At 35.7% G+C, this 72089-nt stretch overlaps 2 protein-coding genes, 1 non-coding gene and 2 pseudogenes across 3 annotated transcripts; 2 read left to right on the top strand and 3 right to left on the bottom strand.

Moving 5' to 3' along the window:
• Window positions 1-20635: 20635 nt before the first annotated feature.
• LOC143579395 (putative phytol kinase 3, chloroplastic) lies at window positions 20636-24592 on the top strand. The gene is made up of 6 exons (XM_077062717.1): window positions 20636-20818; window positions 21027-21094; window positions 21175-21306; window positions 22877-22992; window positions 23095-23209; window positions 24372-24592. The coding sequence occupies exons 1-6, from the start codon at window positions 20699-20701 to the stop codon at window positions 24547-24549; spliced, it is 729 nt and encodes a 242-aa protein (XP_076918832.1). The 5' UTR covers window positions 20636-20698; the 3' UTR covers window positions 24550-24592.
• A 10872-nt stretch (window positions 24593-35464) lies between these two features.
• On the bottom strand, window positions 35465-35917 carry LOC143579386 (uncharacterized protein At5g39865 pseudogene; annotated as a pseudogene).
• A 6675-nt stretch (window positions 35918-42592) lies between these two features.
• On the bottom strand, window positions 42593-50799 carry LOC143579394 (ubiquitin-activating enzyme E1 1-like; annotated as a pseudogene).
• An 8439-nt stretch (window positions 50800-59238) lies between these two features.
• On the bottom strand, window positions 59239-60641 carry LOC143579385 (protein FLC EXPRESSOR-like). The gene is made up of 2 exons (XM_077062712.1): window positions 60169-60641; window positions 59239-59434 (listed from the first exon to the last, which is right to left on the bottom strand). Exons 1-2 carry the CDS (start codon window positions 60639-60641, stop codon window positions 59254-59256), a joined length of 654 nt encoding a protein of 217 aa, XP_076918827.1. The 3' UTR covers window positions 59239-59253.
• A 2357-nt stretch (window positions 60642-62998) lies between these two features.
• TRNAI-AAU (transfer RNA isoleucine (anticodon AAU)) lies at window positions 62999-63074 on the top strand. Its single transcript has one exon. It is a non-coding gene; the product is annotated as a tRNA-Ile (tRNA).
• Window positions 63075-72089: the final 9015 nt, after the last annotated feature.

Raw genomic sequence — 72089 nt, 5'->3', positions numbered from 1 at the left:
TGAAGTCAGATAAGAATTTGAAAAAAAAAAAATGAACATGATAGGGGAGAAAATAATGGAAGCGAGAATTAGTTTTCATTTTTTAGGGTTTAAAGTGAATACGGTGTTTACACGCGTCTAAGCTTACACGCAAAACCCTTCAAAATTACGTCGTTTTGATATAAACCCTAAAAAATGAAAACTAATTCTCATGATATGCTTCCATTATTTCCTCCCCTATCATGTTCTTCATTTATTTTATTTTTTTCAAATTCTTTTCCGACTTCAGCTAAAACTATTTTTTAAATTCGTTTATTCCAATTTCTTTCGGACAAATACTTTTCATTTATTAAGGATCCACATAATCAATGTCACCTTTTACTTTTTGCTTGTTTTATTTTTGAATTCATATCAACAGTCAGATTGTGATATTACCGAGAGCATGAATCTGGGCGTTTTTAAAACTCTAGAAGGACATCTGGAATTGAGTATATAAAGCACTTTAAAAGGTCATGCTTATCAAACACAAAAGAACAGATGTTAAAGAAAAACCATAAAACTAGTTTTTGGAAAAGAACGTAACATGGGAAGGAAATAGTGGAAGCAAATCATGAGATTTAGTTTTTCTTTTTTAGATTTTTTTAATCAAAACGACGTAGTTTGAAAGGTTTTGCGTGTAAGCTTAGGCGCGTGACAGCACCGTATTCACTTTCCCCAAATGCATATATACTTTCTTTCCAAGTTACCCTTTTTCTTGTGAGGATAACATGATACATAATGCACAACCAAAAAGATAAAGTTAATGAGCATGCTATCACCGGGAATGGCTCAATGTGATTTGCTACACACTATTTATAAGTACGGTACAATAAGAACAAAATTTTAAGTTCAAATTAAGGTGAGTGCAACTTATCGAAAGATAAAATGATATTTTGCACATGTACATTTTTTAATGACGGATTTCTTTTAATCCTTGCGGTTTGTGAGACTTGAACTCAAGGCCTCCTCCTCTTAAACTCATGTGTTTAAAGGTTTTGTGTTTACTAATAGACCATCACCCATTGGTGTTTTGCAATAGTGACCGAAATATGAAGTTGAGAATAAATCCGTGTTATAAAAGCATTTATTATGTAAAATATCAAAATATAAAGCCTTTCTTTTAATAGTTGATTAAATATTAAATTTAAACTCTATAAAGAAAAAACCTATTTTCGGGTTGGACATGGCCCATGGGTTGGTCAATCGAGCACAATCCAAATCTTGTTTTTGTTTGTTTCCCATTTCTCCCTGAAACATGCATGAAAGTTGGGGGAAGGTTGAACAGCTCCTACTTTTATTAAATTGAGTCATGGACTCATGCTGACCCTCCTATTATAATTTTATGACTTTAGGATATGGTGGTTGTAGGGTCAATTTTTGTCATTTGCTAATTGCTAAATTCACATTTTTTTTATTTAAAATAATTGTTTTACTTAATATATTTGGGATGAGATACGCTACATATGAAATTAACATTGTAAACGTATAAATAGCCAGAGCAATTATTGTTACTATAAAGTTTTAAACAACGGTAATTATGTGTACATTTTCACGTTAAGATTCATTTGTATTTTATCCAAACACATATATTTGAGGGTGCTTTGTTTAGTTTTCGTTTTCTTAAATAACAGACGAAATTTTATTTCACAAACGTAAGAATATTTGCCCCTAGCACATGATTCTAGAAACCCAAAAATACAACCCCAAATAAAACAATTTTAAGGAACACAAGTAAAGTTCAATTACACAAACTTGCCAGTCTAGGCAAACATAAGATTGGATCTACTTTTAACCTGCAGAATCCCAAGCGATTTGATTTTTCAAATAAATAAAGTGAAAACATGCATGTTTTTTTGTTGGAGAGAACTTTGTTGTTACAAGCTTGCCATTAGCACCAACATACTGCAAATAAAACAAGTTTTCTTTTTTGTTTCGTTCCTAGACAAGCTGGTAGAGAGGTAGTTGATGAGATCATTTATTGAGAAAGCATATATTGAGGGACTTTATTTAGTTTTTGTATTCCTTAAACTATGTTAGTTAAATAAACTTGAGTTGTATATATGCTTTGCAATTTTTCTATACCTTTTTATTGTTCCATTTCTATGTTCTTTTGCAAACATTGTTGTATTTAATTATTTATTTCAAACATTTAAACCTTTTATGTTTTGAAATCTTGAAATTTTGTAACATGCAAACATATGACCATTCCAAGAAACTCTCTAAAGTTGTATGAGTAATAAAGATTAAAATATGATATGTAAGGTATACATCCCATCAATAATTTTGTGCAAATTTTGGTTAAAAAGAAGAAAGAAACTGAATCGTAAACCGATAAACTGTACATTTAATAATCGGTTTGTTTTTCTAAAACATATACATATATATTTATTATAACAACCTTTCTTAAACTTAAAAGGGTGCATTGGGATCTTCTTCAACCACTAAAATAACGAATGTTGCATGCCGTCGACTTCACGGGAATTTCTGGTCTTTCTGTGCACCTCTTTATTTACTAATTACTATTCTCCAATAACTTTATGCCACCTCACTCAAAATGCTTCATAACCATAGACACATAAAGTCACCCGTAACTAATAATCATTAAAAATATAAAAGGAAAATCTTATAGAATAGTAACTAACTTTCAAAAGTGTTCCAATTAGGTCACTGATGCATATTTTTCTCAAATCGGGTCACTAAATCTTCAAATCAAGTCTCACCGATTTTTGTGTACGTCAAGAAAGAAATGGATGATAAGATATGGGTGTCGGAATTTGTAATATATGTAGTTAAATTTAAAAATTAAAAAAAAAACGTTAATTATATTAAAATTTAAAAATAAAAAATAAAATTCACGTCGCCACTCAATGTCAACTTCAAAAAAAAGATAAAAAGATTTTCTATGTGAAACAGAAAAGAAATTGGCTAAAAAATATGTTAAAACTTTTAATTTAATCAAACACGAAAGTTGAGTGACCTAATTGAAACACTTTTTAAAGTTAAGTGACCTAATTGGAACACTTTTGAAAGTTGGTTACTATTCTATGAAGTTGCCCCAAATCTATACTACTTAATAAACAAAGGTCTTCCTTTGCCACGTGTCTTCTTCATACCCCATTCTAATTCTCAAAATCCCGCCTCCCTTCTGAATCCTTATATCACTCACAAATTGGATTCCTGTTCCACCCTATTTTGAAATTATAACCCCAACAACCATCTCATCATCCTTGAGGTTAAAAAACGCTAAATCATTCTTGCCCCTTTCCTAGATAGCCCGATCCTTAATCAGATCCCTCAAACTAGAACAACCATGTCATAATCCTTGCTTAAACCCGAACAAGCAGATTCTTATCACCGCATGTCATCATCATCCACATCTCCTCGATCCGCCAGCGACTTAGGTATAGCGTTTTTTCTAATTGTTTGTTTTTCTATGTTTTACAAATTTTGTATATGTTTGTTGTTCTGTTAGGGTTCCGATTTTAATTTTGCTTTTATGTTTATTTTTCGTTAATTATTATCGTTGAAGGAGATGTATTGTTGTTGAATTTGTTGTCTCCATGTTTAATTTCATTTAAACCTTAATTTTACTTTTATGTTCAGCTTGTAAAAATTTTTTCATGTAATTTTGTTTTCATTAGTTCAAACACTTGGCGTGCATATACACATTATAATGAATATTGTGTAAAAATATTATTCATTGGTGGAAACCTTTCTATTTAAATAGGTTATAAAGTGGGGTTTGGTGTACAACTTCTAAATGAGTAAAATTTTCATAGGTTGCCATGTTAAATTGTCGTTTTTATTCAAAGAACACGAATTATTCCAATGAAACTGAAGCAAACAATCGTCCAATGCAAGTAAATCCGAGGATGATGTTGAATGGATGAATCAGATTGCAGAATGTCCTGTTTATCATTCTTCAGTTGAGTCCGTTTTGAATTAAATCAGATTGCACTAGAAGCAAACAATCATCCAATGCAAGTAAATCAGATTGCACTAGAAGCATCAAAATATGGTGAGTTTTGATTATTTTTTTACTTTACTAAATTAATGATTGATTTATGTAGTTTTGAATTAAGTTAATAATTTGCAGGTATATGCAAGATTGTTCCTCCTTTAATCTCTCAATCGGTTTCCACAATCCACATATCTTAATAATTGAGCAGTCTCAAGATTTAAGGTATCAATCATCGTAATCGACCATCGTCTTCAAGATTAAAAGTATAAAACTAGCTTGCTTTACATCACCATTTATACTCAATTATCAACATCGTTTGTCATCGATTCATAACTAAAATCATTTTGAAATCATCGTCTTAATCAGCTCATTATATACCATCTTCAATATAAGATTTGTATCTACATCTCTTTATTATTGGGTGCTCGAATTAATATGGTTACTTATTTCTATTTCCAAATCCTCGATTTCGATTTAAGGTTAATATATGGTTTAAACATGTATTTGTTGTTTTTATGACTTTTATCATCCAATTTTTTTTAGCCTATTACTCAATATCCTTTAGAATAGGTTGCAGTTAAGAGGATAGATTGAAGATCATGTGTAATAGATGGTAGGAAATCTGTCGGTCAAAATTAATAAATGGGCCATTTTGTGAATACCAGAACTTGAAGCATAACTGTATATTAGAAAGGTTAAAGTAATTTGAAATTTATGCATGGCTACATTCAGTATGTTTTTAAAAAAACTATACTTTCTAACAAAAAGATATAGTAAACATAATTCTTTGTTGCATTTCAAAACAATAACACCTAACTCGATTAGGGATTATATGGTTGTTAATACGTTGTTGACAAATATCAAAATTCCAATTCTTAATGGTTTGGAAAAAGGTAAAAGTCTAATATAGTGTCAAATTTGAATGAATTTTATGGCACTTACTACATTAGATTAAGTTTGTGCAGAGTCCTGTGATACATTCTTTTTTTTTCTACCTAAATTATTATGAATTATTGTTGACTGCGTAGTGACCTGTTATATTCACTATTAATTAGATTAGTTTTTGATTGTGCAGGGGTCCTTGATCTTTGCGTCGATTTGTGCCTTTTTGTGTTTCTTTGCATCTGCTCCTCATATCCCATTTCCAGGTAAGTTGCTTTGCTTATGAATCCTTTAAATTAGGGTGTGTGTGGTGTGGTTCGGTGCGTTTTTAAGATAAAACCAAATAAAAACCAAAACTTATGTTTTTTGAATTTTAAGACCGTTTGGTTTCGGTTTTCTCGGTTTCAGTTTTTCGGTTTTCGTTTTGGTTTCTGTTTGGTTTAAGTGTTTTCGGTTTTGGTTTTTGTTTCGGTACCCTTTCGGTTTTTTTCATTTGACCTTAGAAAATTTAGGCCGAAAAAAAAGTTGTGGAAAAATAATGAATATAAGTATCAATAATTTTGTTAATTGTTAACTAATTGATAATTATGCATTTTGGTTAAAAAATATTTGAGTTAGATACTTATTAAATTCTTATAAATTATTTAAAATAAAAAATAAATAAATAACAATTTAGAAATTCACTTCGGTTCTGTCCTTTCGGTTTTTATTTCATGAAAAAACCAAAACCGAAACATAACTTCAGTTTTTCGGTTTTTACTGTTTGGATTTTTCGGTTTCGGATAGGTTTTTTTGTTTTTTTGCACACCCCTACTTTAAATCTATTTATCTCCACTAATTGCTATGATTGCTTTTCTTTAAGTAAAGATATCTACATGTTCTTGACGTGACGATGGTTAAATATGGTTGTTAGGAATGGGTTTTTTTTTTGGCTCTTCAACTTTCATTCTTCATGTAAGTCCACAGATTTTTTTTGTGTCCATTTTTTTCATTTGGGTCTGAAATCTTTAAAATTTAATGGTCATCACATGCATTTAGAGAACTTACAAGCTATTATTTTTGTAGTTAACATTTGTAAAAACCTTATCTTTTTAACAATTTGCAGGGTTTGATTAGCCATTTTGCTGCAATATTTCTTCAAATATGTGATAATTTGTTTGGTTTAATCTTGTCCTTATTTAATGTAATTCACCATTTTGTTTATTCTTTTCTCTCATGACATGAATAATTGTATCATTTATATTGTGTTCGATCATTTATTGTATAGCAAGCACATTAATTATTCTTTTTCTTATAGTATGGTCATTTATGTTGAGATTTCGTTCTCTGGTAAACGGGCAAGTATTTATAAGGTATTTTTTTCGTGAAATATAATGCTATATGGAAGAAAATGCTATATTTACATATTTATGTTTGTTTAAGCACACTTATCTTCTAAAATGTAGAAAATTTTAAACCTTACTATTAAACAAACATGTGATATCTATCATAAATATTTTGTCAAGTTATAATTAATGCATTAGTAAAAACAGTATATAATTTAACTATAACATATGTTTGTACCTTTTATACTTAATAGCCAAATTTATTTATCATGACTTATTATTATTGATACTTTAAATGTTTTGAACTTATAAAATTAAATTTGTTAAACCCGTGTTATACACGGGTATTTAGCCTAGTATAAATATAACACGGGTATTTAGCCTAGTATAAAAATAAATAAAACATAAGTATCGGATGAGACAACTAGTTTTTAATTTTAAGAGTATATAAAAATATGTTCATTTTCTTGATAACTTATATGTGTGAAATAATAATTGAAAAGTACCGTTTATGCCCTTGGATCACGTTTTATTTGATTTGAGGTAGTCGGGTAAACGGGGGATCTCTCCTTTGACTTCTTATCAATACATGTGAATGGGAGAGAGACTGAGTAACGGAGGGGCATTGGCCAACAATTATACACAATCTTAGCATTAAAATCATAGCTTCATAATAAACAAATTTAATGTATGTTCTTCTATCATATGTAAATGTTAGCTGTTAAACAAACAAACTAAAAATACAAATGCTTAACTAAGGCAATGGGATATGCACTAACGCCCAATATAAATTAAAAAGACATAGCATTCTAAATATGAATTAAACCACTTCTCATAATGTTAAGTTTGTTAAAAAGGCTAATGGATTATGCTTTTCATGGGTTAAAAGGAATAATATGCATTAATTTTGGGTGAGATGGAGTGAAAGAGAGAAAAATAAGTAATGTAATGCCTAAATAAAGTTAAGAGTGATTAAATTATATCCTATTGTCTAACATACTGACAGATATACCAAAAAGAATATCCTAATAAATGTAAGAAGTCATCGTTATAAAATATCCGCCTATATGTTACTTTAGACATTTCTATTTAAACTACACTTTCTAGCATTTATATATATATATATATATATATATATATATATATATATATATATATATATATATATAAAAACGAAAACCTTAAAATCCTATGTGTCGCGATATGGTCGCTCCCCCCTTTTATGGAAGCCACCAGATTTCTTGATTTTTAAATGGAGGCATCTAATTGATTTAACCCAAATTCATGGGTATGGGTCTTACCAAAACCAGATAGCTCTTAAACGGGTTATAACATCTCATTATATTAAAAAATAATCTCATCAAATATTTGATATGAAAATCCTATAAAATAGGAATATACTAAAAATTAATATCCTATTTATAATTAGAAAACAATTTTATAATAAAGAAAATAAATGGGTAATGGGTATCACCAAACCAGATAGCTTTTTAAACCGGATTATAACATATCATTTATTTGTGAAACCATTTCATCATCAAACCTCAAGCATATTAATTATTAACTTCTTTGCAATAAATAAAATTAAAATCCAAATATACATATATAAATACTAAAAACGAATAATGTAAAACAAGCACCGTAATACGGGGGATAAAATCTAGTATATATATATATATGATAAAAGAACATTTATTAAATTTCTTAATGGAGTTATAGATTTAATGCTAAGATTGCGCATTAGAATTTTAATGTACGGTTTCCTTAAATTTAAAACTTACTTTTTAAATATATTCATTCATTAAAAAATTGCTTATTATGTAGTTACGAAAATAATTATAGAAAGGTGATAATAATTTGAGCTATAAAAATGTTTTTTAATACACGTAGTATTAGAAATATAATTAAAAACTAATAAGAATTTGATTCGATAGTTAATAAACTCACGTGACGTGTGAGTTTTGAAATGCATCGTATTGTAATGCTTTTCTCTTACGAAATTGTCGTAGTCATAACCATTAATTTCTTTTGGACTAATAACGGAACTATGGATCATGTGAAAACACCGTCTTTATGTAAAAACTAATAAACTGTTTAACCAAATCATAAAATACCATCTATTTATTCGTTATCTTTTAAAAACGAGTTGTACATATGATATGAGCGAGTGAACTGCGTAGCTTCTGTAGTCCGGAACGTTGAGGACTTGATTGACCGATCTAGAAATCAGGCAGCAAATAAAATTTGATCGTATTTAATCAAAACTATGTTATTCAGATAGATTTTGCGTTTTAGATTAGACGCCAGATAACACCATATAAACTTCTCCTTATAAATTAATACTATTATTATACTATATATACAGAGAGGCATGGTATAAATAAAGGTGTGTGTATATTACGCAACACTACTTTAGTTGATTCTCTAATACCCAAACTAGTTAGCCCCCACCACCCAAACACAACGTTGAGGTCTTGATCGGAGACACCTTACCGCCTTACCATGTCTCTCTCTCCGCCACTACAACCACCACCGCCGCCACCAGAATCCTCGAGCTCACTCGCTCGCCTCATCCGTACAACTCTCTCCTACGACACGAACGTGATGCTTGCAGCAATCATCTCCCTCCTCCTCCACCTCTACACCCGCTGGTTCCTCCTCCAAGCTCGCCGCCGAAGCCGCACCACCGTCACCGTCCCACACGTATTAGGATCCAGACTCCACCAACGCTTCACAATAATCGACACAAGCAATTCAGATAATCATTCTAACAAACTTGTGGCCATGCATTCCACGTTGAATGCATTGACATGTGGCTGCAGTCTCATTCAACCTGCCCAGTTTGTAGAGCAACAATTCAGTATAATCAAATTTGTAAAATTGATAATAATAATAATAATAATAATAATAATAATAATAATTTAGATACTGATTTAAACATATTATCAGTCCGTAATGGCGATGATTTGCGATTGGAGATTGTAACAACGAGTAGTGATCATAATCAGATCCTAGAGTCTCGTGAATTGGATATCGCGACGGTGAACGAATCTGTAACATTCGGTTCGTCTTCGTCTTCGTCATCTTCAACAGCAGAATCGGAATTACCTAAGAATTTGATGACTATTAGTGGCAGATCTGGAAGTAAAATTTATCTGTCATCAATCGCTAACCGTGTGAACCCTGCTTGCGGTGCGCGCATATAATGTATATATGTGTGAACCCTCGGGTGGGCAAAAGTAAAATTGCACTAATTTTGACGTTATTTTACTAATCTCGTGAAAATAACGTTAAAAGTGGCGGAAGGTTAATCAGGCATCATGTGGTGGCGTTGATAGCCGAAAGACAAGGGCACATGCACCGATCAGCCGGTGTCCCGATGATTGAGTGCTATGTGCCTTATGTCCAAGGCTTGATGCAAAACTACTATCGAGCCGGGGGTCTCACCGGAAGCAGCCTCTCTATCCCTATGGGATAGAGGTAAGGCTGTCTACATCTTACCCTCCTCAGACCCTACCATAGCATTGCTATTGGTGGGATATACCGAGTACGATGATGATCGATCGCTAACCGTGATGAATCAGAAGCTTGATTTGCAAATATGCAAAATTGTATGTTTGGTTTAGTAGAATTAATTACATGGAAAATTGTACAAAAAAATATGTAGTGAAAAATGAACATGGGTTTTCTGGGAGTGAACAAAGGGTTGAATTTTGGGTCATGAAATCAAGACAATTCGATTAATTCTTGAGATCAGAAGCGTTGAATTTATGACCGCCGTCCGGCGTACGGTACAAAAGTTTTGAGAGTTATTGTGTGCTATTTGGGCTTTCCGGCATTATTAAAGATTAAATGATGTTAAATTTTATAATAATATATGTTTGTGTGAATAAGGTCAATGACAGTTGTGTTCCTAATTAAATAGTCAAAGGTCTTTTTTTTAGTTTATTTTTGAAAAATATACAACGCAAATCAATATCAATAAAAAGCGAAATGTCTAGCAAACAAAAAACATCAATCACCCAAATCACCTGAGCCTAAACCCCACTCACAACCTTAATATTTTCTGTCTATAGAAATGAAGCACTTTGTTGTGTTTCAAATAGCATGGGTGTTTTAGTTTGTAAATTATATTTGAACTCCCCGATACATTTGTAAAATTCACAATGGTAATAACACAATAAAAAACATTTCGTATAACACAATGGAAAAAAAACACTATAATAAAACATAATTTAGTAAAACACAATGAAGAAAAAACATATTGCCTATAACCTATAACACAATGCTTTATAAAACCCTGATATTTTTTTATAGCAATATGCTACTCATTAAATATTAAAAAACACTTATTATTATAGTGATTTTTTTTTAAAAAATTGTCGTATAAAAATTTATGAACGTTTTAAAATGATTGAGAAATTGACATTGACTTGCATGTGGATAGAAAAAATCAATAACTATATGTTATTTCTTTTATACCCTTTATCTAGTTTTATATTTAATTTTTCCCCTAACTAATCTCAACCATGCAAATTCAAAATTAACGGTCTAAATTACATATTATCTTTCCTAAAAAAATCGTACTTCTTATTTTAACTTGACTCGTGAAATATAATCGCTATCTTTTGTATTGTTAAATTTAAAAAGTCAGTCATAACCGATTCTCCGATTAGGGTCACATAGTTCGGAGAATACTGTTTCCAAACAGGGGCTATATAAGTCGGAGAACTCTTGCATTGTGTGTGTAAGGTAGTGGTATAAATCCCGGGAATGACCAGCATTCCTGCTGAGTTTGTGAAATAGAAAACTATATTTGTATTTAGCAACCGTTATAAATTCTTTTAAGAGTCAGTCAACGTTTTACCAGCTCATCGCTGCCGTATTTTTCCCAACCATTGCAGGTAATTAACCGCGAGTAGCTATAGTAAAGGATTAGAGTCATGGAGATAGATGATCGGGATACAAAATGACTCAATTTTGAATATAATCCTTGTAATAATATAAAAACAATATTTTGTAACCAATACTCAGGTACTTAATTCTCGAGTAAGTTTTCAATGTAAATTAATATTTTATAAAGTCTTTCGCTTAAAAAAATAAACCCGCAACTCTGATATATTTATAAAATATGTACCAACTAGGTGTCACTCTTAGGCCCCAAGTCGGGGTGTGATCGCGCCTGATTGGTCCAAGTATTATATATATTTTTTTGTTTTCTTTTGTTTTAAGTTTGATGATTAAATAGTTATTCGTGTCAACTCAACACCACAAAGCTCGAAATCAATAACGCGCGAGATTTACAGATGACCAGATGTTACCGACATTTTTGTTTAAGTTCAGATGTCATTAAGAACGTAACCAAAACGACCAAATTCATGTCTACTCACCTATGTAACACCTGGGATCGACAATGGTCGAATTTTCCAACTTCTGGGTTTTACCGATCGAATAAACGTCATTTTAAATATTTTATTTTTTTTATATGTTAATTTGGCAGATTTAGTTTTTGGGTTTTAACGCTTAGGTTTTACCAACATTATTGATATTGTACCATAATGATGTAACCAAAACTGTAATTCGTGTCAACTCATCGCCATAATCTTGGTACCGACAATGCTAAGGTTTACCAATGTTCATCGGCTAAATAAATGTCGTTTTAAATATTTTATTTGTATTAACGCTTAGGTTTTAGGGTTCAGGATAACGTGACGAGTAATCTGTCACACCCCAACCTAATGCAAAAATGCCGGGGCGTGATCCGATTACTCACAACTCGAAGATACTATCATTGACTATAAGTGACAATATCTAATTAATTATTTCATTCAAATATACATACATTACTCAAATACAATAAACAATTTAAAATACACGAATATAAGTTCAAATAAAGTTTAACTTGATAATATCCTAAAGTCTTGTCTACATGTCCAACTTCAATCTTCAATACTAACAACCTGCATATGCGTAGAAAATGGAGTTTGTCAACAACACATGTTGAGTGAGATGATCACCAATTTTGACACAACAAATAATATGTATGATATATGATAGATAATTGATAAATAATAAGTGATAAATGCGCAAACCAACCATGTGATGGTAATCAATCAAATCATAACAAAACATGTATATAACCAAATCACAACCAAAGACTTGATAGTGTGCCAATGAATCGTTGCTAAGCGAATCGGGCATTGATTACAATGACTGAGATTGTCGGTTTACCTTCGCCAAGCAAATCGGGCTCAGGTTACTAAGACGGTCGTATGATCATACTAATGAGAATCCAAGACTTGATAGAATACAAACACACTTAAACAAATAGCAATTAGCAAATAGCATTTAATTAATACAACACACAATGATCATGTTTGCGAATTTGTGTATATATATGATAGAAAATATGAATAAGTACGCATATGTCCCCAAAACGTTTGAAAACAGTACAGTAGAAACTCTATAAAATAATACACTTGAAACCACCAAAATTTATTAATTAAAAGAGTTATTAATTAATTGATAAATTAATAATTATTAATTTATATATTAATTAATATTTTATTAATTTATAGTAGAATGTTCTGACTCACCCAGAAGAAAATGTAGTTGCATAGTTGTTGACTGATGAAGAAATTATTGAAAGCGTTATTGGAATTAATAAAGATGATATCGATGAAGAAGATGATGAAAGTTCTACAATGGAGCCCCCTTCGTGAAACGAAGCTATTAAAGCGGCAATCACATTGAACAATTCTTGTTGAGCTATGAGAAAACAACACCAGAAGTTCTTACCATGCTAAAGAAAATTAGAGACGAGATTCAAGTGGAAATTGATTTCAACAAAAAACAAAAGACAATTGAGTCATTTTTCAAGAAACCTTCATAAATCATTCATGTAATATGTTATATATAAGGAATTATTAATTTATATTTTATATGGGGTCTAAAGAAATTATCAAAAATGTATTATCTTATAATTTTAGCGAATTATTAATTAGCACCCTATCCCCGAGTCGAGACCGGCAAAAAATATTATATTAGAGAGTTTATTAAATAATCGAGTATTAATTTATCGAGTTTTTACTGTATATAAAAAGGGGAATGATCAAACTCACCTTAGATTAAAGGCAAGTGAATATAATTACGAATAAACGAGTAAGGTTTAAGCGAGCCATCCACTAACGCGTCAAATGAGATAAATAATCAGAACCCGAAACTTTGTGATATGAAACTATAAATAAAAACGAACTTAATGCAGCTAGAATCAATCCAAACGGATGAGTAGAACTCTAGTTATGTTGAATTAAACGTTTAAGCGAGCTGGTACTGACCAGAATTCGAACAGCGAGTCGGAAGTCTTTTTTGTTCAGTAGCCTTAAAATTTTGTTACAAGAATAAAATTCTTCTGGACCAAATGTTGAATCCGATCAGAAGTATGCGAAAACGTAAAGTCAAACTTGTTGACTGTTTTGCCCTTTAACGGGTTTTAAGCGACTTGACCGGTCAACACCCTTCAACCACCGAAATTGATTGAAGGTTATTGACTAGGGAATATGTATGAACGCTTCCTATGTTTACAACTTACCCGGAAAGTGAAAGAATCAAGAGAAACGATGAGTCAAAGGTCGGTGCATAAGCACAGTCAACCGAATAAGCGTGTATCTTCAACAATAATGCAAAAACCGAAGGATTTAGGGATGAACAGCAGGTAGGATGGCTGGTATTGGTGATTTAGGGTTTAGGGATGATTTGTGGCAGAGAAATAATTATATGTTTATATATGATTCACTAAATCGAACTAAATATGGTAACTTACTTGTTTTAAGAACCGAATGGGCCTTTAATGATTAACTCAATATTATAACCAGTAAATTTCGTTCTTGATCAAGGGTTAAGGAGTATGAACATGTATCTAAGCTATAATCTTTTGCTTGGGTCTTAAAACACTTGATATGGTTCAAAAATAAACGATTTCGTATCAAAAACGAATTAGGAAACAAAATAATCAATAAATGACAAAAATCAGGTAAAATAACATAGAGATTTTGACTTAGACAACAAGAAAACGTCTTGAGATCTGTAATATCATTTCTTGGAGTTTAAGTTTCATTAATTTAATTGAAAATAGGAAAGAATTGGCAAAACTAGTCTCCCTTTAGTTCCTGAAAATGCGATTTTTAGCCGTTTTCCAGCGATTTTAAAGGTTTTTAAGGGCTATTTGGCACAATTTAAAGTTATGAAATTATAAAATAAGTTAAATACCAATAAATACAAGTTTTAAGTAGTTCGAAAGATCTGATTACGATCCCGAATCGGTTTAAACAAATACGAAAAATCTGAGATGTTACAACGAGGAAGTAATTAAGCATATAATCCGACCAGTCCAGTCCAGTCCAGTCCAGCCCAGCCGGGTAATTTACTAGTTTATAATATAATATAGTATAATAAAAGAGAGATTAGATTAGTTGTAAACAATTAAACAAAGTACAGCTTTCTTTCAAAATGGCCTCTTTCTTGTCTTTCCGCCGGTTACCAAGATGTTTGATCCGTCGAGGTGTCCACCGACACCTGTTTCGGAGTTTGACCCGTTTCTTTTCTTCATCCTTCTTGTAGCGATGATCATCGCTGTGTTTAAGTTTGACTTTCCACGTAGTAGTATTCCCCGTCGGCACACCGCCGAAATTACTAATCCCGTTGCCGTCGTCCGGCTACCAGAATTTGTATGCCAAGAAACCATTGAATGCTTTGGATTATATAAATCCGAACGAAACTACAACCGATTTAACTTGCAAACACCGTTATCACTCCGTGTGCATTCAGCGATGATTGAATATTCACGATACCTGCCTGAGACAATCCAGGAGATTCCTCCTGGATTGTTGGTTAATCTCAATTAAGAATCATCGTAATTTATTGACGAATCGTAAACCCCTAATTTATTGACGATACCTGCCTGAGAAAATCCATGAGATTCCTCCTGGATTGTTGGTTTAATCTCATCCTGAGTGTCCTCATCCTCCACCTCTTTTCATACCTCAACTCTCGTCGCCGTAACGACACAGCCATCAACGTCACCGTTGGACTGCCAAAATCCGTAATTTCCTCGTTACGGGTTTTTATTCCGGCCAAGAAAGAGTTGGAACTGGAATGTAGTATATGCCTAATCATCACTTTCATGAAAATTGTATTGGTATTTGGTTTAAGGCTGTCCCAATTGTAGAGCAGAGGTCGTTGTTATAGGTGGTGGTGACATACAGGTTAAATGTTACTGGAGTTTGTGTGTGACGAAACCTTTGAATGCCATATTAGGTGAATAGGTACACTAAATCTGAGATCAAACATACTGTAATTATGAGTTTCTTATAACTGAAAGCAAAATCTAGAAAAAATTCCAGTCACAAAGCAGCGAAAAAATGGATACATGAAAATAACTTACTTTAGCAATTACAAGGTCTTCAGATGTGATTTTTTGATCATTTTGATTTTGTGTAGCTAAAAGTAAATATTTTAGTTAAAACTCTCTGCACTGTTGTAGGTAAGGATTTGCACTTTTTTGTTCCAAATTATACAGTGATATGGGTGAAAATTCTGCAATATATGGGTTCAGATTAGGCTAAGGGGGTGTGGGGGGCTCTAATGGGGGCTCCAGTGGGGGCTCCAGCCAATAATATTATGACGTGTGGCAGAGAGAGAAACTGGATAAGGGGTGTGTTGGAGCCCCCGTTGGAGCCCCTGGCCCTGGTGTGGAGGGGCTCCAGCAGGGGCTCCAGCGAATTTTTTTATTTTTTTTTATAAATATATTCAAACAACGTATTATTAAAAAAACCTATAAATTATTAAAAAAAACACACATTTTTTTTAAAATTCAAATTACAAAAAAAACATACTAAAAATTAAACAAACAATAATACTTAATAATAACACTAATCTAATACAAGATCATCGAGTACGACGACATTTTTTTTAAAAAAAAATTTGGGAAGATGGGTTGATTTTGGGTTTTATTTTGAAGTTGTGGTGATTGATATGGGTGAAATGAGGTATTTTATAGATGAAATGGGGTTTATTTAGGGAAAAAATATTTTTTTTTTTTAATTTAATCCCTTCCCAACGGCTCTTTTTACCTTCCCAACGTCCATTTTCTCTCTCTTCTCCCGCGACCAGCCTCACGCCTGCCTGGATTTCTGCGCTCGCGCCCCTGCTAGCGCCCCGGTGGTGTGGGGTTAGCGCCCCGGGGCACGAGCGGAGGGGCTCTAGCGCCCCGGTTAGCGGCCCACACCCCTCAGCCTTATATGGGTTAAAATTCTGCACTGAATTGGATACCTCCCAAAAAGCCTAAGACATAAGACGACACACTCAGTCCAGCTAAAACGAGAAGAACCAATGGTTAGTCTCGATAAAAGTGAGGAATATCAAATTGCACATGGCCATTTATATGCACTGTGCGTATCATACATTTCACACTATAAACCTATGGATCCTTTCTTTCTTATCATGACGGTGGGGGCTCTAAGGTCAGATCTAGAATTGTATCTACCCTTTTAAGCTTTAATAGAATAAATCTAAGAGTCGAAAGAAGAATGAAGTGTGGTTCGTTGTTGGGTCTCACGGTTGGCGCCAATGAAGAAACATGGACTTAATTAGGGTCGGATCTGGGTCGATGTTCTCTGGTCTTCAAGATGAACAAAGCCACACCCCATCGTTTCAGATCTGCAAGGCATTAAAAGCATAATGAAACTATGCACACTATGATTTGGGCTAGCGAGGAGAGATGAATTCGAATCAGAAAAATCCCCATCGCCGCCATCATGGTGGTGGTCTCTCCATGCGTACAAGTGTGTAGGGAACGAGAGAGAGTATAGGTTTATAGAGAGGAAGCAACCTGGTAGAGAAAGAGACATCTTCTTCCATTTATAGAAGAAGAAGAAGAGTAAAGCACTAATGGGCCTTTCCCTAACCAAGGTTGTTTTAGCTAGACTGGGCCTGCCCTCTTATGTGCTAGGCTTTTTGGGAGGTAACCTTCAAGTCCTCCTAGTCCAGTATGATGTAGTTCGAGCTACATTATGCTAGACTAACCACCTGTTGTTTTTATTTTACCTGAGCTGGGTTTGCTCCTTATGTACTAGCCTTTTTGAAAGGCAACCGCCACTTCAGAAGAAAGCCATCACCATCTCTAAAAGTAAATGTGGCCAACAAGATTTGAATATATATTTAGTTTTCTTGGTGCAGGTAATCAGAGGTGGATGATATACCAAAGACAAAGAAACGGGAGTTGTTTTAGATATAGAGCTTTCTAATTGTGCATATACTTTTTTTAATACTAGATTGAGCCCCCCCCCCCCCCCCCCCCCCCCCGATCATGGGGTTGTTACAGGGGTTTGTGTTTAATCGTTTTCATGTTTTATATTTTGTAATAAGTTGTTTTACTTTTTTAACGTTGTTTTGTTTTGATTTAATACATAATATTAGTTTATTAAGTTCACTATATTTTTTAACGTTTGGCCTCTTTCAATTGAGATATGAAGGCTTTTTAGATTTTTAACGAACACGAGCATGTTGATTTTTTTAAACGAACACACATGAACACAAATATTTGTATTATGACAAAAAGGCGACTGATGTAGGTGACGATGGTGGTTGATGCATAAGAGGGGAGACTGACGATGGTGGGTGGTAATCGAAAGTTAATAGGCGATGGAGAGGTTAAACCGGTGATGGAGAATATGTAGAGGAAAGAAATTAAATTAGGGTTTGATGATAAAATAGTTTCACAAATAAATGAGATGTTATAACCTGTTTAAGGGCTATCCGGGTTTGGTGAGGCCATTGACTTACGAAAATTATTGTTTGATGATTAAGGGGTTATTTCACAAATAAATGAGATGTTATAGCTCATTTAAGGGTCGTCTGATTATGAAAGGGTTTCACAAGTAAACGAGATCTTATAACCCATTTAAGGACTATCCTAGTTTAGTGAGACCCATACCCATGAATTTGGGTAAAATGCATAAGAAGTCTTAAATCACAAATCAAGCAATCTGGTGGCTTGAGAGGGGCAGGAGCAATCGGAGAGTGATACATAGGATTTTTTGATAGAAATATATTTATCTAGGTTTGGTGAGACCCATGACATGCTTATTTTTTTATATAAAATTATTTCTTAATTGTAAATAATATCTTTTTTTTAATCAGCTATTAATTTTTAGTATAACCCTATTTTATAAGATTTTCATATCAAATATTTGGTGAGATTAATTTTTAATATAATGATATGTTATAACCCGTTTAAGGACTATCTGGGTTTGGTGAGACCCATACCTTTGAGTTCGGGTGAAATGCATGAGAAGCCCCCATTTACAAATAAAATAATCTGGTTGCTTGAGAGAATGTAGAGAGCAATCAGAAAGCTTTTAAAGGTTTCGTTTATTTTTATATATATAGGCTAAGTATAAAATGAAAACCCACTTAAGTTGTGAAAACTTTAGAAACCCATTTCAACCACATGTTTTTAATTAATGTTTAAATCTTGTGGTCCACAATTAAAGTAAATAAAAAATGTAAATATAAATATAACTTTTTCTCTCTCCTGAAAAAATATATAAAAATTAGTAAAAAACTGTTAAAAAATAACAAAACATTTTTTTTTGATGTTTCGATGTTTTGTATTAAATGTTACAACATATATTACATGTAACAAAAAAAAAACAATGTTAAACAGGGTTTTCGCAGGTTTTCATAACTCAAATGGGTTTTCATTTTAACCTTACCCTATATGTATATATATTAGAAATTTTTTTTGCTTGATTAAAAAGGCTTAAAGTCATAAATGGTTCAATCTGGTAAAATTTTCGAAGAAAAACAAATGACCATAGTACCCCTAAAATATTCCACCTAGGTTATTGTATCGTTGTTTTGGGGTATCATGGTCATTTTTCTGATCACACTTAGGGAGATATGAGCACCCTCGGTATCACGAAATCGACATCACCCCACGTGTGTAACAAGGCTGTCGTGGTATTATTGTTGAAACAGGCAACAAATTTTGAGTAACTACAAGCCGATGAAAGTTGGTCAATATGATTGTTGACATGGTTAACATGGCCGTTTTTTCCTTCTGTTTTAATAATAATAATAAAAATATTAACCCCCTTTAAATACATAAGATTTCGAGAAAATTACTGTTTGAGTCCCTGTGGTTTTAAGACGGAGGCACAATGAGTCCCCGAAAAAACTTTTGAACTGGTTGAGTCCCTGTGGTTTCAGAAACGAACCATTTGAGGCCATGCTGTTACTTAACTTTCAAAGTAAAACTTTTTATTTTACTGAAACCACAGGGACTCAAATTGTCCGTTTTTGAAACCACATGGACTCAAATTGTTCGTTTCTGAAACCACGGGGACTCAACCAGTTCAAAAATTTTTCAGGGATTCATTATGTCTCCGCCTTAAAACCACAGGGACGCAAACAGTAATTTTCTCTAAGATTTCACTATTTTTCCAACTCATTTCAAACATTCTTCATATCTTCTTCGCACCATACTCAACATTCTCAAACGAATTTCCTAGTTATTTGTTTTCTACCCAAATGAAGTTGGAACTGAATCGAATTGCAAATCATTCTGAATGCATTCAACGATGGTTAAGGATTCACGATACGTGCCCTCTCTGCAGGGATACTATTCAAGAGACTCCTCTTCGATTGTTGGTTTAATCTCGCCGTAAATCAAGAATCAAAATAATTTGATAGTGTGATGCATAGAGAAACATAACCAGATCCAGATCTATATGAGAATGATATAAAGAGAGATCATATGTTTTGAATGAAAATAAAAGAGAGAGAGAAAACCTTTGATGTTGATGCATTGACTTGCATTGTGTAGTGCCTATATTGCCCTTTTATTTACTTTTAGAACAAGCAACGTGGTTAAACCAGAAATCACGTAATAGGCTTTCAAAGTTTGCAAAATTAACTTAGTTTTTAAAAAAGTGTATCCTTAGATAAAAATTAAACTAAAAGATAATTTGTGTAAAATGAACCGAGCGAGACCTTTCATGTGCTTGACTCATTTTCAAACCGAGCCGATCAGCTTATTTACAAACCGAGCCAAAATCAAAGTGAGTATTTTGACAAAGAGGGAGCCGTTTGTAGGGCCCCATGTAATGTAAAATGGAAAATTAGAAACTTGATTTTGGGGGCAAAATTCAGAGATGGCGCTTGAGGGTATCATCAATAACAGGTACCACACTAATAATAATCTGTACGGTCAAATCCACAAACCTTGAATCATCAGCCATTATTTCAACTACTCAAATCAACCCCAGTAATTCTGTGACAAACAATGAGTTGAAGTTATTGCTTAGTCCACACTTTCTCGACGCCTTCGTTTCCTCATCCCAGATTCCGTTTCACTAACCCTAACTCTTCTTCTTCTTCTTCTTCTATTACTCTACGGTCGCATCTGCAGGTTGATCGTCGGAGAATTAACTCAGCTGTAGCTGCCGGGCCAATGTTCTTCCCGGATAATCCCCTCGTCGGAGATACTTTCGCCATGCTGTTTTCCGGCTGCTTTGCCTTGTCCATTCTTCGAATTTTTGAAGAAACTGCCACAAGAGGGATTTTTCATCAGGTGGGTTTTCGATATCGCATTGAATTTGATTTTATCAAATTTGGGATTTTTGATCTGGGTGGGTTTTCGATATTAATGTAATTGGCATTGAATTTGATGATTGTTTTAATTAAATTTGGGATTTTATCTGGGTGGGTTTTCGATATTAATGTAGCCCGCATTGAATTTGATTATGTTGATTACGTTGGTATGATCATCTTTTGTTCAGAAACTAAATAGGAAGCTTGTGCATACAACGATCGGGTTGGCATTCATGTTATGTTGGCCTCTGTTCAGGTAATAGTTATGCGTGATAATTCGAAAGGGGTATTTTTGTCATTTCACATGATGATTGAGGTAGTTGTGAACTTGTGCAGTTCAGGTCGTCAAGGAGCAGTTATGGCAGCTCTTATCCCTGGTGTGAACATAATAAAAGTGCTGCTTATAGGACTCGGGATTTGGAAAGATGAAGCAACTGTGAAATCTATGAGCAGAGATGGAGACTACAGGTTGTTTAATTCGTTTGTTTAACTTTAACCGAGTAAATGATTGAACATGGATAGTTAAACGAACTGTGTTCCTTCGTTTGTTAATGGTATAAACGAACGGTCCACAAATGTAAACAGCATATACGAATGAATATAATTGAACATAGATGAATGAATATAAACGATAAAACACACATAACCTAGCAAACACCAATTAAAAGTAAACGTGAATATCTGTCTGTGAGCCTTAAAAACACCAATTAAAAGTAGACTGAATAGTAATATGTGATATTTTAAGTTATGAAAACTAGACTAAATTATAATGTGCCTAACAATTTAATTCTTTAAGTGACTACATAAATGTAAAAACTAAAAACTTAAACAAAAAATGAACATAAACAAATGTTCACGACCATAAAAGAACAAACAAGACTTGTTTATGTCAATTCGTTTAACTAAATAACCAAAAAGTTTTGTCCACGAACATTTGGTTCATTTACAGGCCTTAGGCTTGTAAACAAACTGAACAAACGCGAAGATGTTCGTGTTCGTTCGTGTAACTTTAACCGAACAAATGATCAAACACAAACAATTAAGCGAATGGGGTTTTCTTGTTCATGTTCGTTCATTAAGAAAATGAACCTGTTTGTGTTCGTTTGTTAACACTATAAATGAACCACTCACGAACGAATGTAACTGAACATAGATGAAAAACATAATTGAGCAAAGACCAACTAAAAGTAAATGTACCAACAATGTGTTAGGCTTACAAAGTTATTAAAACTAGATTATATTGTAATGGACCTAATCTTTTAAATGAGTATTAACAAGCGTAAATGAATGAACTTAGATAAACATAGACTAATGAACATAAACGAAAGTAAACAAATAAACATAAATGGACATTCCTAAAAATAAATGGACAAAGGAGACATGTGTTCATGTTCATTCTTTTAACTAATTGAACAAAACATTTTGTTCGTGTTCATTTGTTTATTTAATAAAACGAACATCTTGTCGAACGGTTCACAAACGGGCCGGTGAACGTTAGGTTCGTTTATAGGCCTAATCAAATATGCCTTTTATGATTTGAGTTATTGACTTATATGATTTGATTCAATAAGTTGTAACGGGCCTACCAATTTAAACAAATACATAAATGAGCTAGTGCAAACTAACAAACATAAATTAACATAAACGTGCCAACATAAACCAATGTAACAAACGAACATAAATGAACAGACTAGATATGTGTTCACGTTTGTTTGTTTAACTAAACGAACAAAAAGTTTTGTTCATCTTCATTCATTTATTTATTAAACGACCTTCCCGCCGAATGGTTCACCGAGTGTCTAGTTCGTTTAAAGGCCTAATCAAATATGTCTTTGCATGATTTGATTTAATGATATGTAATGTGCCTAATTTTTTAAATGAGCATAAACAAACAAACTGAAATAAACATAAATGAACGTAAAGTAGCAAACATAAACGAACATAAACAAACGAACATATATGGCCAAACGAGACATGCGTTCATTTACATGCCTAGTCAGTAATCACATGACTTTTATGTTGTTTATTTGTGCACCAGAGAACTTATTAAAGGGCCTTTGTACTATGCTTCTACGATTGCATTGTCATCTTTAATCTACTGGAGAACATCTCCCATCGCAATTGCTGCAATTTGCAATCTTTGTGCTGGAGATGGTACTTATCATTTTTATAATCTTAACAATTAAGATGCCATTTTAATATTTTTTTTATTAACTTGAATCTATGAACATGCTTTAAAAGTAATCTATAATTAAGGTATGGCGGACATTATTGGAAGGCGATTTGGAACGAAAAAGATTCCTTATAACAAAGATAAATCTTTCGCGGGGAGCATTGCAATGGCAGCTGCTGGTTTCATCGTCTCTGTCGGGTAATCTTTTTGCAAATACTCTTTAATTATGAAAGGTAGTTGCGTAAATAGGCAACCGACTTTTTAGGCTTGAAAATATATTGAGTCTCAATTATTTGAATTATGGTGTTTTAAGAGGTTTGATATAAGGTAATGAGACCCTAAGTGACAACCGTCGTGTCTTTAACTTTGATCATGTTGCATTTCTTTAGGCGTTGCATGAAAACTTGTTTATCTTAGTTAGTTAGTTACCTTAAATATTTCTTTCCCTCAAACAAGTTGGTTACCTAAGTTGGTTTGTCAGATTTTAGGTGGTGTTTTGTGAGCCATTCGGCAAGAAGTTCGTTTATGTTCGATTATTTAATAAACGAACGAACACGAACAATATTTTTTGTTCATTTAGTTAAATGAACACGAACACATCTCGTTCGCTTAAGTTTGTTCGTTTAGATATTAATTAAAAAGTTTAGGCCTGTTACAATATATTCTAGTTTTATGAAATTAAAATATCACCAATTACAATTTAGTCTAGTTTTATTAAGTTTTGCAGTTCACGTCTACTTTTTTTCGATATTTGCTCATCTATAATTAGTTATATGTTCGTGAATCGTTCATTTATACTATTATACTATTAATGAACAAACATAAACGAATACAAACATGCTCTTTTTTATAATAAACAAATATGGACAAGAAAACCTTGTTTGTTTAATTGTTCTTGTTCGTGTTCGTGTTTGTGGTGTTCATTTACAAGCCTACTTGGATTTTAGATGAAAAATTGAAAAGCGGGCGATGTGCTATAGTGTATTTGTGGTATTGTACTTCGTTTACCCCAAAATATGGTTACTTAGAAAATAAAAAAGAAAGACTTGACCACATGTTGTTTTACTTAGTAGGTATGTATTCACATGGCGTGTACCACCGTATCGTCTTCTGTTAAATAAGACATAGCATGCATATCATTTTTATAATAAACGAATACCGACAAGAAAACCTTGTTCGTGTTTGTTGTGTTCATTTACTTGCATCAATTGATGTTCTTTGTGTCACCAGTTCACCACCACCATCAAACTAAAGCTAAAACCAAACTCAAACTCAAACTCAAACTCAAACCCAAACCCAAAATGATCATTGGTGTGATTCATTGACAAGTTGTAAATTGTAATGATATTTTTGGTGATAGGTACTTGCATTATTTCTCCATGTTCGGTTACTTTGAAGTAAGTTGGCAAATGATATTCGGGTTCTTGGTTGTTTCGGTTGCTAGTGCATTGGTTGAATCCCACCCTATAAGCACCACATTTGATGACAACCTCATGGTGCCATTGACATCACTCTTGGTAGGAACTTTAGTTTTTTAATTATAGCATGTATGTTGTATCTTTCATTTCATTATGTACTTTATCATGTAATGCTAGATCTCCTTCCATTTATCATAACTTGATTCTTTGACCTTATTCTGCCATTAAACACCTTTTTTGGAACGTCAAATAATTGTTGAAATGACTCATAAAATATATTGTAGAGGGTTTCTTTGGGTCACTTCAGATTAGTCATCGGGTGACTATTATAAAACTTGTAAACTTAGAAAGGGATCAAATGGTGCATGGCCATTATTTTGGTACTTCTTATCTGAACAACTCATTTAACAAAAGTTATGAGATACATTGGAATTAAACTGTGTAATTATATAAGAAACTATATAAACTTCAATAATACAATATCTATATGTTACACACTAGACTCAGTTTTAGCTAAACCATTTTTGACCTTAATTGTGTAATTATAGTAGAGGCGGAACCATCCATATATAAGAAACTAAAAATCAGGAAGCCTAACTAGGACTTGTGGGTTACAATTAAATAAACTTTATTTCTTATATCTATATTTTACACAACTAGACTCAATTTTAGACGCTACAACCATCTTTACCTAAACCAAAGTGATGCTATTTTTTTTTTTTGAAATCCGCCTATTTTGGTCTAAACTCATTTTGCTCAACCCGTTATGCCCTGAATCTGTTTGACACCCCAACCTGAACCTGTTTAATGAAAAGAACATTAAATACACTAACTGGCCAGAAAACCTACATTTATTAACACTTAATTTACATTGCAAGGCTAACTATACCTCTTGTTTAGGTATAGAAACAAAAAAATAGAAGGAAGATAACAAGCACTCTCAACACACAAACACATACACAAAGTGAATGTGTGTCTAGAAATCAAGGAATGTCTTCAGAATTCCAATCCCTTTGAGGCCCCTCAGCCGAGTTCGGCTTGACCGGTGAACAATCCTCGCGACTCTTTCTTAACATCGTGAGATGAGGTGCTAAAACAAGAAAAAACAGGAAAACCGAGAACAAGAAAATTACAACAAATGCCATAATCTCACCATCAATGGCATAACGTTGATCACGCACAAAATCAACGCAAGCAATTGGAGCTATCGCGGGTGCTGATAAGACTTCATCTATAATGTCCATTTGCATACTCCTTTATTTCTTCAACCCTCTATGTTTTTTTCTTTCTGAAGCTTTTCTTGACATAGATATGAGTGAAATATGGTATGGCCCAATACTTGTCCTTTTAGTATCCCATATTATTTTGTTTTTTTGTGTGTCAATATTCAATTGGAGATGGCAACAAAATGTCGAACAATTACCCCCAAAGGTCCACAGGATTGCTAGATGATAAACTAATAATGCACAAGGTTTTAGACCACTCGTTTAGACTCGTGTGAGACAAACCTGTTAGGATACAAGATAGCCTAAATTGATGCAAGTAAACTAGTGAAAATTGTTTTTTTGTTGTATTAATATTAGGAAGTATACACTATATAGTTCAATCCCCACAAGTTGATGTACATTCCAAGAAATTTTACTAAGAACTAGAAATCAATTGGGGACAAGTGCCCGTGGGCCCCATAGTAGTGCGGTCCCTGGTTATGTGATTTTAATTGTTATCTCTCGGGTCTAATGATCTGCAATGGGGTTGCTCGGGTTAGTTGTTCTTTTGAACTTGTTGAAGCATTCGGAAGACATGCCGGACCTTGGAGTAGAGGTACAAATGAGTGGTTAGGTATAGGTTAAACAAATAAGCTGTTAAAAAATCGTTTCTTTGATATGGTTCGGGTTGACCCATCAGTAGGAGTGCTCATTTGGATGGGTTATTCGGGTTTTTGGCTAACCATTAATCCACTTAAGACCCGAACAAAAAAGGGGGCCACCCAATGGAAGCTCGAGCTAGGGTTATTGGACAGGTTGGATTTAGTTTATTTAGATAATCAAATTCTTTAAGCCATTTTAATTTTTAATTGTTCATATATGGTCATTTGGATAAACGAAAATGCGTTTGGTGGAAAACCAATGTTGTAGTTGTTTCTTCTATTTTCTCTATATTATATAAAAAATATGAATATAGAAGCTCCGATGTAAATGTTCCCCCCCCCCCCCCCCCCCTTCCCTTTCATGATTTGAATATTATGTTTATTTTCATTGGCACATGTTAGTTAGATTTTCATCTTCAATTATTATTTTTTGTTTGGATTTATCATTTTTCTTGACGGGGTTTATTCAATTATATTTTTTCTTTAAAATGGTTTTTTAGAAGATGTTCTTCAATATTTTTATATTGCTGAATAACTTTAAAAAATACTCAACAATAAACTCATAAGCTGAACATAGAAAACAATAAAGATCTTGAATCAAAACATTTGTATTTTCTATAAAATCCAACCAAAAACCATAAAATCCTAAACAACCAAAATGTGTATCACAAACAAATTTAAAATCATGCAATAGACCCAAACAAAAAACATGTTATAAAACAAACTAGAAAAGCAACCCACGTCTAAAACAACAAAAACATGTCCTACAAAAGTATTGAAAGGGTGGGAAAATAGTTGGTGAGAGGGGAATAAGGGGACCACAATGAGAGTAGGAGAAGAAACCTAGGTAAATACGAAGGAGAAAATCTAGTAGATGATAACGGTCATTGTTCCATCGATCAACTTTTGTTTGTCTATTGAGACGGAATTTTTACCGGGTCAGGTCATGGGAATTTCTTTTGCGGATTAAGTCGATTTATTGAAATAGTTTTTTAATTTGGTTCGTAAATTGGTAACTTTGTAAGTTTTTGTTTGTTCTTTTGATTTTCTTGCAAAATTATAAAAAAAGACAAAACATAATTTAGTTATGAAAAAAATATTTATATCAACCTTGAACTATGTTTGAATGCGAATTATGTATATTTAAGGAGAAAATTCAAACATAAGTTTCAAAATCAAGTATCATACTAATTTAGAATGATGATTTATCAATCATGTTAGATTGTGTAGTCATACTTCCTGAGATTTTATAAACATATGGATTAAAACTAGGTAACAAAATCCATCGTACACGGTGTAACGACGCGAATTTGGTTGGTATCGTTATGCTTGTTATGACACTTACACCATGTCAAAGACAATATGTAAACACCAAAAACAGTATTACCACACTTACAACTTATGGTCAAACCGGCACGAATTCGAGTGGTATCGGTTAGGTTCGTTACGATGCAGACACTAAACCCAAAACATAAATTAGAATGCCTAGATCAATATAAATCGACACTTATTCGGTCGGTAAACTGTGTTGAGTAGCGATTCAACGTAAATTTATTCGGTATTGGTTAGGTTCGTTACGGTTTAGAAACTAAACCTAAAAAATAATTTCGTCAAAATAACATTGTTTAGAAAAAAAACATATTTAAAACCAAAACAACTACAAGTTGGCATTAATTCAATCGGTATCGCTTAGGTTTCTATTATTCTGTAACTAAAGTCATTGGGGCCTATCAATAGGGAAGAAAGTAGGGATGAGCTCGGTATCGTACCGGTCCCGAAAATCACAAAATCTTGGTATCGGTACCGGTATCGAAATATTCGGTTCGGTACCGGTATCGATATTGAAGGTAAAAATTCAGAAAATATCGGTACCGTACCGTACCGGTACCACACTGATCCCGAAACTTAAAACTTTGGTGCTGATTTGATACCGACGGTACAAAAGCGATACCGGTACCAATTTTGATACCGGTACCAAATTTGCTCTTCCCTAGAAGAAAGTGAGGCCATGTGAGAGTGTGAGACCGTGAGCTAAAGACATTGGGGCTTTTTCAAAAGAAGGTTTTCAAAGAGTTGTCCGCCCAATAGAAGCCCATCAAAAGGTCATGCTTAAGAAAACTCCTACCAAATACCAGCCATATCACACAAATTATTGATGGGAGCTGTCGTTTGAAAACTTTAACCACCATATCACACAAATTATTTATGGGAGCTATTGTTTTGTTTTAATTTGCTCTAAATTAATTGCCTAAATTGCCTACTTTCGGAGATAGGTAATTATGATTTAACTAGTTTGAGTTCCGTGTTACATAGGTTTATTTAAGTTTTTGTTTTTAATCGTTTTGCTATTTTATCTTTTGTAATGATTTGTTTTATTTTTTAACGTAGTTTTGCTTTGATTTAATACATGTATATTAGTTTGTTACGTTTATTATATTTTTTTAATGTTTGGTCTCTTTCAATTGAGGGATTTTTAACGAACTAACATAAACGAACATGAACTTGTTGATTTTTTAAATTGAACAAACATGAACACAAATATTTGTCTTATGAAAAAGAGGCGGTTGATGTAGGTGACGATGATGGTTGATGCATGAGAAGGGAGGTTGACAATGTTGGGTGGTAATCGGTGAGGGCGATAGTGGTGCGTCCCGCCCAAAGCAGACAATGATATGATTCGGTAATGTCGGGCTGTTACAATGGTATCAGAGCTAGTGTGACCAGTGCTGCCAGGTCCGGCGAGGGCGTCGGACCCCTAAAGGGGGTGGATTATAACATCTCACTTTGGTTGGAGAGGAGAACGAAACCTTATTTATAAGGTAGTGGATACTTTCCTTACCATAATGATGGTGGATCTGGGGAAAACACCGTAGTTCAGCATGCTCAAGTGTGAATAGTATCAGGATGAGTGACCTCCAAGAAAATCTTCACCTAAGCAACCAAAAACAAATCTGTGAGAGCAATGGTGGTACTCCTGGCCAAATCAGACAATATTATGATGCGGCAATGTTGGGCTGCTACAATATGCAATATTAATGCGCATAACTAAGCACACCAATTAAAACTAAACATGAATATCAATCTGCGGGCCTTAAAAACTAGACTAAGTTATAATGTGCCTAATAATTTAATTATTTAAATGAATACATAAACGAACAAACTTAAACACATGAGCATATTGTAAACGAGCAAACATAAGTCATAAACAAATGCCCACGACCATTAAAGAACAAATGAGACATGTGTTCATGTCTATTCGCTTAACTAAATAAACAAAAAGTTTTGTTCATGTTTGTTGTCGCTGGATGGTTCACGAAATTTTGGTTAATTTAGAGGTGTTAGGCTTGAAAACCCACCAAACAAACACAAACATGCTCGTGTTCGTTCGTTTATGTTTGTTTATTAAGAAAAAGAACCTTTTGTGTTCGTTTGTTAACAACATAAATGAACGGCACACCAATGAATGTAACTAAAGATAGGTGAAAAAACATAGCTCAACTAAGACTAACTAGAAGCAAATGTGACTAACAATGTGTTGGCCTTAAAAAGTTATTAGAACTAGATTATGCTATAATGGACCTAAATATTTTAAATGAGTATATTAACAAACGTAAATGAACGAACTTAGTAAACATAAACTTATGAGCATAACGAAAGTAAACAAATGAACATAAACGGACATTCCTAAACATAAATGAGGAAAAGAGGCATGTGTTCATGTTTGTTCATTTAACTAAATGAACAAAACATTTTGCTCATGTTCATTCATTATTTGTTAAATAAACAAAGACCTCGCCTAAACGCTTCACGACAGGTCACTTAGTATCATGTTCGTTTACATGCCTAATCAAATATGTCTTTTGTGGGGATCATTGTGACTCAATAGATGGTTGAGTTGGCCTTGAAGGAGTTCAGTAGTGTTTCTGGGTAAAAGTGAAGTTATATTTGGTAGTGTGGATGGGCCATTGAAGGCTGATATTCTTCAGATTTTGCCATTTAGGATTGGTAGTTTCCCTAAAAAGATGGAATAAGGCTTTAATGCTAATTAACACATGTTTGTAGCATTTTGGAATTTAGATAATAGAAACTCTATGTGGATAGGCCATCATACTAGAGGCTTTGGGAGATTGTAGAGAGGTGGGATGATCCTTGGAGTTGGAAACAAATCCTTTTAAGTGTATTTTAGGCTCTATTATGTTTAAGATAAGATTGGTAATGGATTCATGTGGTAAGATTGATACTGATAATTGGTGTGAGAAGGGTACTCTTATTATTAAAGTAATTAAAAGGAGAGATATTAGGGCTGCTTGGTTTGATTTTAAGATGAAGGTTGGAGATACGTGGGAGTAAGAGTGTTGGTTGGTGGTTGGCCTGGTCGTTGGAAGCGAAATACCTGCTTATTTTTCGTTGGGCTTTAAGGTTTGATGGGCTGATGCTGTCTGGTTCAGCCCGAATATTTCAAAGCATGCCTTTATGACTTTCAAATATTGCTTCTTAACTCAAGATACAGTAGAAACTCTATGAAATAATACACTTGGAACCATCAAAATTTATTAATTAAAAGAGTTATTAATTAATCGATAAATTAATAATTATTAATTTATATATTAATTAATATTTTATTAATTTATAGTAGAATACTTAGTTTACAAACACCTTTCAAGCTTCCACTTAATTATTGTATACAATGCATGTATATCAAATGAACGGCCCAATTTGAAAAAACAACACCAGAAGTTCTTACCATGCTAAGGAAAATTAGAGACGGGATTCAAGGGGAAATTGATTTCAACAAAAAACAAAAGACAATTGAGTCATTTTTCAAGAAACCTTCATAAATCATTCATGTAATATGCTATATATAAGGAATTATTAATTTATATTTTATATGTGGTCTAAAGAAACTATAAAAAATGTATTATTTTATAATTTTAGCGAATTATTAATTTAGCACCCTATCCCCGAGTCGGGACTGGCAAAAAATATTATCTTAGAGAGTTTATTAAATAATCGAGTATTAATTTATCGAGTTTCTACTGTATATAGAATGATGATGTGGAAATATGATGAAAACAAGATTGCTTAAGAAGAAAACCTTCAAAGTTTCAAATTTATCTACCTATTCTAATAAAGTAAAATAAATGTGGACACTTGGCATATTTTGGTTAATTCTTATAATTTTTCCCCTCCAAAACTAATATACCCTAATATATGTAATAAATCAATAATTATTGTAACACCCCAACCCGGAACAGGCTGACGTGTCACCTTTACAGATATTAAAACATAACTTATAAAAGCCTAAGTGAAATTTAATTTCATCAAATAACCGAACACATTTATAGTCTTCTAAAATCTTGAACTTTATTACTCTCTCTCATCACTAATTCCCCTTATTTCCCGGGTGACCAGTTAACAAATAAGAAAAACACAACAAAAAAGATACGGTTGAGCCAAAAAGTGCCCAGTAACGGAAAGAACAATAGTAATGACGACAAGCCGAATGAACGGAAGCAAGATAATAACAAAATCTATCTTCCCAAAATAAGTATGATACCGAAATCTGATACTTTTAGAACATATGACAATATAATACCAGAACAAAAAACCGATACTAAACATATAACGGTGACTGACTTACAAGACAATCGATGATACAAAAATAAGTCGCATAATGAAAGGAGTACCCAGAGCCGAACATATAACATATAACTTGTAACATATAACATGTGACATATAACGTATAACATATAATTGAACTAGGATCGATCCATACGCCCCTAAATGGCCAAAGTACTACCAAAGTACTAGTTAGAGACACCGTGAACTTTTAAAACACACTGTCACGAAAAGTGCTGTGCTCGGGTAACAGAGTACTAAACCAGAAAGATGCTATTACTACCTAATATATAACATATTAATACTAGCTCATATTATTAAGATAGGAACATGCAGTAATGAGTGCGAGTTTATAAAATCTATTGCATGCTACAAGTATCTCTAACCAAAATGGATTGAAACTGAACAAAACTAAATAAAAAGTTGACGACGTATAAAATGTCCAAAGACCAAACGGGTCGTATCGATAGAGACAATTAGGTGATACTCAAAATATAAAATACCGAAAGTCCGTACTACAAAGTAACGGATTAGAATCAATATTATGAGTAAACGAGAACGGAAACCGTACTACAAAGCAACGAAATATAATTAATACTTCGAATGAAGAAAAACAGAATCCGTACTACGAAATAACGAAATATAAATAATACTAAGAGAAAACAAAACAAGAAACCATACCTTAATCAAATAAGCGAAACAAAGCAAGGTCAAATAAGAAAAACTCTAAGTTGTTCGCACGTCCTACAAAAACATACAGTTTAGTTCTTGTAGGATTAATCATATAGGACCTAAATTATGATGTTGGTGATTCGTTGACTTACGGATTTTCTGGCGACGAACAGTTTTAGAATTCACGATTTTATCAAATTATTGCACTATTCTTTAACTGACCAATTTTTTGATCGAATAATAGTTTTCATATAATACCTTTATCCATATTATATGGTGATCTCATCTTTACACATTTAGTTTGATTAATTATTCAAATGAAAAGAATACTACCACTATTTTATACGGCGTATATATATTATAATGTTAACATGCATGAAAGACATATATGAACTATGACAGCAAGAAAATGAAAAATTTTCTTTCAATCTACTCGGGTTAAAATCATTTACTACTTGGTCAATCTAGTATTATAATAATATTACTTTATATATCTTCTTAAATTTAATTATGGAAGCGACATTAAACGAAAAGCTTTAAAAGTTTCTTCAAGAAACTCATACCCAGTTTCAAATGTTAACAAACTCAACAAAACAAACGCCAAGAAACTTCTTTTGTTTACAAATTATTTTTTTGATAACGTCACAAATTTCAAATGCAGATTCTAAATATAAGTCGGAAAAATCAACGAACACCCACCATATTAGAACATGATAAGAGCATAAACAAACCAAAAGCTGATGATCTGAACGGTTACCTCACAAGCCGACAAAACCGGACGTGTAACAGAGCGAGAGCGGTGAGAGACTACGGGCGTGTGACGGTGTCTGAATAACGGAACAAGACGTCAAATGGTGAGCAACAGTGATGGTACGCGGAGGCTGCACGTAGTGGTTGTAACAGACGGCGGAAGCGAGAGACACGACGACTTCTCATATAAATTCTTATTTATCTTAAACATTATTTATATATTTATTTGTTTATTCATTTTGTTTTTCTCTCACAATATTCGGGTTATTATAATTATTCACTTTCCTTTTACACTATATTTATATAATATCTATATATTTTTATAAATATAATTATTAACATATTATTTTACTATATATTCAAAATACTTGGTGAATTCCAAAAATTAACAACAAATCATGTTTCTTAAATGAAAATTGTTTCAGGTTTTTTTTGAAACTTAAAATTGATTTTATGGGTCAAAAGTTGTTAATAAATCGGTTTTAGTAGAACTTGATTGAAATCGAAATTAAGGTTACAAAGATAAAAAGCGCGCCAAAAAGGTTCGACTTTTTTTTTGCTAGATGTCAACGACATACCGACAGGATAAGAAGATATAATATACCAGCAAGCACATGGATGATGTACATGTGTCACGTGCACTTAGCTCACTAAACCAACAAAATTTGACCAGTCAAACTTGGATTATACCCTGGCTCCTTCATAATTAGCACATACACCAGGAGACTTGGGTTTTATAATTAACAAAAATAAATTAATGTATAAACTATCAATAGATAAATATTTTATCATACAGAAAAAACATACCTGAAATTATGAAGCAGTTAATTTTCTTTTAGTTTGTGCGGACTAGTTAGTTGCTAGTTCGTGTTGTGAATATAATATATACAGTCTTTCTAAAAAAAACTGTTGTCGATTTCTATGACTATTTAAATAAACCAGATGAACAAAAAGAAAGATATATATTTCACTTTGTCCGAGTCTCTCATTGTACTTTGTACAATAATTAAAGTGAAATATAATGTTGACACAAAGGCGGTGAATTTTGACTTGGAGGTCGAGGCTGAAAAACAAAGTTAAATGTATTGATTTCTATAAAAAGGTAGTCTAATAAACCAAATATGGGTAAAAATTAATGCACTCTAAAATGGTTCAAAAAATAATTAATAGGTATGGGTAATGCGGATTAACATCATAGGTATGTTGAATAGTATTTGGAAAAACCCTATGCTTTAAGGAACTCATTAACTGGAACTAGAATCAACTATAAATGTAAAACTCTACTCACCTCCAGAACCACAATAAAGTTTAAAAAGTAGGCTAGTCGACTTGAATCAACATAACCTATATATGGGTAATTGGGTACAAGGTTCTAACGTGAAAACAACCAAAAACACCTCATCACCGCAATAAAGCAGCTAATAGATGGTTTTCCAAGAATATATCATTGTGCATAGTAAAGAATAAACCAAAACCCTAATAAAAATTTTAAGAATTACAATTATGGGACTAAAGCGCTTTTCTTCAATCAAAGAAGAGTCGGGCCATGCAAACTAAGTCCGTTGACAAATTTCCCTGATCTTCTAATGTCTCGTTAAATATAAATATAAAAAAATAGTAATCGAAGATGCTTTGTTAAGACTATGAAACTCAAATTTTCTACCCAAAGTCAAAATTTGATATTCCTAGCTCGAATAGGATTAATGTAATTTGTAAGCCAAATGGTGATCGACAACAAACAAGACGACGACAAACAAACAAGTTATCAATGGTGATCGACAACAAGACGATGACAACAAACTTCAAAGGACAAAACTTTCGACATCAAATATCATATAGAATAAAGAATGTCATCAAGATTTTAGACACTTAGTTAAAGAAAAAGGCTAATCTTACCTCCTAACACTAACTAAACATATATGCATCATATAAAGCATGCTTACCAAAAATACAGTTATCACCACAAAACATTAATAACCATAGCATAAACCCTAAAATGAAGTTAAAAAAAATAAAATCTCTAATGGTGATTATGAAAACAAACCATCTGGCTAATATTAGAGATTATGCCTATACTGTGTCCTAATTAAAAGTAAAAGATAATAACCAATCAATACATCATCTAATCTAACGGCCCAAACAAGACGGACACCTACCTAAACCATTCTCATTGCACAACGTACAACTCCTAAACCCACCTTTCTCCGTGTAACACTTATGGCTTCCCCTGCACTCGTCACACAGAACAAATCTGACGTCACCACAACCGTCACACTCGCCGGAGTTCACCGCCGGCAAGCCTTCAACGATCTTCTTCAGCTCGCCGGTTTCGTGCAGTTGCTTCACCTCCTCCGCTCCTCCGACGTACCTGCCGCCGATGAAAACCCTAGGCAGCGTCAGTTTCATCTCCTCCGGCGAATCGCCGCCGCACTCCGCCGCCGTGAAGCTGTTCAACTCGTTGATGAACCGTGAGTCCATCGACAGATCTCGTTCGTCGATTGAGACACGAAAACCGTTCAGAATCGATCGTACGGTCCGGCATGCCTCGAACGTTGACCGGACTATACGGAGACTCGTCATGTACACGATAACTCGCGATTCGGCTCCCGGAATCGTAATGAGACGGTCAGGTTTCGTCAGTTTCTCCGTCGCCGCTGCATTAATCGGTTTGGCCGGAGCTAGGGTTTGCTTGGTGGAGAAGGCACGTGCGAGTTTGGTAGCGAGGTGAACTCGGTGGAAGATTGATAGTCTTGTAGGAGACGGTAGATCTAGGGTTTGGTTAATATTATGATCGTCTCTGAACAAATTCTCGACATCTTTTAAAGAGGAATGAATGAAGTTGAGCTTGGATGATGATCTACGGAGCAAACGGCCGTCAATATTATTATTATTATTATTATTATTATTATTATTATCAATTTCACGGATAGGTTTCCGGCGTGACTTCCACATTTGAGGTTAGATGTTGGTCGTTGAAGTTAGGTTCATATGAAACAAACAGTTGTGTTTGAAGTAAAAATGGGGGGTTGATTTGGTAGTTGGAGATGAATAGTGTAATTGTGGGCATGTGTTGATTACACTTTTGGGTGCCTCCTTCAATTATTATTCGTGTCATATAATGATGATGACTCCATTGGGTCTTACATTTTGTCACTAGGAAAATACTAAATTACTTTGATAAATATCATAATTAATTTACTGATGATGTTTTTGATTAATGTAGTAATAATAATCATCATTTTTAATGGCTAATTTGAATAACCGACGGACTATTTGCTCATCTATTAATCTTTGTCCTGACAACTGGAGATCACCCTTAGGAGGAAACCCATCATAGGCGAGAAAGCTCAACCTGAAATCCTCTAATGTTTATCACATGTGAGACTTGAACCTAATAATCCACCTTAACCACTTAAACTAGGTATCATTGAATTTCACAAACTTGTTGCATGCTAAGATCATCCTTACTATAATAAAATGAAATCGCATCCATTCTTTTAAAAACACCATCATTTGACTTCCTTTAAACTTAGCCTTCAAACTGCCCATCAAAATATCAGATCGCTTCTTACGCTGTGTTCTCGAGTTTTACTTATCGCATGAAAAAAAAATGATTTGGAAGGATAGTGAAAAATATTTGTGTTTCTGATGATTCGAAGAGAAAGTAAAATCTCTTTATAATTTCCTTCAAAACACAAAATTAAATAATATATTTTTCTTTCCCTCAAGTATTTATGTGCTCCTGAATCAATCATGAAACATATATAGATAGAGTATGACTCGGGTTAAGAGTTTGAATCAAACAAGTTCGGGTTATGAACGGGTCAATTCCTTAATAGCATGATTAACAAGGTCTCTATACGGGAACAACCTATCTATCTCATTTATGACAAAACTTAATTAATTGAATTAAACGTGTTACCCGGTTAACAAGACATAAGACTATTACCACATATGTGTATATAAAATACAACATTACTAAATCACATTACTTAGATGGCCAACATAGTTCAGTAATGATTGTATAGATTGTAATTTTTGATAACATTTGACTTTATCTTATTACTCAAGTCCTGTTACTAGTTAACCATGTAAAGTGAGTTACTTTAATAGTCGTGTTAAACGTGATGTTTCATTTGCTGAATCAAACTAATTATATCTACGTGTTAAACATATCGTGATGTTTAACCCGTTTATTAAATATGTTCACATTGGTAATTATCAATCAGGTTAAATGTGTTTGTTTTCAGGTCTACACGACATTAAGACCGGTATCAAATGGTATAGATTTATAACGTTGTAAATATAATTTATATAATTAAAATATGAAAACTAAATCACATTCCTTAACGAGCTAACGTGGTTCAATAAGGATAGTATAATTGTAACTTTTGATAATTTTAAATTTATCTTGTTATGGTTTGTTTGATAGTTTCTTAATGATATAAACTATAACAGAATAACATTTCAAAATCCCCTTATTTTATAAGGTAACATATTACATTATTAAAATTAAAGTAAAACAAGATATTAGTTACAAATTATGTCGAAGAAGAAGCTTTGAAGGTTGAGGTAGTTGGATTCACATGGGAGTTGCTTCACATACTTTAATTAAGCTTTGCTTACAAACCAATGAACCATACCTATGGATGGCATGGCCCCTTTCATCTCTCTATATTTTGTTTATTGTGTTCATTTAAAACAACTGTTTTATTAATTTTATTAGTATATATTTATATTTATATAATATGAGGGTGCGGTTGTTGTATAAAGTCGTTTTTCATACGAAGCTTACGGTGTATCATGGATGTGACATGTGTATCTCGAATCATTTTTCATGTAAAATGTAAGGTCTTAACATGAATATGACACGCGTCTTATTGGTGAAAGTATATGTACAAGTGTGATGTTATAATTAACATATGAACAATTGCACGCCATATTCTTACACATGTATCACCGGTTATATTATTTAAGAATATATGAATACTATACTAAACTAAAGATGGTAGTATTTTCAAGGATCATTTAAGAATATAAAAATTATTTAATTTTGTTAAAAATATTGAATGAAGTATATTTAGACTAAAATTTTCAAAAACAAAGGCTTTTTCGTTTTGCCGTTTCAAACATATTAAACCTTTTTACTATTCATGATCTTGTTTTCGTCTCAAATCTCAATCTTAACTATTACAGAGTTTGATCAACTTCACACCATTTTACTTTATGTTTAATGTTTGCTCCGGTGCATAGTTGTCAATAACGCTCATAGCGCTCGATGTAGCGAATACTGTAATGTATAGGAAAGTTCCCTCTAAATGGGTTACAACGACCTAATAGAGCTTAAACAGCGTTTATTTATTTATTTTTGAGTTTTGAACGGTTTAAAATAATTGGGCGAACCTGAGAATTAGATTATCAGGTTGCATGTAGAAAGCAGCGTGCTTCCAAAATCGAGTTCAGCTCTTTAAAATATGAATTTAGGTTTTCAATTCTTCCAAAGTTGTAGATTGATCTTTCTGAACGTTGTTTATGAAGAGCCTGATTTGTAGTTTATCTTTTAATTTAGTTTCGTCTTCCAATATTAGTGGGTCATTTTATTGATTTTTTTTTTGTCAAATCTTAAATATTGGAGAAAATTTTTGTGCTAATACCTTATCACTTATCACTAAACATCAAATAGCATCTGGTATTTCATCGCTATCGTTACGTAACGCGTAGGTGGCCTGCCGATATTTACCGCTATTCGCTATTAACAACTATGATTCAGTGCATACATGTATATATACATGTCCAATACAAAACCAAGCCAAATTAAATGCACAAGAACTTTGTAGAAACACTTGTACGAAGTGCTATTTAGATAGTAGAAAAAAGAGAGGAGACGAGTTGTGATCACATAACCATCTTACAAATTGTGGTTAAAACAATTAATGCGGTCTCTATTTAAAAAGGGAATAAAATGAACAATAGAATAAAATTGATCATTGTCATTCAGTTGTCTTGTTTGATTAACCTATAGAATGCAATGAATTATTACATTACTAGGTTAGTGGCCCGTGTATCATGCGGACGAAATTAATAAATTCGTCAGGTAAAGGTAAACATATATGATTGTTTATTTGAATAAATAAAAAATTATGAATTTATGTGTAAAGATGATTTTACATAAATATTATGTTTTTTTTGTAACTAGAACAAATTGGATGAATATAAACTTATGAGAATTGTAGGTTCACTATTTAACATTTTAACGTATTTGCCGGTAATTTTATTATTAGGTGTATAAGATTAGAATATCACATAACCGTTAGACGTAAACATTTGTATGAGCAATTAAAATATAATATTAAAAAACATTAAGTTACAAAATATAGTGAAATCATATAGTATGATGGAAGTTATTGGTCGAGTAATATATGAAATTGCATTTTACAAAAATATATGACAGCCATTATGTTTGATAATATTTTGTGAAAAAGCTTGAAAATTAAGGAATAGCTTATCAATGTTGATTGTCTTATATGGTGAAATGGCTTTTTATCAAAATATAAAAAATGGCAAAGGTGACGTTGGCGACAGTGATGATGGTGGTGTTGGCGACGACGCTGGTGGTCAAGCAACGACAGTGGCAGTGACAGTGGTGGTGGTGGTGGCGGTGATATAGAGGTGCACAAATCGGTTTTTTTAAAAAAACCGGTTCGGTTAATAACCGGACCGGTTTTTCTTGGCCTGGAAAAAAACCGGTTTTTAAATAACCAGACCGGTTTATTAACCGGTTTTTTTGGTGCAAAACTCGGACCGGTCTAACCGGTTAGGACCGGTTTAGAAACCGGTTAGAACCGGTTAATAACCGGTTTTTTTAATTAACCGGTTTTTTTTTTTAAAATAACCGGTTAATAACCGGTTTTTTTCATAATAACCGGTTTTAAAATTAACCGGTTTTTTCCATAACCGGTTCAGTAACCGGTTTTTTCTCTAGAACTTGTAACCGATATACGAACCGGCGGTTACTAAACCGGTCAAACCGGTTTTTAAATAACCGGTTTTTGTAAAAACCGGTTTTTGTAAAAACCGGTTTTCGGTTTAAACCGTTGAACCGGTTCACCAACCGGTTTTTTTGCCCATCTCTACGGTGATAGCGACAATGGTGGTGGTGGCTACGACGATGGTGGTGACGGCAGGTGGCGATGGTAGCGGTGGTGGTGGCGGCGATGGTGGTGGTGGAAGCGACAATGGTGGCGGCGGCAACGGCGATGGTACTGGTGGCAGTGACGATTAAGATCGGATCTATTATATAGTTAGGGATAGCTCGGGCTTCCCCTCAACTTTGTTGGCTCTGTGAAAATATTCAAGGTTTTTAGCATTATCATGAAACCAATATATATATTATCTTTAGCAGTTTTAAAACATCAATTGGATATGCCAAAGTGGCTATCAGGCGTGATTCTAAATCATGTGGGATCAGCTTGCGCAGGTTCAGATCCTTGGATGAAGAAGAAAAAGAGAAGGGCGGAAATGATGAATGCTTTTGATGAAATGAGATTGATAGTGCAATCGTTTGATTTTATTCCATTGACCAACCAAACATCTATTTTCTCAGGTTCAGATCCTTGGATGAAGAAGAAAAAGAGAAGGGCGGAAATGATGAATGCTTTTGATGAAATGAGATTGATAGTGCAATCGTTTGATTTTATTCCATTGACCAACCAAACATCTATTTTCTCATTCCCTGACAATGATTTATTCCATTTTCCATGTCGTTCATGCATACCAAAAACTACCTATATATACATGTTCAACAAAAAAAATCAAGAGCGAGCATAGGATAACGAGAATCGTCGCATCACTTGTACTTTTTTAACTAAATGCGTAACCGTGTTATGCGACCTCTACTCCAGTTTCTCTCGGTAAGCAACAAAACATTTCGTACAAGACTTATTGTTAGTTTTTATATTTCACGTTGTATACACGTGTAAGAGAGAATTGATTGGTAAAAGCAAAAGCTTTAGGCAGGAATTGTTGGTTTCTGAAAAGTGAAAAGCATTCATGTGTTGATAATAGAGTAACTCATAAGAGAATATGGGCCATGGGGGACCAATGTTTCCTTTAATAAGAGCATCAAACAAAACAACAAGACCTTGGCCCAATTCCTACTTTTATTTTCCTACTTTTGTTCCAAGTTTAAATCAACTTAAACCCATCTTAATCATGCTTTTAGCAAGTTTAAGCCCAAAACATATTATTAACCTACTTAAACTCAAAACTTAAAAAAACTTTAATGAGCCTAATTGTGTGATCTACAAATGTTTTCAGGCCCGGCCCGGACATTGACCCGGACGCCTTACCAAGTCACAGGTCGGACCGGCCCGAAAGTTCAGACCGGACATTGACCCGAATGACATCATAAATATTACACACACACACCATTAGTATTTTCTTTAATATAAAGCCGTTCATGTCTTTTTATCTCATCCCATGATTTCAAGTATCCCCAAATATCTCATCATCAAGATCTCGTTTTACATATTTATCCTAAATAAATCCAATTTTAACTCCATATTTAATCTTTTGTATTCTAGTTTTTTTACCTTGTATGTTCCCAACAAGTTTATATCATGTTCTAATTTAAAAAGAAAATTCTTCATAACAAGAGAACCTATAGGTTGGTAAGCTTTCTTTCTTTTTTTCTTTTTTTTTTTACATATATATAAATTGTAGTTACACAGATGAATACATATTAAATTAATTTGATGCAATGAAGAAACTAGGAAGCCATATTTTTTTAAATAAGGTAAACATTGTCACTACAATGAATCTATTTAGGATTTATGTTTCAGCTATTTAAAGTTTTAAACATAAATCAAGGTTGGTTTAGTGGCTCTTGGGTAATTTTAAATGCGTGCATCTCGGATTAGCCCGAGCCCAAGTCCCAACTTGGGCAAAGTTTTTAATATAATTTCAAAACAATGGTTTTACCGGTTAAACCGTGATTCACCGGTTCCGGTCGAACCGCAACACGCCAAACCCGGGTTATTAGAAAACGGGTTATATAAGGTGAACCGTACCGGAGTTCATAGCGGGTCCGGTCAGCCGGACCGGTCCGAGTTTCAAAACATTGTCTACAATGGCATATCTAAACAATACACATCTTTGACCCAAAAAAGTCAACGGGCATGTTACAACAAGTCTTGTCATACAACAGTGTTGTTGCAAGATTCTTTGAGTTGACTTTCAAACTGTCATCATCCCAATTATAATACAGACAATCACACAGATGTATTACATAAACATGGTGTGGCTAACTAGGACTCACTTAACCGACCCGCAATCATAACAGTACTATGCAAATATGAACAAGGTGGTTAACGAAAATATACAGATACCTGAGGGATATCAATGTCATTCTCCTCCTCATCTTCACACGCGACCACCAAATCCACGTGGAGGCGATACAGTGGTATCTCCACCTTCACCACCTCACGAACCAAATCCACCACCTTCTTATCCAACCGATCTTTATACTTAGGAATCATATTATTATACACCATACAACTTCCATACGTAACACTATACGCATCAAGTCCCTTGTCCGCAAGCCAGTTAATAAGTTCTCTTAACGTAGGGTTGCCTTTAATTGACCACCGGTCCCACACGGTCCAGCTCATGTCGCGGTGCTTGATGACTTTTGGTGGGACCGGCTCGGCCATGGAGAAAAGAGGGAGTGCCAGGTTGGCAAATGTGTTGCGGTAGTGTTCTGCCGTGTGGGCCCCATCGATGACCTTGTAGAGTTCTAGACAGACTAAACCGGTTGCCATTGCGGTTGATGTAGCGATTGCGGGTATGATTCTTCCGGCTATGAATTTGGCTCGTAGTTTGTCGACTTCAGGTATGCTGTAATTTCTTGCTCTCATGTTGGCTAGTCCGGCTATGAAATCCATGTGGTAGTATCATCATCCTACAAAATACAAATCGGGTTTTATATATTTATGTGTATTTATATATGGATACATATAAGAGGTGACAAGATGGATTGGTCAATTGGTTGGATCAAAACAGGCTAGGGTATGAACTATCTAAAATACGGGTCGGTGGTGTGCATGAAACCGAAAAAACCGACCCGTAACCCAAAAAACCATACCCAAACAAAAACCGATAGTTTGCCTTTATGTTTTTGTAAAAACCAAACTTTCGGTTCAGTAGGGATGTGAAAGAAAACCAGAAAACCCCAAAAACCAAACCTTATCAGTAAGACAGTAACAGGAAAAACCGAAAAACCAAACCACATTGTGAATTTGGTTACCGATTCCACAGATCTTGCTTAATAGGATAACCGAACCGAATTTAATTGATTAAACCAAATAATAACCGGTTTATCAGATAACGAATAAATCGTTTTAATAGGTTGAATTCGGTTCGGTTAGACACGTTTCGAATTCGGATCGGTTCGGTTTTGTATGTAATTAAAACCAAATCAAATAAACTGCGGTTTCGGATTTACATGTGATTAAAAATTTAAAACAGAAAAACCAAACCGAGCCAAACTTATGGATTTTCATTTTTATAATTTAACTAATTTATAAGGATATTTTAGCCCAAATGTATAATGGTCAGTCAATTATTAATTAACAGAAAGATTTAGACCCGGGGCCAACTTTTTTTCGGCTCAAAATTTTGAAGTCCAAATGGTAAAACCAAAAAAACCGAACCGAACCCAAACAAAAAATTTCGAAACAAGCAGTTTTCAAAAACTCAAAAACCGAAATTTAGGTTTTTGGTTCGATTTGAACTTTGAACCCAAAAATGACCCACCCACAGTGGGTCAAGTTGTGTTGGGCTAACCCGCACACATTTTTTTTTATCAATATCAAAACGGATCATTTAAAGAAAATATCTTCTCTTGTTATAACTCAAAATGGTTCAGGTAAGTTTGGTTGACTGGAAACCACTTTACTGCACGCTTTTTTAAATAATCACAACCCAAATTGACCCATTCATAAGTAAACGGGTCAAAATTGGCATCACTAATGAAACAAGTAAACCAAAAAAAAAAGGTGAAAACCTTCTCAAATTGTATAGGTTTCATGACAAAACCCGAAGGAAGAGTCTTTCTGCGTTGTTCTAACTTTTTGATTAGTTCATCAATAACTTCACATCATCGATAGATGCAGAAGATAAACTGGCAGCATTTTCATCAGTCTCGATTTTGACACCTTGTTTTGGTTGAAAGTCGGGAACAGTGACCTGGTCAACAGCCTCGGCTAGTTTCTTGGGGTTTTTGGCCCAATTGGGAACATGGATGCCAAATGTTTCGGCCCGGAGGATGGAACCCGCCAGTACAAAGTTAAGGTGGGTCGGGTCGGAAACAGAGAATTCTAGTGGGTGTGGGAAACGCTTCGGGGCTGACCAAAATGGAGCACCGGTACTGGTTAATGCGTCTTCAGGGAACGTGTAAATTAGTTGCTTCATACGGTTAGAAAAGTAATCTTCAAACCTGGAAATAAATTTATAAAAGTGGAATAAACATATGAAAAGTTTATAAAAACACATTATTGTATAATGTACACTTGTAGAATATAAATTATTAACAAGTAAATTTTATAAAAACAGTTTTTACGGTAACAGTAGAAATCTTTGAATAAAAAGATTTAAAAGGTTCTAAAGTTTCATGACTTCCAACCCTCTTGATCCGTTCTTTTAGCTGTAAAAAAAATTTATCCATTAAGAGAAATCATGACCTACCCAACCCAAGTCAACCCGCAAAGGGTCAAAAACACTTCGTACACACTTTGTTCAATCATGTTTGTGTAACTGAATTTTTATAAAAAAATTAAGAACTTCAACAACTTCTAACAACCAATCATTTATTTTTTTTTAATTTGAGGGTACTTTTGTCATTTCTATATCTAATTTTGTGATTACATATGCGAAATCACAAGTTTGCATATGTGTAAAGTGTAATAACCAAATTACATATAGCTGTAATAGTCGATTTATATATATGTCATCGTTGAAATATATATAATAAACGACAAAAGTACCCTCATAATATTAAATATATCAAAAGGGGAGCATCATCAGTAAACTCTTTTTCGTGAGAGAACTAAAGAAATCCATACTAAATAATGCATATATGTAGTATGGTGTTCTTTAGTTTTCTCACCATATATACACACGCACACGCATATATAATGCAACAAAAGAATGAAAAACAAAGGGGAAAGGGGTACTACTTTAGACGAGCCCAAGCAATACAATCTTGAAATGTTTCACATCTTTCCTTGTCAAGACACTCAAGAACCCGCTCTAAATTATCCCGAGCCTGAGCATCACCAGCGTTCCTCATTGCATCTGTATACTCACTCGGGTTTGACAGATAGGCGTTGACTTCCGATGGAGTTTGCTCAAGCAACCCTTCGAACTCAGACCGAGCCCAAGTCAAACAATGGTCAATGTTATGTGGAAACGAATGGACAGTACACATGGGTGCTTGTTTCTCTGGCGGGTCCCTAGAAGCACCATAATTTTCAGTCAAATGAGGAATAACCATCTGCGTGTTGCACTTAGCACCTAATGTACCAGATTCCAAAAGTGGCTTTTGGAAATATACACATCTTTGGTCAACATAAAGCCTCGCATTGACATTATCCAAAGCATTAATGACAACATTTACATTCTCCCAGAACGTATCGTCAAATACTCTTTCAGTCTCCGGGCCCACGCGGTTTTGTAAAGCTTCGATCTTAAGACGAGGGTTAATCAATGCAGCTGCAGAAGCAGCGACAGTTGATTTAGCCTGACCAATATTCCAGTCGCGAAACAAGAATTGTCTGCTAAGGTTGCTTTTCTCAATGACATCATCATCAGTAACGGTTAATTTCGCATGGGCCCCACATGAAACACCCATTAAAGCTAAGTTTTTTAAGAATTCGCATCCCAATGCACCAGATCCTACAACAAAAGACTGGGTGTTTTCCAGTTTTTTCTGGAATTTAGCTCCAAATACTGAAATTTGGGCGTCATAACGGGTGTTTAGCGGTTGGTAGTTGTTTGGATCCAATGGTTCAGTAGGAAGTGACTCAACAGAATCAAAGTAAAAGAACTGTAGAAACATAATTAAAATTATTTGGCTAAATCGGGAATAACGTACTCATAGGCCTGTAATTCTGTAAACGAACCGAACGCTTAGTGAACTGTTCGTGTTCGCCGGGAAGTTCATTCATTTACTAAACAAACGAGCACGAAGAACATTTTTTGTTCGTGTGATTAAACAAACGAACATGAGCACATGTCTCGTTCGTTCATTTACGTTTGTTTATGTTTGTTTAAGTTCGTGCGTATATATGCTCACTAAAATCTTTTAGGTGCATTACAATGTAGTCTAGTTTTATGAAACTAAAATATCACCCGTTACTATTTAGTCTAATTTTATTAATTCTTTAAGCCCAACAGATTGACGTTAACATTTACTTTTAATTGATGTTCACTCAATCTCAAATTATTTTCTTTCGTTTACGTTCATGAACCGTTCGTTTGTACTGTTAATGAGCAAACATAAACGAATATTTTCTTAACAAACGAGCACGAACAAGAAACATCCATTAGTTTAATTGTTCATGTTCAATCATTTTTAGGCTAACGTTAAACAAACGAATACGAACATGCACCATTCATTGTATGTTTAAACCACAGAACGACAAATGAACACTAACCTGAAAAAGTGGATGAAACTTTCCAGAACACGCCTTGAAAACTTCTTGACCAACTATGCCACCAAACATGGCAGCCATGGGATTAAGCACTGCGCGTGCTCCATAAGCAAAAACCCGCAAAAGTTTTGGATTCAAATCTTCCAACTTTCCATCTCCTAACCTCTCGTTCATGGTGGTTGCAATAGAAATCAGCTTTTGTGCATCATCTTCTGAACCCGCAACAGGAAACCGCCCCAGTTCACATGTGAACGTATCAAGTGCTTGAAACGCCAGATGCAAAAGAGGCGGTCGGTCAAACTTAGAGAAATCACTCAACAGAAACTCGCCAGGAGATTTAATCGCTTCTTTCAAAGGCTTAAAATTCAAGACCTTTGACTGTTTGACTTGAGTCACTATCCCACCTTTCACATAAGTCCCAAATTTGGTGGTGTCTTCTTCAAGAAAGAATGAATATGGTCTACAGCTTTTGACTTTTCTTGGTTTTCCATCATTAAGTTCTGTCATCCCGTGAATTTCAGAAAATACTACAAGATCACCATCTTGGAATTCTAAACGTTCATCATCAACACATGTTACAAGTGCAGGGTTATCATTGCTGATTGATGCAATGATGCCAGTATGCGGTTCTTCCCCATCAACATCGGTTACAGTAAACTCGGGGCCGAAATCACAGAAAATGTTACCGAAAAGTCCTCTGACTTCGGTCTTGATGAAAGCTATAGGAGGTTGATGATTGTTACAGTAATTGTCAAACGCGATAGCGGTTTCTAAGTTGACGTCGGTAAAGACTACAGCCTGTAATATTTTATGAATGACAGTCAGAAAATTTTGCAATAAATCTGATTACCAAACAGAAACAGATCCACCATGACCAAAACTTGTTTTAAACAGAATACAAGTATTAGCTGTAACTATATGTTTCCTATCATAAAGTGACCAGATTAGTTTAGTTTTTGGATAATTATAGCTATAGCATATAGTTTTGGGAACTGTAATAATGTTATTATCACAATCACTTTGATTGCTTGTTGTTGCTTAATTACTTTTGTTTTGTTAACAAACCACATAATTGATTGATAAAGCAAGAACAACTATCCAACATAATATTAAGAACATAAAAGGACTGAATTGATAAATTTCAGTTAATAAACAACTACAGTATATAGAGAGATCTAGAAACATAAACTGGGTCCATGGGCTCATACTAATAACCCTAAATAATAATATATTCCAATAATAATGCATATGTGTGATATGAAACATTTTATGTAAATTGTGCAGAAGAATTGTAGTTTTCACTAAGCATTTATTGTAAACCGTGTGTGTGAGGTAGCAAGCCCAAGAGTGTTAAAAGAACATGGGAAAGATGTGAAAAATAGTTGGGACAACATATAGTTGAAGAAATTGAAAGAAAGAATATACTATACACTTTTTAAGTACATATAGTTTTTATTTACAAGTATAGATATTGTCAGGTATTGTTAGAAACAATACCCCAAATGTTATTAGATGCTGTTGGTGATTATGCATGCTGGTTGTATACAGACGTTTGATAATCAGGTTGTTTAATCATTGGTGGCAAGATGGTGTGGCTTGAAATGGCTGAAGATTTTGGGCGTTTAAGCTTGGAGAGGAGGAACAAATGGCTGATGTTTGAAGATTCATGGCTTCAAAGTTTTAAGCTTGGGTTTTGTTTTATAGGCTTGATTTGTTTTGTTTGTGTTTGTTTCTAGTTGATGTTTTATGTGGGGGCTGTATGGCTAGATCTGGTCTGCGGATGAAATTTGATGAGCTTTTTGTTTGTTTGGTTGTCTTTGGTAGAGAGCTTTGAACCTTTTGTTTAGTTGTTTGGTTTTTGAGGGTTAGAGAGACCTTGGGGTATGTCCCGGGATCCCTAATGCCTTTTTTGTACATATTTCTTATCTATGAAATTTTTGACGGGGTCTCATCCCCTTTAACCAAAAAAATATATATATACACCAAATGTTAGTAACTCCATATGAGTTATACTTTAATACAATAGTTTTCGTATGGAAAAATTTGTGATGTATGAATGGAACCTTTTATGGTTAGCGTTTCCATTATAATTTGTATTTGTGATGTATAAATATATGTATGCCAACAAAGTATCATGTGCATGAGCAAACAAAGTTAAGTAAACAGTTACCTGAAAGTTAGAGAGTTGTTCTTTGGTCAACTTTGTAGACAAGGTAGACACTAGAACTGCATTGTTGAGCTCCTGCAACTTCTGAACAGAAGCTAGGGCTCTATTCTTGCCTACATCTTTCTCTGAAAAGATAAAGTTGCTGGATAGATCCCATAGTTCCACCACCCCTTCATCATGTAATGTCACAGACTTTACACCAGCAAGTATAAGATTCTTTGCTGCAAAAAATGAAGCCATTTCAAAAAAGCCAACGGATAACCTCTACATTGTCATATCAGATTATGAAAGTTTCACCTTGTTCATACTTTTTAAGGGCGTTTGGACATGCTTTAAACCAATTATTGCAATTTGAAGTCACGATATCATGTTTGAGTGTTCGGGAAAAAGGTGATTATGATTATGATTTTCAAACTTGCAGCTCAAGAAACACGAAACTTAAACAAGACTCCTTAAACTAATTGCAATCACAGAGAATTGAAGTTATATAAACTAATCATCATTTTTACCTATTTCTGCACCAAGTCCTTGCATTCCAGAAATCAACACATTAGATGCAAACAGCCGCCTCATAGTCTCACGACCATAAACAGCAAGCTGCCTGCTATGAAGATCCTCATCAATATCCTGCATATTCGTATCTTCTAATCCCATATCCGTCAAGGACGGTTCCACAACAGTACTGCTGGCACTACTATTAGCTTCCTCACCACCACTATTCTTCTTCCCGCCACAATCACCAATCCCAGTGGTGGTTGTTCTGGAGGTTATCAATGAAACAACAAGAAGAGGTCTATTAGACAGATTATTGTATAGTGTGTGTAGGCTTGCAAATGAACCAAACGTTTAGTGAACCGTTCGGCCAAAAGTTCTTTATTTGATTAACGTATGAGCATCAACAATTTTTTTCATTCATTTAGTCAAACGAACTCATGCCTCGCTCGTTCATTTATGCTCATTTATGTTTGTTTACTTTCATTTATGTTCGTTAGTTTATGTTTGTTTAAGTTCGTTCGTTTATGTATTCATATAAAGTATTTAGGCTCATTACAAATTTACAATTACATTGCACTTTAGTTTTATGAAATTAAAAAATCACCTCTTACAATTTAGTCTCATTTTATTATACTTTTAGGCCCAACATATTGATGTTCACATTTACTCTTAACTGGCACTCAATCAGCCATATTCGTTCATATATGTGCAGTTATGCTTGTTCACTTACGTTCGTGAACCGTTCGTTTATGCTATTAACAAACAAACACAAGCAAACGCAAACACAAGTCATTTTCATACAGAACAAACACAAACAAAAAAACCTGTTCGTGTTCGTTCAGTTCATTTACAAGCCTAAGTATGTGTGATCAGGGGCATTTCTGTCTTTCATTGTTTATGCAGTTATTGATTATGAGAATTACATACCTTACAAGTTCTTTCAAGCTCAAACAACCGATGCGTGGCTTCTTACGCAAACCATCCGTACTATTATCACTACCGCTATCTTCGTCAAGTTTCGCTACATCAGCAGGTCGTTTCTTAGGTAGCATGTGGTGTAAAAAGCTGCTGAAAGCGCCAAAAAGCCCCATGGAAACCAAAATCAACGAAACAATTTGAAGAAACACGCTACGCTATAAGGCAAGTTAAACGAAACCCAAGCCTTAGGTATTTGTGTTGCTTGGTGGATAAAATTGGCATTGAATGATTAGAGGGATTGAACTGCAAGTAAAGGAAAGGATATTGGAAAGAAACTTACCGGTTGAAGGTATCTGTGAGCGGTAGAGTATTCAGAAATGGAAGGAAGCTGCTGTATGTTCTGTGCTCGATGGACTTGTTGAAGGACTGGTGTCATGGAGAATTATGAAGCGTTGAGAAGATTCGGTTGGGAATATTGTGAAAGGAGGCAGATGGAGGACGGTATAGTAAATTGGACTTATATATCTTGTTAAGAAAATAATTTGTTAATGAATTCTTACTAAACGACATTTTTTATAAAATGAATGCAGTTCACGGACGCAAATAAAATCGACGTAGAGTTCGATTGATTCATCAATGTGAATAATGAGAAAGGAAATAGAAACAACACAAAAACAATGTCTAAAATAGGATTTCGTATTTTATGTTAGGTGTAGTAAATTGCAAAATATTAAATGTTTAGATAATATAAATAAATGTAAAAAAACCTTCATGAGCAACATATACAAACGAACATGAACGAATGTTTGAACACGTCACCGTACACGATTGAACGAACGGGGGTTTTGTTCATGTTCGTTTGTTTAACTAATCGAACGAAATTCTTGTTTATGTTCGTTCATTTATTAAACGAATGAACATAAATGAAATTTCCACGGAGCGGTTTGCTGAACGTTTAGTTCATTTATTAAACCGACCGCTTACCTTTACCATTTAAACTTTGTTTCATTTATGGAATATACTGTTATGAATATGTGAATATTTATGAACCATACCAGTCAAAAGTCCTACCAATAGCAAAGTAATTCTTGCTATTAGTAGTCTGGGGACGGTGGGATGTAGGCAACGCTTACCTCCATTCTAAAGAATAGAGAGAATATTTATGAACCATATTTGAAGAGGTAGGTCCCAGCAGAGCCCAGTTGGACCCACATGACTCACCTTGAAGAGAGACGTCTGCGCAGAAACCAACTGGATCCGCAGGACCCACCATGCTCAGAGACGTGACGTCCTTACGCGCAGTACGCAAGCTGTTCCCGCGGGAAATGCCTCCCAATGGTGAAGTACTCCGCCTGTTCCCGCAGCTGCGGATACAAGCCATCAGGGAAGGCCACCCGCGCAGCAACGCTACACGCACAAGGCACTTAGCTCTCAATAATTCAGTAGTCACCTGAAGGAATGAGCAAAGCCGGGAACAATCCCGCACAAAGGCGGGAGGGGGAATACTCCCGCCCAAATGAGCCAGTCCGTACGATACTGGAAGATCTTTTGTACTGTACCTGACGAGGTATGGGCAAAAGATCTGACCAGAGATACGACAGCCCATTGACAACAGTATGGCGAGCAGCATGCTCTTGTACTGTATGTCACTATTAGCCGCTACCTACTCACCAACTCCTGTCATACCACGTGCATAGCCTGCAGTTGGTGGAAAAGGAATAGTACACAGCAGGCCTGGTCATTGTCAGCCGCTGCCTACCCACCAACTGCCAGCATGGCACGTGCGTAGGCCACAGTTGGTAGAACAGGAATACTATTCAGCTGGCTATACCCTCTTGGAAACCTACCTTCGGCTATAAATACCCAAATGGTATGATCATCTCATCTTATCTTGTATCTTACATCTTATACCTGATATCTGCTCTAGCAATCTCTTAATATACACTTATATTCAAGAGCAATCTAGTCTGATTCTCACGCCGGAGGGTGGTCACAAGGAGGTACCCCCCCCTTCTCAGTGACGAGCTCACGGTGTCTGTTTTGCAGGTTATCAGAAGAACCATCTTTGCCGGGTCTAACCCCTCGTGGGAAACATCTATTTAACCCCCAGATTATCCGTAATCTGCCCGGGGTCGATTAGTGTTTCTTCATTGGCGCCATCCGTGCATAAAAGCTAGAACTTCATTTCTTTTCAGTTTTTTCAAACTTCTGGAAAGATGGTTAAAGAAACTCCGGTAACCACAACCCCAGCTACTGGGGGGAATACCGGCGACTACACAGTTTTTACGAACACTACCCCGGTTACCCAAGCCGGGGCAAGTGCAGTAAATTTTACGAACACTACCCCAGTTACCCAAGCTGGGGCAAGTGCAGTAAACAATCGCTCACTGGGATTCACCGATACCCAGTTAGAGAGACAACGAACGAGGCTCCCCCGCCAAACACTCGATGAAGTTAAAGCGTGGGCGGAAGCACGTCAAAAAGAATTCCAAGCTGAGTTGGATGAACGCTTACGTTTACTCCAACAGGCTGATGAATTCGTAGAGTACTTTGACGATGATTCGGAGGATTCCGATAGTGACGCAAACCCTCGTCATAGGGCGAAAGGGAAGCGTAAGGAAACGGACTCCCAACCGAGAAGGCATTTTGGAGAAACCTTCAAACCAAAAAACGCGGGTGGAAACCCACGTGACTTCTCCAAAACATTTAGACCAACTGCGGCAAATGCGGGAACGTCCAAATTTGCAAGGGACATTGCGGAAGCAATCGCCCCGAAAAGTGCCAAACAGATGTCCAACATCGGCACTTACGATGGTATATCTGATCCAGACGATCATTTAAACAGATTCATAGCGGGGGCAACCGTCAGTAATTGGACGGAACCTACGTGGTGTTACATGTTCCAAATGACGCTTGTTGGGCCAGCTAGAGCGTGGTTCGATCGTCTACCGGTCAACCACATCTACGACTGGGCAGACTTCCAACAGAAGTTTAGCCAACACTTCAGCCAACAAAGAAAGTATACCGAAGAGCAATGGACAATCCTCAAATGCATTCGAGAGGAAGATGAATCTTTGCCAGACTTCATCACTCGCTTCAACTCAAAGAAGCTAAGTCTGGGTAATATTAGCGAAGATCTTGTTCGCGCTGCTTTCATCCAGGGCGCGAACGACCCAGAGCTCATCCGCACCTTAACGGGTAAAGATGGCATGCCATCCACATGGGATGCCATCATGACAGCAGCTAAACGCTTTGCGGAAACGGAGAAGCAACTGGGTAGAGATCTCCCCCAGAGCACAAACCTCTACACCCAGAAAACAAGAGAAGACAACGTCCTTACCGCCCGACTAAACAAAAAGCGGAAGCTAGGCATTTGGCAGTCAAGGGTAAACTTTGACACCTCATCCGGCTTGTAACATCGGTTAGGCGGAAAGGATAACGTACAGTCGAACCAGATGTCTAGATTGACGCCACTTACCAAAAGCGTCACCGAGATATTCGCCACTGAGGAGCTCCCATGGCCAAAGGCTCCAATAATCCGACATCGTCACAATGCTGATCGGAGCAAATACTGTGACTTTCACAGGACAAAAGGCCACAACACTGAAGAATGCACAGACGTAAAGGACATCGTCGAAGCATTTGTCAGAGATGGGACGCTCGCACACCTCGTGGCGTAACGAACGCTGAGCAGGCTGATGCGTGTAGAACCCCAGCTGGGGAAAACACGAATAAAATTGCAGCTTCAATGCCGGAGACTACATACTGCGTAAACAACGAGATCCCGAACCAGGTGCATATCGGCTCAATGGCACTCCCATCCCAACAACATGGAAGGGAGCTCAATTACACAGTTTGCATGTAGATCAATTCCAAATTTGTAAAGAAAAGGCCCATAGCCACTTCTAATGGAAATGATTCTCCTTAGAACATCGACGCTGATAATTTTACATTTATACTTATGAACTTTCCACACGGATATGCCGGTCTTCACCGCATACATAAGTGTGAAAGAAGTCGTTGCGTTGGGAAGGCGGCAAGACCCACATAAACCCAAAAAACGGCAAACCTTCACGCAGGTCAGTTAAAGGTAAAGTTCAGTCATCCCACTAAATGAAAGTGCCAGTCTATCCGCACGAATCATGAGAGGAAACTGAACACTAACCTATTAACAACCGCGCGTCGAACGGTTAATTTATTCAACACTGATATGCCGGTTTTCACCGCATAATTACGTGGAAAGTCGTTGCGTGGGGAAGGCGGCAAAACCCGCATAAACCCAAAAAACGGCAAACCTTCACGCAGGTCAGTTAAAGGTAAAGTTCAGTCATCCTACTAAATGAAAGTGCCGGTCTATCCGCACGAATCATGATAGAGGAAACTGAACACTAACCTATTAACAACCGCGTGTCGAACGGTTAATTTATTCAACACTGATGCCGGTTTTCACCGCATAACTACGTGGAAAGTCGTTGCGTGGGGAAGGCGGCAAAACCCGCATAAACCCAAAAAACGGCAAACCTTCACGCAGGTCAGTCATAGGTAAACTTTGGTCATCCAACTAAATGAAAGTGCCGGTCCTAACCGCACAAATCATGAGAGGAAACCGAACCTATTGACAACCGCGCGTCGAACGGTTAACTTATTCAAAATACTTTAGAAAATTTCTAACAAAAGGATGAGGAAAACCTCCACACAGGTTAGATGTAGGTAAAGTTTAGCCATCTTACTAAGTGCAAGTGACGGTCCTACCCGCACAATCACGAAAGAGGAAGCAAAACTTCAACCTATTATCTACCACGTTCAAAGGTTAACTTATTCTAAACACTTAGAAAATTTCTAAAAAGATGAGGAAAACCTCCACGCAGGTCAGATGTAGGTAAAGTTTAGCCATCCTACTAAGTGCAAGTGACGGTCCTACCCGCACAATCACGAAAGAGGAAGCAAAACTTCAACTTATTATCTACCACGTTCAAAGGTTAACTTATTCTAAACACTTAGAAAATTTCAAGAAAGATGAGGAAAACCTCCACGCAGGTCAGATATAGGTAAAGTTTAGCCATCCTACTAAGTGCAAGTGACGGTCCTACCCGCACAATCACGAAAGAGGAAGCAAAACTTCAACCTATTATCTACCACGTTCAAAGGTTAACTTATTCTGAACACTTGGAAAATTGCTAATTTAAACTAAAGTATGCATGAGCAAGTCATATAACGTTTATAAAGCAAGTCATCCAGTGAAAGTAGCGGTCTTACCCGCACAAAGATTTATATTTCATAATATTCATTACAAGGGCCGGGTAACTACCCGCCTACAAGAATATAAATCTATACAAGCTAAACCTATCTTAACAGTGAGAAGGGATCTTCAGGATCAAGCTTCAGGACCACTTCCACTTGGACCAGCACCATCAGTAGAGCGTGGCGGTTCAAGGAAAGCTTTAAGGATAGCTAGCCCATCATCAGCAGCAGCAACTTCGTTCACCTTCTCCACCACCGGATGCGGGAAGGCGGCATACTGATTCACTGCTTGGTCATAAACAGCTTCAGTATCCACATCATACAAAGGGAAGTTGGAAGGCGGGATGCCTTTCTCAACGAACCCTAGACCAAGCAGGAAGCCGGCCTTTTCCCCATCCTCATGAGAAGCGTTGAGGGATGCGCTCATGGCATCGTCGTATGATGTGTCCGTGAAGACTCGATGCACAACCTACAAAAAAATATACAAGTATCAAAACTTTTCTATTTACAAAGAAAAGCGTGAAGACATTATGAAGCTAAGCTTACCTGAGACAACGCTTCTCGAAGAAGCCATTCCTTGGTAACCAGAGCTTCCTGGAGGGCAGCTTGAGCTTGGTTACGGGCGCGTTCGGCTTTACTTTTGTTAAGGTTGGCAAGCAACACTTCTTTAGCCGCAGCCTCTTCAACGCCCTTTAGCTTCCGCTCAGTATGATCAAGCACCCCCCTCTGGTCCAAGATCTCTTGGAGCTTCTTGGCGTCTTCCATCGCCAAGGCATCATGAGCCTGTTGGAGCGCCTCTAGTTTGGCTTTAAGTTCCTCATTCTCGAGGCGTAAAGGCTCAGCAACAGCTTCAGCCTTGGTGGCCCTCTCGGTTGCGTTCCGTGCAGTTTCCTTAGCCAGCCGAAGCTGTTCGTTAACAGCTTGGGCAGCCTTGGAACGGGCCTCGAGACGGGCCTGAACTTCAACCTCGAGGGCCTTGAAGGCCTTCTCCTTTTCCGCAGCCACTGCGGTAAGCCTCTTGTTCTCCTCCCGGACAGCCCACGCCTGAGCTACTTCTTGAATGCGAGCTGCTTTTAACTTGTCGTTTTCACGACAAAGCAGCTCGACGCGCGGCTGCATCTGGGCCAGGAGAATCCGCAGCTCATTGGTTAGCCTACCCTCCTGGTAGCTAGCCATTGCTTCCCCCAACGCTCCACTGGAAGCTGCGTGACGAGCCCACTCCACGCACTCCACAGGCGTGCGAAGGGTTTTTCCTCGGCGGATGTTCCATCGTGGAACATACACTTCATTGGAATCCGACACTGCAAAAAACAAAAAGCAGTTAGGAAAAGATGATATATAAAAAAAAAAAAAAGGCCAAAAGAACCCTACGCACCTGTAGGGTCGACAACAGGCCGATAGCCGCCATACCCATCACCTGAACCCAAGGGAAATCCATCCAAGAGGTCAGGCAGATGGGAAGAAGGCAGAGGTTTGCGAGAAGCCTCAAGCATACCTGAAGGATCGGCTGTAGCTGCCGACGTCGGAGGCATGGAGGCCGCCGCGGTAGAAACCAACGGAGGTGAACTCACCGGAGGTGAACTCACAACCGTGGTCGCCGCTGCGGAGTCCGCAGAAAAAGTAACCGCCGGCTCAGTGAAAGATTCAGTAAATATGGCACTGACAGCCGGCGGTGATGTCATCACAGTTGGAACAGTTGGCTCAACTGGGTGAGCAACTGAACCAACTGAAGCAGGCGCAGCCGCCTGGGTCGTCGCCTCAGGTAGGCTGACCAAGCCTAACGTCATGGGTCCGGAGGTACTCCTCCCCGCTCCACCCTGGAATGCGGTAGCATCCACGCCTGCACAAGGAAGATAAGTATTAATGATGGAAAGCTATGAAGTCAAAAATAAAGGAAGTTTGTACTTACGGGTTTTCTTGAGCCTAAAAGTGCGGACAGGCGGGGACGAACCCGATGGAGCCGGCCTCTTTACGCCGCTCACCGTCGTCATCCTGGGCTCTCCGGAGGTGACAGTCGTCGCAGCCTCCGGAGCAGTGGTCTTATCACCACCAGGGTTCCCCGCCACCTCCTCGCTCTCGGTCTCTGAATCAGACCGAGGCACCGGATCGGCAGTGGAGGCCACCTTCGCCTTCCCCTTCCCGCCGGCAGCCTTCTTCTTCCGCACCAACGGAGGACCATCTGCGGATTCCTCATCAGAACACAAGATTAGAGGAATTCCAGCAGAGGTTTCAGCATTGAGGGGTCGAGGGTTGAATAACGCCTTACCTGGCCGCCTGGCGCTCAGGATCTCGTGGCCTGGCGGGTAGACCTCCACGAACCGATCCGCCGTCTGTTCAAGGATGGGCAACTCGTTCTCATCTAGAGCACGAGTACCCATCCGAGCGGGACTATCAGCCTCCCGCGGATGCAGGAGCGACTGCAAGTCGTTCCCCTCTGAAATAAAAGAAACAGTTAGAAGACAAACCTATATAAACAAAAAAGACAGAGCATACCGTAAGGGACAGAGTTCAAACCGTATTCAAGGACGATCGGGATCTTTTGCGCCTCCGCATCCTTCCACACCCGGCTCATCCCGAGCATCACCATCCCGGACTCCGCAAAGCGGTAAACCGGAGACTGGACTCGGGAAATCTTTGAGAACCATTCCGCCTCCTGGTAGTTGGAGGCGTGAAGGCTGGGGAGTGCTTGCCCATTCTTAAACTTCATGGCAAGGGGGATGGCGCGAGCGGAGATATAAAAGAACTCCCGCTTCCATGAACAAAGACTGCGCTCGGTTGCGCAAATCTTCAAACCCTTGATCCGGGTTATCAGAGTATACCACCCCTGGATGCACCTCCAAGAGTAGAAGGTCATCAGGCGGTCGACGAAGGGCTCAACGCCCAGAATCCGGCACACCCACTCGAAGTGGCGAATCATTTTTTAATATTTATCATTTTTTAAATTTAACGCAACACCATCTTAACTAGTTCGGTCTAATATTGAAACCTTCAACCCTTGAGTCACTATGGTTTCATTTCTTAAACCGTTTTCGCCCCTAAACCTAACGCCATTAAAAGTGTTTCTATTAGTTTTTATGAAATGACCAAAATGCCCTTCTTACTAAAAATTATATGAATTCTTAAGGGTGTTAGAATTAGGGACGAAAAGGGTTAAAAGAGCGAAAGCATAGCAACATTAAGGGCTGAAAGTATTGGACCGAACTAGTTAAAATGGCCAAACATTGTAAAAGAAAACTTAGCCAGCGGTTCGACCCGTAACTTTCGTCAAAACCAACCGTGAACACATCAACAATTCAGGGGCATCATGCCCATACATTGCAACAAAAACTAATAATCAAAGAGACAACTTGGACACTAAAATGTTACCCAAAAGCTATCAAATAATATTAATTACCTGGAGTATTCGTTGCAGCTGCAGCAGCCGCCGCCATTGCTTTCTTAGTTGCATTAGCAAGATCCGCTTTCAGCTTCTCTATTTCACGAACCATAGAAACCCTACTTTTCTCCATTGCTTGACCCTGTTCCATGTTTGCAGCATTAACCTTCTTTTCATACTCAACAGCTGCCCTGTATGCATCAAATTATTCAATCTTGACATACAATTTATGTTTTATAAATATTTTATCTGTTTGTTTAAGTATCTACAATATGACTATAAACGAACCCGAACGTTCAGCGAACAGTTTTGTGAACCGTTCGGCGGGAAGTTCGTTTATGTTTGCTCGTTTAATAAATGAACGAACACTAACAAGAGATTTTGTTCGTTTAGTTAAATGAATGAACATGCACAGAGGTTGCGTTCATTCATTTGTGTTCGTGAACGTTCAGTAATGGTTATGTGTTCGTTAATGTTCGTTAAGGCTTGCTTTATTATTTTATAACATTTTATTTGTTATAACCAACCAAACATTTAAATTTAATAACTTTATCGTCTATGTTCAGTTCGTTTTGTTAATGGTTAGCCTTACTTCAACCAACAACAAATCTAATTTGTGCATCGTTGACATTATCAGAATAAAACCGCCGGTCGGAGGATGATTATATTTATGATTATTATTATTACGATCTCAAATGTTTAAACTTTATACTTTAACTAAGGTGATTATGTCTAATGCTTAGGACTAAGAACGTTAGTTTTTCCCCTCTTAAATAGTACATGTTTTGTGTTCGTGAACAAGTTCAATTCCTTAACGAACAAACACGAGCAATGTACAAATCATCATGTCCTTAATTTATTAGTACTTTACAATTCAAACTAATTTGTTCACAATTGTAATAATAATTTAGGGTTTGTAAAGCACCTTCCTTTTTGTATTTCTTTGCGCATTGCTTCGATTTCCCCTTTGATCATCGAAAGCTGATGCAAATTGGACCGCTCTTCGGCAAGCTCAGCATTAACACCATTCAACTTCTCAGTCAACTCCTTATTCTCGGAACCCAGTTTCTGCACATCGCCTCTCACCTGAACCAAATCAACCCGTAACTCATCGAGCAAACCCACTTCCTGTTCCAGCTTAACCGCCTTCTCGAACACTCCACGCACCTCGGCTGCCCGATCGGCTTTGATTTTGCCGGCGGCGGCGGAGAAGTGGCGGAGGTCCTGCAGGGCGACGGAGAGCTCCTGTTTGAGGGCCACGTGGGTGGCGGCCAGGCGCTGGTTGTCGACGATGAGGGTTTGGATATTAAGGTGGTGGTCGCGGTGACGTGGCGGAGACTCCATTAGCGGGCGCCGAGAGTGGGAGGAGTCTCGTTTAGGTTTTGATCTGTCGCCCATGTTTTTTTTAAGGATTGTTTTTGTGTTTTGTGATTTGGGTAATTGGGTGAGATAAGTATCTATTGTTTTGTTGGATGGTGTCAAGTTTCTTTACGTCAAAAGTACAATCCATATGGGGACCTTGGTCGGTTTAGTAATTTAGGTTACAGTTAAAAACGTTTGTGATCACTAAAAGTTCTGTTTCTAAAAGGGAGAAGCTAAAAGTTTTTATATGTGATTTGCTTGTGTTTATTTTTACCAGGTTTCTAATACTATTCAAATTTAACAAGTAGAGGGATTTAATATGAACCATGTGTGAGTGTAGGGCTGTTCACGAGTCGAGCCGAACCGAACCGAGCGAAGGCTTGCTCGTTGCTTGGCTCGTTTACAACCAAACAGCTGAAATTCGAACCTGAGTGTGTGACAGAATTTTGACCTTTTGACCTGAGTTGGATTAAGAGATGGCCAGATGGGCCAGGCCCATAAGGGATGCACATGAAAAAAATGAAATGATGCCTATGGATTGTGCTGAATTGATCTCAAGGATTGTGATGTCTAATGGGCTAAAAGTTCAGAAGGAAAATGGTTCTTTGTGTAATTATTTGGTTAAAAATTTTAGAAAGGAATTGGATAATATGAATCAACAGGAAGTAGATGGAAATTTTTGGTTGTAGTGCATTCCAATCAAAGTGAATTGTTCCGTTTGGATATTATTAATGAATAGGATTGCTACTAAAGAGGCATTAATGGTGAGGGGCATAATTTCGGGGGACACTAATTATGTTTTGTGTAAAGAACAGTCGAAACCATCCTTGCACTTGATGTACATTGTAGGGTGGCAAGATTGGGTTGAGCCATTATCTTTGCTTGGGTGAAATTACCGGGAACCGATGGCTTTGAATCCGTGAAGTAGGCGTTGGATTACTCTTGCAAGCTCAAGAACAACAAGGAGTGTGAAGTGATTCAAGCTATATATATATATTTTGACAACGTGTTGGATGATTTGGTTAACTAGGAACGATATGATATTCAATAACAAGGCACTCTTGATTGCTAAAGTGGTTAATGGTATTAAAGTCGTATCATTCGTTTGGGTGAGTCAACGAAACAAAAGTGGGAGAAATGAGTCGGTTCAATTTTATTAATTTTCCGTTGTAGATAGTTCTTGGTGTAGTTTGTGTTTGTTGTCTTTTGTTTCTTGTAACTTGGACTCCTGCTTTTTGTTTTATAACAATTGGCCTTTCAAATTTAATGATTTTTTATGGTATTTGTCCTTATATGTATTGTTATCTTGGGTTAATCTTAATTATACATATCTAGCACTCGCATAACTTAGTCCCCGTTTCACCCTTGTTTATCTTTTTTGTTTATATTATGTAATAATATATTTAAATCTTTATTAACATATTTAGGTTATTAGTTATTATACATGTTTTGGGCTTTTTTTAATGTTTTTGGATTACCAAAGCACAAACCGGAAATAAACCGTTAGTTACGGTTTATGGTGTCACTATGGTGCCATATATGTAAATTGGCCCAAGCCCAATTTACATAAATGACACCATAATGGACCAAAGTAAGCAGCCTGGTTCAAGTGTTAGCAAGCCCCAACAAATTATGAAGGATTTCAGGTTCCATTACAGATTAAAAGGAAGAGGATAATCGAGTTTAGAGCATGAATAAATATTGTTAGCAGTTGGTTCTGGTCTTCTCATCTCTCCTGCTCGAATCTGTTTCCCATCTCCTTCTTCGTTATCGTTTGATTTCTCATTGTAATATCTGTGTATTGAATGAATAGAATCACAGTAGTTACTTCTCAATTAATTATCTCTCTGTTGTGTTAATTTGAGTACGCAACATGTACAGTTCGGTTTTAAGTTTTAATGGTTTGGTTTCGATTTATGAAATTAAAAAACCGTTACCGGCTTGGTGGTAATTTATAGTTTTTATTGTTTATGCATAATTGTTTCATATTATATCACATATACTTATAGCTTTAAATTCCCTCTATACTTAACAACACTTTATATAGGCAGGTTTCTTGAATAAACCCATTCATTATAACCTCTTTATCCCCATGCGGTTTTATTTTTATGAAGTGGCCTTTCATATAAAACCCTACAACTATTTATAGTTCTATCACAACAATAATGTGTGAGACATGAAATACTTTCCAGTTATAATAAAATTACTTAATCAAACACCTTTTGTAGCTATAGTTAGCTATTAAAATACAAAATATTTTATAAGTTAAGTATTGTGATGAGTCCTTTATAAATCTAAACCAAGCGAGACAGATATACCAATTAAATAATACTTATTGATCGCTCTATATTCAGTTTCATTGATAAGTCATGTGATATTCGAAATATCAAAGTGGCCTATTAGCTCAGTTGGTTAGAGTGTCGTGCTAATAACGAGTAGGTCGCAGGTTCGACACCTGCACATAGGCCAAGTGTCAAATTTTTTTCAGTATCAGTTATCAGTTTGAAATCTGTAAGACTGTAACAACAAAGCGATCTCCTACCACTTTTAATTCCTTTTTTTCTGTCAAAATTTGTTGATTTCGTGTGGTTTTCTTAGATTTGCTCTTTTCATTTGTGTGTTGGTTTTCTTAAATTGAGGTATTAGATTACTAGAATGTTTTAATAGATGCATGAGTTTTGAAACAACTTCATAAGTTTTGTTATTGATTTGCATACACTTCTATATTCACATCTTTCATGAATCATGCTTCCTTCATTCCGAGAACGTGACCGGATTTCGTCTATTTGTCTTATAGAAATTCAAATTTTCATTTATTTAGTAGGCATGCAAGAAAGCACTTGCATGTCTTCAAACACATAATATCCTTCAAAGTTCAAACAAAAACTGCAGATGCATCATCTGAAGAGACGGAAGCAACTAGAAGAGTCAAGCGACTGAAAGACCACGCTATGGTTAGAGCATCTTTACAATCCGGCATGTTTTCTAAAGAAAAAGTCACGCGAATAATCATTTTCACCAAACATCTTACCCAAATAGCCATTGACCTTTTCCTTAATTTTTGTTTTAGTTTGACTGTTACAAATGATTACATTCAATCAGCACATGCCACATGTCCCATCCGCGCCAATCTTGCACACTTTCTCGCCCAGTCCTATATCTAGGTTTGTAAGCAATATGTTTAGTAGTCGGTTCGTGTTCGTGTACTGTTCAGTAGGAAGTTTGCCTTATGGTTGCTGGTTATTTAATAAATGAACGAACAAATGAAAATTTGTGTCATTCTTTTGTTTACATATTCATTCAATTTAATTTGTTGCTAATGTTAATTTAAAATCAGTTTGATTTCATATTTTAAAACACTTTGTTTAGATAATGGTTATGGTATTTGTTAGTTGTATTTAGTTATAATTAGGGTTTTAGCTCATATAGTTGACTAAAGCCCATGGGCCTTTTATGGGTTGATAGCTAGGGTTTATTTGTGTATAAATAGATGTAGTTGTTTATGTATTTCTCACACCTTTAAGTAATAAAGATTACTTTCACTACAACCATCTTCTTTACATGGTATCAGAGCTACGGCTCTCGATCCAAACCCTAGCCACGATCTGACCCGAACCCGAGTCTGACCAGCCGTCACCAGCAGCCTTCAGATCTGAAACAAGCCCCTGCCTTGTTGTTCTGTCCTGTCACGAAATCTTTTTTTTTTTCGACCGTGAAAGTACTGTTCACCGACGAGCACTGTTCACGTTGGAATCACTGTTCACGCGCGGAATCACTGTTCATCGGAATACTGTTCACGCCGGAATCACTGTTCACCAGGAGTACTGTTCAAGCGGAAATCACTGTTCACGCCGGAAATTACTGTTCACGCCGGAAATCACTGTTCGGGCAGCCATATGTAGTTACTGTTCGGGCAGCCATATGTTGTTAGAGCACCGCTGGCTATCAGCGTTGAGGAACTTAATCAGAAACCGTCCAAGTGGGAGACTGTTGGATTTTATGGACCGGTTCAGTAAAGTCAACGCGGCTGACCGAGTTTTGACCCGTAAGAGTTACACCTTGGGTAACGAGCATAAAATCCGCTTAAATTAGTTAACCGGTATTGACGATATTTAACGGGATTATTATTTATACTATATATAAATAATATTTTTTTATTTTTTTATTTATTAGATAAATAAGATGGAGCAGGCTTTTAAACGAGTTGGGCTTTGGAGCTAGGTTAAGGTTTATCATTGATAATAAAGATTATCATAAAGATTATCAATATAATATAATGAATATAAAAGGAAAAGACCTACAGTAGCTACTCCATAACTTGTTGCAGCCGTGAGAAGTTAATAAAATCAACTTTTTGGTTTTTCACGACAACTAGCAAGAACAACTGCCGTAAGCTCATCTCCGGTACCGCCGCTGTTGAACACGTCACCGGCCATCACCGCAGGAGTCACCGCACCACCTGCTGCTGTCCCGAACTTTGTTAGCCGCCGCCGCTGCCGTAGTGCACCGGTGCCGCCCTATTGTTCGTCTCGTCACCTAGCATCGCTCGTTAACTCTCGGTGTCTCGACCGGTTAATTATTAACCAAGGTAAACTTAAATATATCGTTAGTTATAATAATATATTTATTGTTTGACTCGTACTCGTATAGTCTGTAACCGGATCCTGTCGGGTTTAGTTTCGGTGATGATTAATTATATATTCCGCTGCGTATAACTATGATTAATAAGATTAATTATTATTAACCATGTTTATTGAACCGGTTTTAATAAACAAAAATTTAACTGATCACCACCGAAACCCAACAATAAGTTCTAGATACTTAAGTCCTAATGTTTTTGTTTTTTTTTTGTTTTTTTTTTCTCGTTTTAGACGTGGCCATGCATTTAATCGATCTTGTTCTTTAATTTTTAATAAATACCTATTTTTATAATAGTTACTTGTTAAAATTACCATTTTTTTTTGTTGATTTAACTTGTGAAATATTTGGCATTTCTAGATAACTTACTTTGTCACTTTGACGATTTTTCTTATTCTCGTAAGATTTGGTTGACCCTTTTAAGATCTTATTCATTTTTTATTTTTTCTTCTTTGGCAATATATTTCTTTTTTAGAAATTTAATCTAAACTGACCTATTTTGTTTTGTCTAATAATTTTAAAAGGATTACTCTAATATCCAACTTTTAAATTGTTCTAGTTAGGTCATTCATAACATATTTTGTTTTAATAAGGTTACTAAAGTTTCTTTTGTGTTTTAATTCTAAATATTTTATCTGAATAATTGGTTATATAGGTTTTTTTTTAAATTATTTCTAAATATTTCGACATTGCATAATATTTTTTTAAATGAAAACGTTAGTAAAAACTGAGAAAAATAATTTTTAAATTGCAAAAAAATAAAAGGTAATAAATCACCTTTTTTTTAGTTACGGTTTTTATAAGAAACCACCAATTCTTTTAGAAAATTTTTGAAAAAAATACTTAGATGACATTAAAATATTTAATAGTAGAATTATTATAATATATAAGATATATATAAAATAATAATAGCCGACTTTCATTTTCATTTATAATGTTTTTGTCAATATATAGGATATATAATAAATCTAGATGAACATAATTATGGTCTGGTTGGGTGGTTAGTGGGGAAATGAGTAGCCGTTATCGGTTAGACCGACGGTTCACCGGTTCTGGTTGGACTGTGTACCATTAAATCCGGCTAGGTTCTTAGAAAACGGGTATTATAAGTGAACTGGACCGGATTTCCTAGTGGGTCCTGGTTGAACCGGTCTGACTGGCCGGTCCGATCCGAGTTTTAAAACACTGGTTAAACACCACCACCTACCAACACCCACTGTCCATCACCACCAACCATCCGCCACCACCCCCACCACCCACCCGCCGTTCGTCACCACCATCGTCTACCGCCATCGACCACTGTCCGCCGCCATTGTCCACCATCTTTCACCACCACCGTCCACCATCGTCTAGCACCACCGTCAACTTATAATTTCTTTTAGCGGTTTACATACATTAAAAAACAGACATGCTTATTCTTGTAGGCTGTAGAGGTTTTATCCACCTTTCCTTCTACAGATGTCTATAGATGTGATCCGCAAACTATAGACATTTTACCTCTGAAAAAACAATACCATAGTGACTATACGTCTATACCATTTCTATTATCGATGAGCTTTAACTCAACTGTTATTGGAGAGTAAGTGAAAATTTGAGCTTAAGACTGCAAGGTCGGATCCAATCTCAACCGAGTTTTACTGTAGTGGGCTTTTGAACGATGGGTTTTCCCTGAACAGGAGATGATAGTCTTGGGCTACCCAGTGCTATCTATGATTGGGGTGTAAATGGTCACATTTTTCCATTGAGTTACTTCAGATAACCGGATTTATTCGTTGATCGTTAAAAAAATTAAATAAATAAATGACAATTTACACAGGTTATGAACTAGCTAACGTCACTGGGGTATTACGTTGTGATTCTTTTACACTGCTTTCTCGGAATTAAAATATAAGGAAAAGAAATGATAAGATTAGATATGGGAAGAAAGAGAAAGAAATTATATACTTAAAAGACATTCTCAAGTTAAAATAAAAGAAAAGAAAACAAAGTGCTAATTGTATTCTTAAGTTAGATAGGAAGGAAAAAAAAGAAAAAAAATATATAACTTTACAATTATGCTCTTATTCTTGAGTTCGAAAGGAATAAAATGATAGGGTAAATTAGTAATATTATATAGACTTTTCATTCACAATTATGTAATATTTGGCTGGAAAGTTTTGAAGGAAAAAATGCATAACTTTTCTTTTCATTCTCTTTCTTTTCTTTTCTTTTAAAAGAAAAACTCAATAATGGAAAAAGAAAAAAGTTTTTAACTTTTCTTTTTTAAACCCTTAAATAAAAAACTTAAAAAGTGCAATTTTAAGTTTTAAGATCACATCAAGTCTTTTGTACACATTCCTTCAAATTCAAAATACAGAGAACCAAACGGTTAATACATGATTGATAATAAATCAAATTCATTGTGTTTTAAGATTCACGAGAACATAAGTTATGAAGTCAATAACTCAATATTATGTGAATTCTTTTTTTCATGTTCTTGATTAATTTAATTTAACATAACAACACACAAAAATAAAATGAAACAAGTGTGTAGGTGTGTGTATACATGTGTGTAAGATTCATTTCAAGACACTGGATTATTATGAGTACAAAATAATAAATCTAAATCGTTTTAACTTTTTTTTTTATCTATAGTTTTTCATGTTTTTAAAATTTTATGTTTTTTTAATACAAATGTATATTATGTGCATAAAGAACCATCACACCAATTTTTTCATATATTTGTATTTCCACACATATGTAGGTTATATATATATATATATATATATAAAGAATCCAATATAATAATTATTTATCATACATTACATACGCGAGGCTGTGGAATGTTGATTTCAATTAGCGGTATAGAGTTCTCCAATCAGGATTGCGAGCAACAACAACGGCGAGTCGGTCTTCGTCCACCACTGCTCCCATCGATTCCGTCCACCTTCACCATCACCGTTCAGCAATCCAGCAACGTCCAACGATTCCATTCACTGTCCACCGTCGCGACCAACGATGGTACCATCATGAACACCATCTTCTTCCGTCACGAGTTGTTCACAGGTCAGTTGATCAAATTGACCAATTGAAATTGATATTGTTTTGATCAATTAACCTTGAAATTGATCTAATTAATCATCAATTTGAAACTTTAATCGATCAATTTTGAGTTTTGAGTGACGGGTTTTAACCTTGAATGTTTAAGATTTTAGCTTGAACGTTTAAAGTTTTTTTGCCTGAACGTTTAAGTTTTTGTCTGAACGTTTAAACTTTTAACCTTGAACGTTTAAGTTTTTTGCCTGAATGTTTAAGTTTTTTCCTAAACGTTTAAACTTTTAACCTTGAACGTTTAAGTTTTTTGCCTGAACGTTTAAACTTTTAATCTTGAACGTTTTAGGGTTGGGATTTTGGCTTGAATGTTTTAGCGTTTTTAACATTGAATGTATTTCGCGTACGTAATTTATGTTAAGCGATTATTGTACGTTAACCTTCCCCTATATTTATATGCATGCAACTAGGTTTTAGCAAAATCTAATATATAACTAGTAGAGCGTTATGGCCTTATGGGGTAGTGCAAAAACCCGGACCCACATATCAAAACACAAACTCACAAAGATGGGTTCAACGTGAATGTTGGTTGGGAAGACATTCACAAGGATATTTGGAAATATGTTCAAATTTATTTCGTATTATTTGTTTGAAAAAACGGGATAGAGTGGAAGGAAAGTACTAAAATATCCCTATTAGCCTTCCCCACATCCTCATTTCATGGGCCAAGATAAATAAATAGATAATGTATACATCTCAATTGCTTGAAGTCTTGAAAGATATCCATGAATTTATGGAACTTTGTGCTTAGAATCTCATCTGAATCGAGTAATTAACAATATGGAAAGGCAATGGTTTTGTTACACATTACGTTTTGGAATATTCACCTTTTATTTGAAGTTGATTAATTCATAAAATAATCTTTTGTTTACTTTCTTTTATTTTTTTATCGGAACGACAACTTTCTTGTGTGTTAGATCACCACACTCTTCAATTTTGGAGAATCCCATTGATCCACTCGGGCCAGACTATGTTATCTTAACCGGGCGTACGCTGACTTCAGAGTGTGACCTAGGTATGGTTTTGGATTCCACATATTTATTATTATCCCATAAGTTTTGTTTATATAGATGAGCATAGACATAAGACATCATTTATATTTATAAAAAGAAATATAGTCAAGTACTTAGTGACTTGTATATTTGATACGGGACAGAATGAAAGGAACAATTTCAATTGGTCCTAATAGTTTCTTAAGAAGGCTAACTAAATTCCTAATTATAGTTTTATAACTATGGATACTGGAAAAACTTGCAGCTTATAGAGCAAGTTTACGATGGGCATGCTGTTACGAGACGAGTATCTAGATTAGTTATAAAAATCCAAGGGTTTGAGATGATATATATGATGTTAGATAATACATTCATGATTACTAAAAACCAATCCCATACCCATTTGCATGCATTAAAACCGGTGTATAAATATATTACACTGGTTTGAGACCCCGTGATTTAGGTTTTTGTTTTAATCGTTTTGCTAGTTTATATTTTGTAATGATTTGTTTTATATTTAATGTAGTTTTGTTTTGATTTAATACGTATATATTAGTTTCTTACGTTCATCATATTTGTTAACATTTGGCCTCTTTCAATTGATACGTGTAGGGTTTTTAAATTTTTAATGAATGAACATAAACGAATACGAACATGTTTGATATTTTTAAACGAACTGTTAGGGTTAAACGCACACATGAAACTGAACACACACGCGAAAGCAATAAACGAACACGAGGATTTAACGTGGTTCGGTCTAAACTGACCTACGTCCACGGGTGGCAACTAGGTATTCTTTATTGAGTGACAAGGGATTACAAGCACATATCGTTGTTTAAATAGAGACTAGTATAGGGTTAGTAAATTATTGAACAAGAAATCTAAACCGGGCTGGGCTTCGGTCTGGCCACCCTACACCCGTCTGCCATTTGGATTTCAAATAATAAATCGGGCCTAAACAAAAGGCCTATGAAACCCAACACAAACATGTACGCAAATATTTGTCTTATGAAAAAGAGGCGGTTGATGTAGGTGACCAGAGCCGGCCAAAAAAGTGTTGTTAGATGAAGCTAGGACTTGAGGCTCTCAAAAAATAAGGCCTTTATTTAAAAAGTTGAAATATATGTATATATTCAGATAACCATATTTAAATTTTTTAACTGAAAAGGAAAACATTACTAAATGTTGTCCCATCGATTAGAATACAAGACATCTACCTTCATGAGGCTTCTCCTTCAACACATGTTCAAGTCTTCTAGAATAAAAATATTTTTAGTTGTTTCTTTGTTTATGCTTTATTTACTTCGTCAACTTCTAAATTTCCCCTAGGTACATAGTTTCCAAATTTATTTACCTTGTTAATTTCTAAATACGTACGGTAGAAAATCAACCTAAATGATAATTGAGGGATTATTATTTATAATAATGAATTATAAAGATCTCTCCTATAATTATGGAGAGTCAATAGGATAATCACAAATCTCTTCTATAGCTATGGCGAGTCAATAACTGAATACAAGGAAATAGAATAATCACAATTAAATACAAATATTTACAAATTATTTCTTCTAATACCCCCTTCAATCGGAAAGGTGACGATCCAAGACGAAGCATATCGCGAAAAAACATCAAAGTGTGCGCGCGGAAGACTCTTGGTAAAGATGTCAGCCACCTGACGATTGGTTGGTACAAACTTGGTATAAAGTTTACCTGAATTAACAAGCTCACAAATGAAATGATAGTCCAAGTCGATGTGTTTAGCAAGCTTATGAGATACAGGATTATGGGTCATAAACAGGCACTCTTATTGTCACATAGTAATGTAGGACGATCCGGTGGTAGAGCATGCAATGCTCGTAAGAGATGAGTAACCCACACAAGTTCAGCAGCCGTGTTGGCCATGGCTCGATATTCAGATTCGCAACTTGACTGCGAAACAGTAGGCTGTTTCTTGGCACTCCATGAGATAAGATTAACACCAAGAAAAATCGAGTAGCCATACGTTGAGCATCGCGTATCTAAACAACGTCCCCAATCGGCATCAGAGTAACCAATGATGTCGGGCGGGTGCGAACGGCTATAGGTGAGACCAAAGGAGAGTGTACCTTTGACATACCGCAGTAGTCGTTTTACCGCTCGAAAATGATCAATCGTTGGGCTATGCAGAAACTGAGAGAGTTGGTTGACCGCATAAGAGAGGCCTGGTCTGGTGATGGTTAAATATTGCAAAGCACCAAGTAGCGAACGGTATAAAGTAGGATCGGAATAAGGCACCCCCATTGTAGTAAACGATTCGTGCGGAGCAAGAGGGGTATGTACCGGTTTGGAATCATATAACTGTGCCCGAAGAAGAATATCTTTTGCATATTTAGCTTGTGTAAGGAACAAGCCAGTTTATGTGGAAACAACTTCTAAGCCCAGGAAGTAATTAAGATCACCAAGATCTTTGATGGCGAATTCACGATGAAGATGAGAAATGAAGGATTGAATGGCAACTTCATCGTTTCCGGTTAGAATAAGATCATCAACATAGACGAGCAGATACATTATGTGAGCATCTCGGCGAAGGATGAAAAGAGATGTATCTGCACGACTGCACGTAAACCCATAAGATATAAGAAACGTGCTTAAACGCTGAAACCAAGCACGAGGGGCTTGTTTGAGACCATAGAGCGCCTTAGATAATTTGCAAACATAACTTGGATGACGATAGTCCACAAACCCGGGTGGTTGCTCCATGAAAACCGTTTCATTCAAATCACCG

The sequence above is a fragment of the Bidens hawaiensis genome, unplaced genomic scaffold, assembly GCF_021521415.1.
Source record: "Bidens hawaiensis isolate Kalapana, Puna unplaced genomic scaffold, B.hawaiensis_p1.1 tig00029688_1, whole genome shotgun sequence".
Classification (NCBI taxonomy): domain Eukaryota; kingdom Viridiplantae; phylum Streptophyta; class Magnoliopsida; order Asterales; family Asteraceae; genus Bidens; species Bidens hawaiensis.
This window is presented reverse-complemented; position numbering and strand designations above follow the sequence as displayed.

Bases quoted from the DNA above. Each gene is read 5' to 3' on its own strand.
- LOC143579395 (XM_077062717.1), top strand. From the start codon at position 20,699: ATGTTCTTCCCGGATAATCCCCTCGTCGGAGATACTTTCGCCATGCTG. The intron at 21,095-21,174 runs GTAATAGTTATG...GAACTTGTGCAG, and splicing joins TTATGTTGGCCTCTGTTCAG to TTCAGGTCGTCAAGGAGCAG. The intron at 23,210-24,371 runs GTAATCTTTTTG...TTTTGGTGATAG, and splicing joins GGTTTCATCGTCTCTGTCGG to GTACTTGCATTATTTCTCCA.
- LOC143579385 (XM_077062712.1), bottom strand. From the start codon at position 60,641: ATGGGCGACAGATCAAAACCTAAACGAGACTCCTCCCACTCTCGGCGC. The intron at 59,435-60,168 runs GTGCTTTACAAA...TGATGCATACAG, and splicing joins AAAGAAATACAAAAAGGAAG to GGCAGCTGTTGAGTATGAAA.